We start from the raw sequence: 72089 nt of genomic DNA, 5'->3' as shown, positions 1-72089 counted from the left end.
ACTAATCACAACAGACTTTAAGAATAAAAGGAGAGCTGAAAGAAGATGCAAAGATTTGTGAGTTGGGTCTTTAGCCATGAGTTGAAGTGACAGGCTTTGTGTGTCCAGGCAACCGTATGCACGACTAATTATGTGATCACATGTCTCAACCAAATCTGTGGGGATTCAGATTGTCGATTGTGTTCCTACCCAAACAGACTGGCATATGATCTTTTGGCCAGATCGCCCACCCCTAGAGTGAATATTAAACTTAAATATGTCAAGCGGTCAAGAACACAACTCCAAATGAATGCTAATGTTGCTCGGTGTCTGCCAGAGGTATAAATAGGCAACTGTTTGCTACATCAATTTAAATCAGGTGATAATATGTCAGTGTTGTGTTTACAGCTTGTTCCGCTGTTGTTATTATATAATTAAGGCGAGTTTAAAGTTTTATATAAATGCTGGTTAGTTTCTCCAGTGAATTACTAGACACATTTTTGCCAATAACTGACTCTTACATCCATCTACATTAGAGTAACACAGTTACTGCAAAGCTGCTTTTAACATCACGGTGAACCACTTTTTCTTTTCCACTAAACTAACCTATCTCACGTTGTTCTAAATCTCTTTTCACACCAAGAAGAAAGCCAAAAACATCCTAAAGTTTCATAATTCACTCCGCATCATCTCTCATTGCATCACTTATGTATAAAATAAGCCTTAACTATGTGACCCATGATGATTGCAAATGATTTAGTATGCTGTAATCTATCTGCTAAGCCCCAGTCTATTGAATATTTATCACGAGCAGGAATGCTGTAAATTGAGAGGGTTTGATGTCATTCTTTATCTGGTATCTGGTATCAGTCTGGAGCCATTATCTATCACCCATTCATCGGTTACATGTGCTATAATACTGAAATTCAAGGTAGATACAGTAGAAATTCAATTTGAAATGCAGGTGGATGCATGCGCCCCATTTTAACAATCACATGGACAGATAGCTAGATAAACAAAAAAAAATAGATCAAAGCTTGATAGCGAGAAAGAGACAGGGATCTGACAGTCAAGACGAGAAAGTAAAAGGTAATGAGGTGGACATGGGCCACAGATGTCCTCTGAACAATTACGGAACATGAGCGGCTGGAGAAGCAGTGGGCTTGAGAGGCTGCAAAAAAAACAACAAAGGAAAGAGCTAACAGAAAGACGGAGGAGTCTGAATCATTGTGAGTATGAAAAATCATAAGTGTATATCTTAAAGAGGGAAAGGCAAGGCAGACCATCAGTCTGACAGACTATAGACCCAGAGATACAGTGTGGGTGTGGATAAATGAGTTCAGATGAAAGCCAGTAGCATTGATTATGTTTGAGTAGTCATCTTATGACTCACTTACAAAAGATCCAAACCCAGCCTTCATTATCCCAAATAACAAACCCCACTGCAGAGTAACACATGCAAACCCTGTTGCAGAGGAAATGTGCAAAAACAGAGACAAATGATGGATTGACTGCAGAGTTGACCAGTATCACCATGCTGGTTGTTGTGTAAAAATAAAAGCCCACCACTTAGAGAGAAATGGTTTTGACTCCGGGAGCCTCTTAAGCTTTAAGCAGCAGAGCAAATCAACAGCACACCAAATCCTATATGAAATTCATAACAGCCAACAGCACACAAAATTCATTCAAATCAGGAGGGGAGTATGAGAAATTAGCATATATAGACACACAGGCATAAGTCTGACTGAAATGATGAATAGAACGGTCTATGGTAGAGTTTTGAAAGTCTTCTGTCATCAGCACATGATTCCAGAAAATGCACATTTGTTAAAGTGAGGTATTTAACTGAGCTGTATTATCACATGGGAATCTGAATGACTCAGTCACATCTCTTGAAGGACAAAAGTCAAATATGCAGTCTGCAAAATTAAAGATGCGTGATTAATTGTGTGAAGATGCACACAGCAAGATATGTCAACATGGCAAAGTGACCCTTAAGTGTTGCTTTGCTTTGTTGTCAAACATGCCTTGTACTGTACAACACAAAACATTATATAACTTTCCCCATTATATTTCATTGCCTTTCAGCAAATAGCAACGTTATCATAGTTCAGTGTTTTAATTAAAAGCGCAGTGAATGGTCCAAGGAGTCCAAGGCTGATACATGACAAAGTAATAAATTACATACAGTAATGAATCTTTTCAATTATAGAAGTCCTGGCTGACAAAATCATCGGCCTCAATGGGTTCAAACGAGACAAACTTCATCATTTCATGTATTAGGTTGGATCTGATGAGCTGGTGTTTTCTATTTGTTTTTGTATGTTTTTAATATATATTATTTATATATTATTTACGGTTGCATATATGCCCTTGCATACAAGTGAAGTTTTAGTACACCTCAAAAACACACACAAAATGTACATGGTGTGTTTCTGAAATGAAAGCATAGAACAAATAAATAATAAACATTTTGAAAAACAAGGAATCATGTCATAAAGTTGTTGACTCATTCAACAGCTAAACACATTCATAACTTGCTTTCTAAAGTGGAAATTTAACATTTTTTGAGGTCGTCCTGACACTATAACTGCTGTTAATTCTGGAGACTGAATTGAAGCTACTGTCTAGTTTTTTTCTTCTTATGTTTTGGATCATCATCTTGCTCTAGGATGAACACCTGATCAGTTTGTCTTCCTTTACTCGTCTTTTTCTCACTATTGTGACATCAATATACAGTACTACTTCCTGCAATACAGTATTGTCCTAATAAAAAACCATCAGAGGGTGTAGCAACACAATTTGTTCCAACACTGCCTTTGTACAGACAAAAGTTGAGCACCTTTAGGAATTGTTTGAATTAACTTTCAAGGATTCATTTACTTTCATTGCTGCAGGAAAATTATAAATTAACCGTTTCTTAATCCGTGAAAAAGGCCTGTTTTCTGCGAAATTTACATGTTTTTTCAGTTTTTAGTGACTTACACCTTTTCTCACCTTGGGCAGTTTACTGCTTACCTTTGAACCATTTAAGTTTATTTACTGGACTTGAAATGCTTAAACTCAAATAAAAGATGCATAAATGGGAGTGTACTACATGTGACAAGTGGAGGATGTAAAAGCCCAATTGGGTTTCTCCTGTTTTGACCTAGTTAGTGCATAATGGTTCGCATCATTATGTGCAACACGGTTATTCAGAGACATCAAAGCATAAAGCAGACACGAGACAGCCACTAGATTGCCCTGGAGGAGGGAGGCAGGCTCAACAACAAGTTGACGGGGAAATCCATAATAATATTCTAATAAATCATATAGACATGAAACAAGTAGTTGATCAATTGATATGTTGATCAACAGAAACAGATAATCAATTAACGATTTAAGTGATTTATTAAGCATCAGGGCTAAGACTCTACAGCAATGCTAACATTTCTGTGAGGCTGTAGTTAATAGGCACAATGGTGCTTTGAACTAAATGCTAACATCAGCTTGCTGCATACTCAGTGATAATGATGTTTAGTGGGTATGTTTTCCATGTTCACAATCTTAATATAGGATGTCAGTATTTGCTAATTAGCAGTTTTTATTTAGTCATAAGAGTAATGGAAAAACTAGAGTTACAGCACTGAATAATAGCCAGAGGTGTTTTTGCAGAACATCATCATGTGAAGTGAAGTGAAGTTGACCTTTGACCTTTTGAATATAAAATGTCATCACTTCATAATTTTATCCTATAAGACATTTGTGTTAAATTCTGTCATGATAAGCGTATGAATTTATCAGTTATGTCCAAAAATGTGTTTTATGAGGTCACCGTGACCTTTACCTTTTAAGTTTTACCACCAAAATCTTGTCAATGTTTTTGCCAAATTTGAAGAAATTTCAAGTGTTGCTGAGATAGGACTGACAGAGAGACAATCTGAAAACATAATGTCTAGTTATTTTAGTTCATTCTTTGGGAAACTTCATTCAAGGGCATTCAATGGTTAGAAACATTTCCCTCAAAACCACAAGTCAACCTCATGGTGGCAACAGAGGAATAGAGGAGGAGGAGATCACCACAGTCATTAGGATTCATTATTGGAAACATGACTGTCTGTACAAATTTGTTGCCAGTCCATCAAGTAGAGGCTCAGATATTTGATTGGATAAGTGACTTTCACTTGCTGATGGCGCCAGACATAAAAATGAAACAAATTTTATCCTCTGGGAACCTTGAATATTTGTACAGAATTAAATGGTAATCCATCTAATAGTTGTTGAGACTATTCATTCTGTTTTACATCATTTGAAATTCAATACTCCTGAGTCAGCAGTTGGTAGGACAAACCTAGAAATTTAAGGAAGTTTCAGCAGACCTTCTTCAGTATTTCTGGACAAATTATAATAAAATATTAACTGATTCATCTACAAAATAATCAGCAGACTAATCAAAACTGAAAATAATTGTTAAAACCATTCTATTTGGATGTAATAAGGGAAGTATTGTGCACAGAAACAAACAAACTTTTGTGACTTGACTGTCTCAAGAAGTGAACTTTCCCATTTTTAAGAGACAAACTTCATTTCGCAAGGTCTGGGATGCTGAGACTTCAGAATACAAAGAGTGTGTGGGAAAGAGATGGAGAGACACAAAAATGAAAGAACATAATAAAAAATAAAAAAAGAAAAAGAAAAGAAAATCTGGTACAGTAGGAACCAGTGTGTGAACACTGGCCAATCAGCTACGGGTCAGTGATTGTTCACACACAAAGAGATGTAAGGTATGATGTTGTGATGACATTTTGGTGGTATTTTCATGAACAAAGTTAATTTTAGCTTGAAAGCCACATGCATGCTCTGAACTCGATGGGCTTTAAAAGTCAAACACAGGAACAATTTAAATGTGTCGCTTTGATGAGGGCAGCTCGGGCTTTGGACATAATCATCTACTCAACGTGAAGCATTAATGGAGTTATTTATTCGACTGCCTATCTTTAAAAGACTTCATTCTGTCTAAGACTTGAAGCATTAGTGGGAAAGAAGATTGCTGTTCTGACATTTATGTGCATTTATTCTTTAAAGGCAGTAAATTCTGTGCATGCACATTTGGCTCAAATGCACACTGTATCATTATATTATGCAACTGGCATCCATATGATCTGTCATTTCTCACACACTTTACCTTACTCTGTCCAGGGGTATTCTACCTTCCACATGACCTGGTAATCCTAAAACTGACTTGATGATATCATTACATCCAATTTTCTTTGGCTATTATTATACCTCATTTATAAAAGCTCTGTCACTAACCTTATTCTGGGGCTTTAATTTCCAACTCAATTAGATTAGAGTGAAGTATGACCGAGTACTTAAATTTTTTTGGGCAGTGGAATTTTTTGGCCATGCCCAATTTCCTCCCTGGCATGGTATGTGTCTGATATGGGGGAAATACCTTATCTAAATACTTCCATCCATTCAACATTTCATTTTAACTCAGTTCAAATCTGAGAAAAAAAAAAAAAAAAAAAAGAACAAAACTTTTCAACCCATTCTTGGAGTTTCTGGAGTAGCTGTTCCAAATGCAACGCGCTACAATTTGTCTGTCGTCTCAGGAGTTTCCAATGTTCTTTTTCACTGATGAAGATCACAGAATATGGTGGTTACTCTAAGGATCTTTGCCATAGTCAGAAATTGTGGCCTATTTTGGAGACTGAAAGAGGACACTGCACACAGAATACCCAAAGCGGAGGAGACATGTAAACAAACAATCTACTTCAGCTTGTCTGATTGGGCCTTTAAAATCAATCTGTCTGCTGAGTGATAATGACAAAGCTGGAGGTAAACACTGCGCTATATGAGCAGTCACAGCCTGTGATTTCACATCACCTGAAAAGTTCAACGGTGTTTACTCGAGTCCAGCTACGGATCACCTTGATTGCGTTTAGTGCACATACTTTCATGAGCTCAAAACATCTTTTCGTGAAACTGATGTAAAAGCAACTAATGTATTTAGACATGCTGACATTGTTCTGTGTCATAAAAATCATTGTCTTCTATTCAGGCAGGGTGTGCTACCTGCTGCTTGCCTTCCTCTAAACAGTTACTGAAAAAAAGAAAAAAAATGTTTGCATCATTTGCTCAGATTTTGCTTTTCTTACAGGAATACACACACAAATCCCCTCAAACAGATCTTTGATACAGAGGGGGGCAGAGAGATGCTTTGAAAGCCCTCACCATTTGTGTCTCTGAATCGATAGTGCCACCATTTCAACATAAAAGTAAAAAGTGCCTGGCTTTCAGAGGCACACCAGCTGAATAACACCCTGCCACGCTTTGTCCTGTGGGATACTTCCACCTGCTCAAAAAAGCAATCCATCCTTTGACTATTGATTAGTTACAGCCAAAAATCGGTGAGAGGGAAAAGCAAATAGCACCACTGAATGTACTTTATGTTCACCAGGGCTATAAACATACACATTCAACAGAAGATCCTATTCAGAAAGTAACTCTTTTTCAGTCAAAGCTCTTTTCGTTTTAAAGTTCTGTCGTGTTAACTATAGTATATGTCATACAGAACTTCAATGAAACCACTCAACAAAATCAATATCTACTGATACAGGTGTTACTGTGGCTACATTATATTACATTGTTGAATAGACAGTGATGATCAGCCCAGGAATTGTGTCCATATTGGAGAAAATATGGTGCACATCATTAGCAGTTACAGTTTACTTTTATAAAGCCTTGCTTACAACAAACTAACTTTTTTTTTCCTCCCCCACTGTGTGGAAGCCAATCCTGGAAGCTATCAAAGTTGAGGCAAACATTAGCAGCTCTGTTCCACATTGGATTTGGAGAAGTTTACACTCCAACAACCCCAGCCAATGTTACCCGAGACAGCAAATCATTTGCCAGACACATCAGTTTGTCCTAATTCAAAACTCCTTCTCTCTTGTAATGTTAAAAAAATATAAACATTACACGAACAAGTGTGTTAGCCAAACAGTGATATGTTAGAATTGAGTAGTTTGATCTTATTTGTCCTTAGCATACTTTCAATGCTACAGTACAAACTAGCTGTACACAATCAATGTTGTTCCTTATCATGTCTTTACTACATGGATCATCAGCTGGCGAGGATGCCGACTTTTGTCTGGGGCATGCAGCTTTCGTCTGAGCCTTTTTGCACAACATTGTGTCATCAAATCTTTACAGCCTTCTCATTTTAAAATGAGCAAGCTGTAAACATTGAAATGTCAGCCAGAGAGAGCTGATAAAAATCTGTCAGGGACAGCCGCCTTTTACAGCCCACCAATCAATGCTCACTAGCTAGAAATGAGAGGCCTGCTTTTGTCTACCACTGTCTGAAATCAGGGACCAGCTGTTTAAAAAATTACAAATAAATTCTGATGGTACAATATAATATGCATATGTGCCGTGAGGACAATGTTTGACAGGTTACAGTAACTGAATGAGACAGGGCTTAGCAAGGAGTCAGTGTTACACTATGTCAGGGGAATAAAAGTATGGGGAAGTCAGGTTGATGGATAGGCATGTAACTTTCATTAGGGAGACTGAAGCCCGTCTACAGACCATTAACTTTTGTTCTTAACCATACTGTAGTTGCCATGTGGAGATCTTGAAGACAGTAAGAATTTTAAAATGTTGGCACTTGATGTGTAAAATCATTCTCAGTGAATTGTCTCGGGTTTTGTAGCGTTGTGCAATGTTACTGCCTGGTGATGGGGGTGAATATAAAGGTTCATTTTGCATTTCGGTGCAGACAGCTGCTGAATTATCATTCTCGCAGATGGAATGAAGTCTTCTTAAGCTTTAAATCAACAACAAATATTGCATGAACTTGTGAAACACCAACAGTAATACTTTTAGAAAGTCACTTCTGGTGGAACTTGTCATTCGTTTAAAAAGGCTTAATAACACTTTTTATGAAAAAAACCAAAAAACCAAATCACAAAATCTTATCAGCTGTCTCCTCAAATACTCTATCTCTGCAGATAAATGCTTAAATGTGCACTGGAAAGTGGGAGAAGAAATGATAAAGAGCCGCACTCTTGAGTTCTTATAGCTTAGATATTTCTAATGAAGTGGATAATCTAAACTCCATTTTATAACAGTGTTCATTTCAGGCATGCATACCCATGCGCTCTCCTTTGAGTTATTATATTGAATCTGTTGAAGATCATTTTCCATCAGTCACGAACAGAGACGTCTAAAATGGAATAAAACAATTGTCTTCAATACCCATCATTAAAATTCACACTGCATACTTGTTACAGAGGAGCAGACACAAGGAATTAGGCTTTTGGAGAGTGGAGGAGCCATTATGTGATTAAATTACCATTCATAATTTTGCTATCTGGTGCTTTTAGGCTGGATGGGTGCCTGGATAAACAGCCCGCCTCCTCAAACAGAGATATGTGCATTCTGTATTGTGCCATTATTTATTGAAATAGCGGTTTTTAGACAGTGCCTTGAGTATAATGTGGGAGCAGGAGAGAGACATGATATCTTCAGACTGTCACATTGTCCTTTTATGTTTATTGCTTAGAGATGACCGACAATATTTCATTAATTTCCTGCATTTGTGGTATTGATCATGTTATATTTCCAGCTAAAGAGAAGAAAATATTTTTCTTTTTTCAATACTAGTTCTGCCCCTTTCACTGAGTGAGGGAGACTGGGTCGAGTATTGAAGTGAAATACTGAACTTGGTTAAGCTCAGGGAAAGCAATACTGCTTTTAAGTTTTTGAACACAACATCAAGGACTCAATAAGTCACATTCCAAGGTTTCAAAGCTACTTAGGTTGAAGAGTATTTGAGTTTAAGACGGCAATCATTTCTAGTTCTAATGACACATTAAATCAAACTTTGTCGGACCTACAGTGCCTGGAAGACGTCAAATTCAGTCGACGTATTTCTCCCTGCACGGTTTATAAAAACAGCTCACCTTCAGCAAAATGAGCCGAGGTGTACTCAGCTCAGACAGGGTCATAAAACTTTCCATGCTGATCAACATGCTCTTGGTTTACAGCTCTCACCTTTGTCAAAAAGTTGGTTCAGATGTCACCCAAGGTGCTGGTAAATCACATCGAAACACGCCAAACCTCAATTTCTCTCTGTTCTCTCTGTAAGCCTGTGATTTGTGTTAGTCTCCATTTTTGTCAGCTCACACCCAAGTGGGCTACAGTTTGTCTAAGCTCTGAGACTTCTTGTTGTCTAAGTCATAAATTAGATTGGTCATGTTTTTTTCCAGTTAATCCTTCCAGAGATCATACTCTTTCTTCTAGTGACCGAATTCAACATACACTTGAATAGCTGAGATAACAGGGAATACTCATGGAGATTTGTGCACTTTTTAAGGTTCAATCAATGCTATCTGTCAAAGTATTGCAAGTAAGCGACTTCCCTGCATACGCAGTGATTACATGCATAACAAAGCAGTCGTTTCATATTAAATTTTACATCCAGCTGCTGTCAGATGATTAGAAAACAAATACATCGGTAACAGTGACACAGTCTATTGCTTGAAGACACATAACCACTCTGGAGATATGCAAATGATTAATCAGGACTGCTTCAAGGTCAGGCACTCGGGCAATTTACATTTAACATGGCCATTGGCAAAACAAATCAATTTCCCAACCTTAACCTCTTTCACAGCTCTGCATGCAATCAGGTGAGCCGAGCAAAAAATACTTGCATTACTGACAGACTGATTCACTGGGGGGTATTGAGAGGCTACATCCTCCCACACTCTTGAACGCATCCTCTGTACGGGGAATCAGATGCAAAGAAAAAAAAAAGTGACAGATATGGAGCAATAGATGAATAATTAAAACCCCCACAGAACTGGGTGCCAGGCAACAGATGCTGATAACTGCCTCAGATTAGGTCCTAGATTGTCGACGGCTCCCGCCAAGACTCTGATGCTATATTTACCGCCCCCCCTCCCCTCAATCCCTCCTCTGATCATGTCTGTGCCACCATGGTGTGTCATCTCCACATTATGGCTGGCATGTATGATGGAGCGCCAGGTGTGAAATGGAGATGAAATATTCATTTTGAACGCCAGGACTTTCACTTAAGCGGGGAATGATACTAGAGTAGGAGTAGGAGAGATTGAAGTTTTGTAGTATATATTCATTCACACTTGATTGGGGCCCCAGATGTTGGGGGTTAAATATGGTTTTTGCAGTTTGGAGGGAACTTTTGAAACATTTTCCTCTGATGAAACCTGGAACAGCTTTCACACAGGTGAAGAGACCCCATCTGAGCACACCATAACCTTTAGCGGAAATATTGTTCATCATTCAAGCAGCTATTCAGAAAGTCACTGGATACTTTTTTTTTTTCCCACAATTTCCCCTCTGTGCTGAGCTAAATGTCAATGTTCTGTTTAGTCTTGGGCACCTTTGGAAAAATGAGCTATGGACTTGACAAAAACACCCCAGTCAACAATTCTGTCAGTGGAGATAAGAAAGAGGATGTAGGGGGGGGATTAAAGTGGAAAAGCTGAGATTTTGACTTATTGGTCTTTCTTTTGAAGAGGATTTGTAGGGCTTCAACGTCAAGTTATTTTGTTTTCAATATTAATAAATGTGAGAAATACACAAAAAAGTAAAAGGAACTACAAAGGAATATGGTGATATTTATGCAGTGGTGGTTAAAATATTCAGATCCTTTACATAAAGTAAAAGTAGCAATACTGCAATTACTCCATTACAAATAAACATCCTACTTTGAAAATCTGGCTTGAATAAAAGTATGTAATATTGAGTAATAATAATGATAAAGAACATCTACTTATAATGCAGAAAAATGTTGTATGAGTTGTTGTTGTGTTTGTTGAGGTGGAGCTAACATACATTACATACTACATTCAGTGTACATACTTGTTGGATAATTTAATCTACAGTGCATCATATTTTGTGAGCTGGTCATATGTTTTATATGTAAAATCTGGATAATCTGTATAATAACCAGTGAATATAGCTGTCAAATAAATGTATTGGAGTATAAAAGCGCAACATTTCTCTCTGAACTGGAGAAGAAGTGGAAATACTACAATTAGCACAAATTTGTAGTTCTACAAACTTTCTGGATTCACAGGTGAAAAGTCCATCTGGACTAATTTTTTTTAGGGCTAAACCAAAGTAAAAAGGAAAAATCTTGCAGTGTAAATTGTTTGGAAAAGGGAGGCGAGGACACAGGACAAAGACTCTGAGGACACAGATTCTCCACAGCAGCCAGTCAGCAGGCTGAGCAGAGCGGCTTAATTGAAGAGCCTGAAATAGAGACTCTCTATTAGAGCTGAAGAGGCTCCCTGCACCAGCAGCCTATCAGGAGTGGAAATTCTCTGACTTTGCTCTCTGTATACCCTCAAGATAGCAGAAGGAGGGGGGGAAAAAAGGGACACAATTGTCAAATAGCACAAAGATGCTACATAGTCATAGACGGGAGGCTCATTTGTGCGTGTTGTGCTAATTTAGCGCTGACACAAGGTGGTATGTTTTGTAACTTAAAGCCAAATTACTGTCTAACACACCAAAGTGCACAACGAGTTTTTGCTCTCTTCCAGCAGCAAGATGACGGTGTCATGTTTTAACGAGTAAGTAAGCTTGAGTAAGTGGTTGATAATCATATCTGAAGACACTTATTATCAGTACATCAGTAAAATAACCTTTATTTGCAACATTAGATGCAACTAGTAATAGTAAACGTGTTGAATTATCCATTATACTCCCCTGTATAATAAGACCACTGGTAACCTTGCCTTGAGTTGTGTGAGCATTGCGCTCTACTGGCAGCTATTATGTATTACAGGAAGGGCTCCAGCTTGCGTCTGAGGCATCCTTGAATTTTCAGGTCTACAGCACAGTGAATACCTCGTGTGATTTTTGTCACACAGCATCTGGAGCTCTATGCCTCACAGCCGGCAACAACAACACAAACAACAACACAGCTGTACCCCCTCCCCCCTATAGAGTTAGACCTCCACAGTCAACCTTGTGTGCTAATAAAATGCAGGAGTTACGGGAAGTCTGTCTCTAAAATCACAGAAAAACACCGGGTATGTTAGTATAATAGCTTTCAGCTTTTCAGAGTTGAAGCTAGATCTCATATTAGCTCATCTAGATTTTGTAAACCTTTATTTTCATTTTTCAGGTTAACTCAGAAACCTGCTGACATTTCTACCACTTCCTTCAAAAATAAACCTCAGCCTTAATGCGGCTCTGCAGGCTTTTACAGTGACAGTGCCACCAGATGGCAGTCAATAATACTGTAATCCCTCAAATCCAGGAATCAATGCATGGGACGCTTTTGCTGGAATAAATAATAATGTTGGAATAATTAATGTAAACGGTCAACAGATGGTCTATGTGGTGACATTAATAACATTTACAACATCTTTCATTGCATCATTGCAACTGTGAGATAAAATGACCATGGACCTATGTGTGTATTGCCTCACTTTTATGCGTAACATCTTGTTTGTTATATACTATAAATTATAGTTATTTCATGACACATTTTTTTTGTTTGTTTGTGCATGGCCATACATGCATATAATTTTGAGATAGTTTGAGGATTCTCAGTTTGTGCTACTTTATACTTCTTTGCTACACTTAAGGGGCAAATAGTTTGTTTGTTTTTTTTTTTTTTTAAATCTGCTGCATTTATCTAATAGCTGTAGTTATTTTTCAGATTAACACACATTAATGACCAAATTCTAAAATCTGATGCATTGTTATAGATTGAACTACACAACAGTATAGAAGGCAGTTAAAATTATCTCCATCTTGACCAGTGAACAACATTAAACTCCTGCTTACACTTTAACGCATCAAAAATACAACACTCTGGAAGGGGCCATTCTGCATAATGACTAGTTCTACTTTTATTCCTGGGAGTATATTTTACTACTAATACTTATGTGCATTTGCTTAGTCATGAGTGTGAATTAACTTTTGTATCAGAGTATTTTTTCCACTGTGTTCTTACTAGTTTTACAGAGGTAACGGATGTGACCACTTCCTCAACCATAGCATAATATAGGCTATGTTTCAAAGAATACTACACAACTATAGCAGTATAACCTTAAACCACACAAATGTATCAAAAATATCAAATAATCATTAAAGGATGACAGCATGACCTGAACAATATTGTACAAAAGTACAATGTTGGGAATATGCTGAGGTTGTTATTTTGATTAAAAAACACTACTTTCTGTTATCACACCTCTATAGAACCAGGCAGCTTTGCACTATCCACTGAATGTCCTTTTTATACTGTATAAATGACGCACAAATGTCAATGACCGTATCTTCAGTTTATCCATATAAGTAAATTTTGCATTGTTTTTGTAGATCTGCTTCTTTTTTGTTTTCTTTTTTTTTTTTACAACTCAGGTTGGTCTATTTAACGTGTAGTTTTTAGCTCTATCGTCACTATAAAGACACCGTGAAGGGCCACAAACACACCATAAGTCATGTTTTCTAATTTCTTCACTTGTATAGTTAAAATTGTTTGCTGAAAGTCTTTACGTGCCTGAGGGAGATTCTTTAAGAGGCAGGCACTCAAGAAATACTAAACAAAGAAATCCAACCAGAATCCAAGAGGTGGGACTCCACTGTCCCTCCCCCTTTCCCCACAAGCTCGTCTCTCATTGGTCAGCGCTCTGAGCTCTCCTTCGCCTACTGGCTGGTTTAGCTGTCTGTTAGAGCGGCGCTTGGCCGTTCCGTGCTCCGCTGCGTCGGGATCAGAGGACGCAAATCAAGTGAAACAAATCTTCTGACAGGAGAAAAGTTCATGCTGGAGTTTTCAAAGACCCCAGAGGGCCACATGAAGGTAAGAAGACCTACAGAAAACGGTTTGGTGTCGGCGGATGTGAAGTTAGAGACGATCGTTTGCAGCGTTTCGCCGTGTCTTAAGACACAAGAAAAAAAAAAAGATGTAGTTAGCTGAAGTAGTCAAGGCTACAGGCCGAACCGTTCGGACTGCATCTTAAGATCAAATGACACGAAGTTGTGTTTTGACCGTGCAAAAATGAGATTTATCCTTTCCAGCGAAGAAGAAAAGCAGACAGTTGCATGTCATCTCCTTCAGTCATACACTGATGCCGTGTGATCTTTACGATCATGCTAATTGGATCAATTTACAGCGGCTCCAGTTGTTGTTTGTTTGTTTTTTAACTAATAAGGCTTATTCTTCAGCATGCTCAACACTCCATTATTTTACTTTATATGTTTTTAATGTGCATTTTTTAAAGACCAGGCTGTGTTAAAGCCCATTGGTAGGAAGCTGAGTGAGGAAGCAAGTGGCTTACACAAAAATTGGGTTGGCTAAGAAATCCAATTTAGTATCCAGACATGCTGCATCTGGTCAGCCAGCCTGATTAACAGAACAAGGAAATTCAGCAGACCTCTCAGGCTGCACTTCCCCTCAGCTGACCCTCATCTCAGGTAAAGTTTGTGGTGCGAGCAGGTTTTACAGTCTGTGACATGGATTTAAGCACAAGCTGTGTTTTTTTTATTGTCTTCCAGCACGAAGATGTGATGTAATGACAGTTTTGGAAAAAGTTTCATGCACTGAAAAAGTTTGTCACAGTTTCAGAGACAAGGCAATTGTCTGCACTGGACTATTGTGCAAACAATTACATACGTAAAATGATTATTATTTACTCATAACTTAGATCATAATTTGAAATTCTCTGGATATTGATATTACAAGTTTTGCTGTGATTCAACATGAGCAGTTGAACTATAAACTATATTATCAAGCAGCTCCTCACAAATCACAGGCCTCATTGCATTGGAGCAAGGCATATGTTTTTGCAGTAAAAGCTGCTGTGTTTTTAATGAGTTTACAGTGTTGCAGAGAAGGCACATGGCTGACCAGGCTTAAAACAAACATGGATGAAAATGATTATGGACACAGGGCTTTTTGATCGGAGGTGGAGCTACAAGAACGTGTGGGAATATTTGTATTTCCCATGCTGTTGCTCCCTGTTTGTATACCCTCATGATTACCAGCTCTAACTCAGGGGATTAGGTGAAATAATATTAAAATGATGAGGATCTAAACAAGCCTGATGACACATGTAGGTTCCCGCCAGGGCCAGACATGTCTCATAACACAAGCGCACACTCTTCTCACAGTGATTACGGCCGCCTGTGAAATTAGCAAGCAAGCCTGTAAACTAAAACCAAGGGAGGTGTGTGTGCTGTAGTTTAATTAGCATTTTACCCCTGTGGTTAAGCCACAGACCATGAGTGCTGGTGAGGGCCGAACTAAACGCTGTGTGCCTTCTTTGTGAGAGCACGCTGCTGTGGGGATTTAGACTGTGGATGCAGTTCACGTGGCTCATTCGTCTTCTCACTTCTGGATATTTCGCTATGTGGGTGTAAGTGTATTTGAAAGTTTCACGACACTGGTCATTTTCAGGTTTCGTTTCCCACTGATGTTATTGAAGGTGCCTGGGAAATATTGTAGCTACAAGCTCAGATATAAAAAGGCCGGTGGCTCCCGTCTCTCATTATGCAACCAGAGAGAGAGAGGGACGAGAGAGCAGCCCACCCCCTCCTGATGACTTCATGATGTGGAAAGTTGTGGTGACCACAGGCTGCTCAGGGCAGCGCCTGTTGAATGAATGCTAGTTCAGGTGTGGATCACAGTCTAGTAAACAGCAGAGAGGAGGGAGATTTTTCAGATGCTTTCTTTTCACATATCAATAAAATAAGTTTTTCAATGAGTCAAGCTAGAGTAAGTTTCTGTTATTAAATAGTTGGCCAGTGAGGCATTCATCTACACTACACGTCCCACATGATGAAAAGGATGCTTAGTGTAAAAACATCAACAGCTTTGATCGGATTTCAAAGGGGGGCCCGCATACGTTCACTTGGCCAGAGTGTGGTTGGATGTTTGAGGTGTGGACACCGCAGGGCTTGTCAGCAGAACCAACACAGCTGTGAGATTAGAGTGTAGGGACACTACAAAGAGACCACATCGCATTTCCAGCATAAAGTAACTGTCACGGCACCCTTTATGAATGGGACACACAAAAGGGAAACGAAACAAAGTGATATTATATTTAAGATTTAAGAAGTTAAGTTGGTCAGCTTTAAGTGTTTATGGTGGAAGCTGACTGTTTCTTATTTGAGATGCAATTCCTCTGTGCCTGATGAACACGTCATCTTCCATTGTTGCCATGTTCGTGTCACCTCACTGAAATACCCGAAACCCACAAGGGAAATGAAACGAGCAACTTTAATGTAAAATATAGCCCTCACAGCTCAGTTGCACTGTTGCAGTTGTAAATGTTGCTGTTGCATAATATTTATTTACTTTTTCTTTTTTTTAACAGTAGTTGTATTTCTCTTGATACTATATCCTCACTTTTTGCTTGAGCTACACCACACACCTGGAGCACTTAAGTAGATATGTTAGGCATTCAATGCACTTCTGAACTACATCCAAAGTAGACCGCCTGGTTTGTTTTCATACCAGAGGAAAAAAAATATTTTGTACAGTGGTTCTGCTCTCCTTCCCAAGATAATGACTACATATCCATATAAAGCTCATAAATCACTGGGCTGGATCAGATAGATCAGATGTCTGTCTGGGTGATTCTGGGAGATTAGAAAATACGGCTTTGTTTCAAGATGAAATTAAATAACTGAGAAATTGTGGGAAAAAACAAGAAGCAGTGATTAGTATTTTCTCAGGGTTTCCTCTTTTGGAGTTGTACAATATTGTGGTAGAATGAATTAAGCACCAGTTTAAGTATTTATTTTTTTATGAACAAGCATAATATGAACTGCCACACATGCCCATTAGCATCAATTTTAAGAAATAAAATCTGAAATCAATCAACCAACTTCTTTTCTTTCATCTCCTGTCCTCACAGTCCAAGCTGAACATGGAGAGTTTGAGCAAGCCAGAGCTGCTGATGCTCTTCAGCATCCTGGAGGGAGAGCTGGAGGCCCGGGACCTGGTCATTGATGCCTTAAAGGTAAATATGAGTGGAGCTGGTGACACACAGAACGTTCAAGCTACTCTTCGCACAAACCTTCCACCTCCCTCCAGGCTGTAAATGTGGCTGTCATAGAGAACAGCAGCTGTGGTCAGGTTGAATTAATGTCAGTTACAATGAAATTCAATGGTGACACGTTACAGCAGGGAGAACGTATCAAGTGTCAGAAGAAACCTCTCTAACCACTTATGTAGCATATTGCTACAACACTGTGTGTTTCTGTTTGTAGATGACACAAAGAGCTTCTTATGCACGTCGCTCATGACGAACATGAGCAAATGTGGTCATACTATATGTGATATACAAAAATGATGTTTTGATGGACAGCAGAGAATCCGATGGTGGTGTGAGAGGCTTGTGTGGTGTTGTGAAAACTCACTACAAGCTACCAACTTTGAACAGGCACTTTTCAAGCCTACAGGAGTTGGTTAAGATATGGTTGTGGTGGATATATAGAGCTATAAGGTGGCTGCCAGTTTTTGGTGTTATTGGACCTAAAGCACAGAAAGAACTGGCAACAAAACAAGGGGGGAAAAACTGGGTAAAATGATAGTAACCCTGTTATTAGTAATCATTCCCTGTCTGGAGATGACAAATCTATCTGTCTGTGACTGTAAAGCTGATATTCCTCTCATTCCCTCCAACTTAGTGTTCTGTACCTCAGAGAGCGGTGAATCGTTTGTGACATTGTCTCATAATAACATATGTCATTCTTTTCATAAGCTGAAATGAGTAGACACACCCCAGTGAACCTGAACACAAACCCAATTAGAAAAAGCCCCACACACACACACTTACACACACACACACACAAACACACACACCCGATACATAGCAGCAGCTACTTTCAGCCTTAGGATGCATTACTTTGGCAGGATTAATGCTGTATTTCAGTTAAAGGATTGTCAGGCTATTTTCCCACACTGTGTCCTTCAGGCTCACATATTCAAGCTTTCAGTGACCGTTTGCATCACCTTAAGGATGTTTCATTTAATAAAAGAGCTGTAAACTTACTTCAGTGACATTGTGTTCCCATAACGCTGTTAATAAACCACAAATTAAAGATAAGTGGAGACTAAGCAAACTAATGATGCAGCATTTCTGTCATGCCGTTATGCTCTTGGGATGCTGTTCCTTTTTCTGGCGTAAAACGCACCATTGAAAGAACAAACTAGAGACCAACCGTTGAAGAGAGCCCACTCCTGAATGTTCATGTGTTGTGTCTAGACCACATTCCTACATCTCTCCTGGGATCTGGCCATCTAAGGCAAGAAGAATTGCAGCACGCTGGGTGCCTGATGACTCAATGTGAGCGAGAGTAGGAGTGAACAAATAAACATTGGCCTTAACTGGAGCTTGAGGGGAATATGGCTGTGCTTCTTTCATGGCTCCACCGGGTCAAACTGTTAACCCATTCAAGACTCAGTGCTGCAGTGTTAACTCTTTACAGAGCTTTAATTAAATGTTGTAATCACTGACCTGTAGGAAATGAACTGCAGAGCGGGAGTGAAAAGTGATCTCTTCTCTGCAGGACACATACCTTTCTGCTGTTAAGGAATTAGTGTTGGGGAGTTCGCAGTCTCGCCCTCACATGAAAGTAGATTGTTATCAGTAAAACATCACCTCATAATTCCTTTTGCTTCTGTCCATGCTCGAGGCTAAAATGGATGTCTACCAGTTGGCCCAATACTTTGGTCCTGATTGAAATGTCTCAACAACTACCGGATGGTTTGCCATGTTTCATAGAGACATTCATAGTTCCCCAGAGGATGAAGTTTTGGTGACTGACTCAGAGCTTTCATCAAGTGAAGTATCTCATCAGCTACTGGGTGGATTGGCCCAAACATTTGTACAGACATTCAGAGTCCCTAGAGGATGAATCCTACTGGCTTTGGAGATTCCCTGACTTTTTCCTTTAGCGCCACCATGTGGCTCACATCGGTGGTTTTGAGAGAAATGTCTCTGCAACAATTGGATGGCTTGCCATAAAATTTGATTCAGGAGTTCATGCTTCCCATTAGGGATGAACTGTTATAACTTTGTTGATCCTTTCACTTCTAAACTAGCACCTCCATCTGGTCAAAATCTTAATAGCTGTAAAACTAATGTCATTTCCACCAGCCTCGCCTCTACTTTGTGTTTAGTTCCAAGTACCAAAGTTAGCATGTTAACATGCTAAATTAAGAGGATGACCATATCTGCTAAACATCAGCCTTTTAGTATTGTCATTTTGAGCATGTTAGCATGCAGACATTAGCATTTTTTCTCAAAGCACTGCTGTGTCTGAGTAACAGAGCTGCTAGCATGGCTGCAGACTCTTGTTCCAACAATAAGCCTGCAAATGAATCTACAGTAATTAGAGAAGAAGCTCCAGTCAAGCTGCGCATGTTGATCTTAACTGACGTGTCACTACTAAACTGAGTGTCATGCAAGAAATGTTTAACTCAAACACAAATCACCATGGTAATAATACCATGCATGACACTTCTTTTAATAAACTGTCCCTCACATGATGAACTGCTCACTTCTTTGCTTTGCATGCCTCATCTGGTAAAGTAGAAGAACTGGCAAGATTTCATGTGTTGTCTCCTTGGTCAGCATTTTTTTTTAAAAAACCTGTAAGATTCTTATCAGCGATTTTCTTCAGGATATAGTGTAAGCAAAGGATGTGAGGTTAATGATGTGGTTTTTGTATGGTTCTCTATATTTAATTATGCAGAACTATCAATGGCATTCTAAGTATCCGCTACATTTTTTCCCCCCTTGTGACTCACTTCTGCAGCTGCTCACGCTGTGGCTTTCAAAAGGAAGTTAGTCTCTGGCAATACTTGTATTTGGCACACAAAGACTTGCAGTGATCCAGTAGTCCCTTTTGCTTTGGGTAAAGAATACGAGTCCGTACTTTAAGTTCAAAGGCGACTCAAATATGGAAATGAGCCTTTAATTAACTGTCGAGTTCACATGGTGTGGTTCCAAATGGACGAACATCAAACAGGTTTACCTTGTGTGTTCTTTGGTAATGGAGCAGCATTGAAACACAGAAAATAACTTTGTTTCTGGCTTTGAGATGCATCAACTGATTGTGCTCGCTGTCTGTTACTGTAGCATTCATTGCATTTCACCCACACACACGTTTTTATGATGGATAGTACATAATTTTCACTACATGCATGTGCGTTTTAGACTATTTAGCAATCTGCGTAGTAAACAGCTCTGAAATACATAGGACTCTGGGGTAGGAAGTTCATATATCATCTTCCCTCAGTATAATACAGATCTTGTCGCCAACATTGCACGACTGAAAGAGTCCAGGCATGTGTCAGCAAAAGATAAGCCACATTGGAACCAGCGCTGCCATGGCACAAAGACGGCTTCCCTAGCAAAAGCACACAGGTTGCCAAGAACTGTAGCCAGCAGACAAAAGCATGAATAATGGAGGTAGACTGTGATGCATAACAGCCATGTACTGAATGTTTATGCGTATTGCACATGTACAGTATAATGTAATGAATAAGCTCTTGTAGATTTGGGTGTTAAGTATTAACTAACGCTAAAAATGCGTTTTCTGTAATCCCTCTTTTCACTTCCTCCACCCTCTGTGCAGCAGTGGAGGATTGATGCAGAGGGAAAACAGCCTCTCTTTGTGTTGTGGACGTGCTCGTCTGTGTGTGGATTGAGGGGCTGGGGAGCGAAAGAGAGGCAGACTCTGTGTTTATGAGTGAACTTGTGTAATAGGGGTCCTGTGAATTAGAAGAAAAAAAATCTAGACAATTTAAAGGCCAATTATCCAGTTGCGAAAATGTGCACAGACGGAATAAATCAAAAATTAGGAAAACAGTTCTTCTAGAAACTTCTTCAAGTTAAAAAAAAATCTTAATTTTATTTTGCTTTATGTATGCATTCCCCTGTCTGAACAATGGCTTACAAATTAAGCGTTTTTTTCCTGTTGCCCGAGAGTCAGGCTGAGTGTATATCCTTGAGCAACGCAAGTGTCAAGAATGGAAACACTGATCTAAGCTTATTTAATCTCTGACTGTAAAGTGACACATCAGAGCAGCGAGTCACTGATGGGAACAGGGGTGGGCTGTAGGCCAAGGCAGTAGACAGATTTCTCTTTGAAGACTTGCCTTCAAAATTAGATATCTGCGTTTTAGAAAAAAAAAAATTAGAATAATCCTAACAAAGTGAAGGACAGTGTATAATCTTGCTCAAGGTATTCTATTTTTAACTTTAGCATTTGCATAGATCAGTCATAAGTATGCTGACAAATGTCATGTTTTTTCTAAGTCAATCAGATGTCAAAGCTGTGTTGTATACACACAGGACAACATTCAAAAGACACGCTGAATCACACACAAAACTGTTGTTGAGGTGTTGAGTGGTGACTGTGCTTTAGATATATCCCAACATTTGAGAGGCATTTTTGAATTCTCCTGGGCACCCTGTGTTTTCCTGTTTCGCCCCTTCATGCTGTTTGATCCGCCTTCACACCGTCCTCAGCGGACTGGATCAAATAACAGCAGCAAAGCCCCGCAGTCCTGCCATCCTCTCTTTGTGCCTGATGAGCCAATACTGAAGATGTAGAAAAATGACAAATCACGAAGCCTGTGAACTCTCGTTCAGAGTGTTGCTCTGTCTGAAGTCAATCCATCATCTCTCCGGTAAACAACTGGGCCGAAATCACTTTCATAGAATTCGTAACTACAATTTTGATTTGTTTTGATAAGGCCTGTTCCGTTCTATAGATTTGTAATCAGTATGATTATAGAAGTGTTTTGGCTCATGTTTCTTTCAAAGTGCTGCTTCCAGTTGCTACAAATGAATCTGTCACTGTGCGTAACTGTACGTTAAATGTCATGTCAGAATATCTCCATTACTGCTGCAAATGTTGGACTTTTAAATCAGTTACATGCAGCTCTAAGAAATTCTTATTAAATTGTGAAATTATTTCTCTTCATAAACTTGGGGATGCACTGATCAGGTTTGTATCTTATTAAGCTGTGCAGCCATCAGCCACGATCTGAGGGATCCATAGTCACAGCAGGTTGCCACAGCAACCCCAAACCTCATGTTACCTTACGTGAAAATGTTTTAATAAGGTCCACGCAGCAAGGTATACAGATTGTATATTTTGGAGAAGAAAGTCCCGGTATAGAAAATGTTAAATCAATGAGTCCTTAGTTAAAATAGCTATAGTTCTCGTCCAGTATAGTTCTGTTTGGGAGGGGTGATGGTATACCTGTGTGCTCATCTGTAATACCCCACCTCACACAGTCAGCACTTGAGGGCTCTGTAAGCCTGTACAGCCAAATGGCAAAATATTGCTCTGCAGGCCCACCCACGCTCTTGACTACACTTTAAACTTGTAGAGTAATCTCGGTATCAGTCGTCAAGAGTTCTGTCCTCACCCTGCCAGAGAAGATACCGTTCTCTCTAATCTCTTGATCCTCTTTTGTTGAAACCTCACTAAGACACATTGCCAGCTCAGCTTCAGCTTCTCTCTCTCTCTCTCTTTTCTCTCTCTCTCCCCCTCACTTCACCCTCTTTCCATGGCAAAGCCCAAAGGTATCTGCTGAACCTGAAATGTCTTGCTGCTATTATCCCTCCTTTGTCGTGAGTTAAACAGAGAACAGGTCTGCCTTGGCCAAGGCCCAGTCCAGAGCAGCTGTCCTGCTAAAGATAGACAGACACACACCATCTGTTGCTCCTTCCTCCTGCTAGCACTCTTTCTCTTGTTTTTTTTCTTCCCCCATGCATTTCCTCTCTTTTCCCCTTCCTTTATCTTACTGCTTATTTAGCACTCTAGCATTAGCGATATTGATCATGGTGTGTTGAACGCAGTATTCAGTTTCCTGTTTAATTAAATTATCTTTAAAGTTCAGAGTCTGATAGAATGATAATGCTTGCTTTAATTGCAGCTCGAGTTGAAAGGTTCATTGTATATTGAATCTTTGAGAGCAATTATACACAGGTACTATTCCTAGTTTGCAGTTCGAGGCGGAGGGAAGACTAAGTAGAGAACAAGACCAAGACTAAAAGGTCTACAACCATGCTAGTATCTCCGGGCTGTACTCAGGCACAGAGGTGCTTTGCTAAAATCTAACAACACCATGCAAACATGCCCAGTTTCATGAGAATCCACCCACTGGTTGTCAAGAATTTTCATTCATTCATTAACCACATGTCAGGGGATCACCTCAGTCACTACAATTCACCCTCAAATTAATATCTGCACCAAGTTTGATGGCCATCCATTCAATACTTGCTACACCGAGAACATGGCTAAAAATGCATCTCTAAAAACACAGAAGAATCAGTGTTCAGTAATGGCTCAGACTAGTTACAAACCTGTTGTGAAAAAGGAAATTTATGCAAAAGCGTAATCGCCACTCTACTCCGCTCATCAACATTTCCTACCACACAGCTAACTGATCACTGCTTCTTCTCATCTCTTTAGGCCCAGCGTAAAGAGCTGTTTATACAGGAGCGCTATGGCAAGTACAACCTCAGCGACCCCTTCCTGGCCTTGCAGAGAGACAGCGAGGCTATGGGAGGCCAAAACAAGGATCCTGGCTGTTCCTCTTCCTCTGTCTCCAACCCTCTGGTGGTTCTCAAACTGGTGGTGAGCCACTGCAGGAGGATGCAAGAGAAGATGTTGGCCCAGCTGGCTGCAGCAGAGAGCAGGCACAGAAGGGTGAGTCTGGACGCGAGTTTCTTAATTAGGGGAGGAAGTAATGAGTAGGTTCCTTAGACATGTTTTTAAAAAAAAATGATAATAAAAAGAACATGAGAAACATGCAAAATAAAAGTAGGCCTCAGTGGTAAAGAAGAACAAAAAACATAAGCTGGGAAGGCAACAACTGAAGTGCAATTCTGCTACCACTTTGTGGACATTTATTCTAAAAAATAAAGATGATAAGAAAATTAAAAACCAAACACTGATGGCAATAGAATCTTGAAACACAGGTTAAACCAACCCTCTTGATCACAACCAAAATGTTTTTCAGGTACGCCAGAAACAAAATTATGAGCAGCATTGTTTTCATTATGAACTATTTCTAAAGAGGCACACACACACTTCCAAAAGGACTTCACAGGTACTGACTAACAAACACAAACAAAGGAGGGAAAAAAGAAAGAAAATAGCTGCATATTGATGTCAGATTGCCAGTTTTTCTTTTGTTTCACGTGAGCATTAGGTGAGCTTGAGAACACAACAGGAGGAAATGCAACATCTCATACTCTCCTGATTTCATTATGAATCACACATGACTCAAAAGCATGTCACACTGATAAAATAGGAGTAGAAGGTAAATCAGACGGTGTTAAATATAATAAAAACTCATTGAAAACTAATTTAGGCCTCTAATAAGACTAATATTTAAATATTGTTGAGCTAAACATTTCCATGGGCTCTTTTAAAATTGTGCAAAGACAAAGCACTCTATCACTGTAGACTATGTAAAACCACAGAAAAAACAAATATGTAGTTGTTTAGCTAAGTTGCCACCAGCATCTTTGCTTACAAGGCAGTCATTTGCATTGCTTCAACGTAACTGTTATTGGCCTTAATACCAAACAGGCCAAACTTAAGAGGGATCATTTCATTCTTGACTCTCTGTCTCCCCCCTGTTTTTGCTTCAGGTCATTGCAGATCTGGAGGAGGAAAAGAGGAGGCACGCTGAGGACACAGCAGAGGGAGATGATGTCACTTACATCCTGGAGAAGGAGAGGGAGCGCTTACAACAACAGGTGCCCTCTAATTAATAGCAGCATGGATTGCACTGCAAGTGTTTTTTTTTTTTTTTGTTTGTTTATTTTTTAATGTGCTGTGTAAATCTAATAGGAGTCAGTGAGAAATTGGCAGAGTTCTGAAGTAAACTGTAACCAGCCTCTAACGAGTTTGTTTATTGTGCGTCTTGTCTCTGTCCTTTTTAGCTGGAATTCGAGCGCAGCCAGGTCCGGCGGTTGGAGAAAGAACAGCGGCGGATTACTGACCAGCTAGAAGAAGAACGGGCCCAGCACAAGCAGCTCTCCTGCGCTTTGGCCAAAGAATGCAAGTGGGCAAGTGCCAGAGCTCTGGAGGAGGGTCACCGGCTGACTGAGCTGAGCCGCAAACTGGACAAGGTTATTAACATTCTGAATCCAAGTTAGGCAATTTATTTCATTTTCTCTATCTTGGAATACTTTATCTCTGTTGTATAAATTTTAGGCTTAGTCAGTTAGATTTTGCCCACTTTGTAAGAAATAAAAAAATGTCTCTTTTAGGAAAAGGAGGCTTGTCAGGCCCTGAAGAAGGAGCTAGAGGATGAGAGGAGGCGAGCCCTTAGGATGGAGGCAAGGGTGGAGGAGCAGCTTGCTGAGTTTGACACAGAGCGAGAGCAACTCCGCTCACGTTTGAAGAAGGAGGAAGCTCACTGTTGTCAGCTACAGCAGCAGGTGTGAACACTTTGATTTGTTCATCACTCTGCTGGAAGCAGTTGGCACGCTAGAACTACCTCAAGTTGTTTCATCTAATGTTAGTGCAAGACAAGATTAACTTGCATTGCACAAATTTCTGCTTGAAATTGATCTTTTTTTTCCCCCCATTTTATGATCAGGTAGAAGAGCTGAAGAGGAACCTGGAGGAGGTGAATATGACGAGAGCTACAGCTCCAGCAGAGGCAGCAGGAAAGGAGTGGGCCACAAAAGTTCCTCCGGGAAAGACCACACTAGACACTATGAAGGTGGAGGACATTGAGGAAGACAGTAACCAGCCACCTGCGCAACCAAAAGTCAACGGTCACCACTGTCCCCTGGAGACCAACGGGCACCATGGTCCAAACAACGCCCTCTCAGAGAAGATTTGCCTACAGAATGGGAATGAAAATCCCTCAGTTCATCAGACCCAGATGTCAATCTCCTCCTGCAATGCCGCCCCCTCCGCTCTCCCTCCCCCCTCCCCCTGTGCCTCGCCCGTTCTTGCCAAACGCCCACCAGGCAGCCCGAGTCCTGGTAGCTACCAGTCTCCCTACCAAGCCGGGATCAACCAGCGCTTCCACGCTGCTCGCCATAAGTTCCAGGGTACCACTGACCCAGAACCTCAGTCCCAGGCCACGCCGCCTGCTCTCCCTCTCTCACCAAAGGACCTCTCCCCTGTGACCAGCACCTCCTCCCAAGAAGCCAGCCCAGTCAAGCAGATGGCCCGGAGCACGGTCACTCAAGTCCTGTCTCGCTTCACCACCGTCCAGCAGAGCGCCACACCGAAGCTTGTGACACCAAACAATTCCCCCTTTGGAACAGACTACCGCAGCCTGGCGGCGCCCTTGTCTCCCATCATAGGAAGGGCCGCAGCAGCTCTTCCACAGGGGATCAGATCACCCACCATCCCCAGGGCAGACAGGGGCAATCCTCCACCAATCCCCCCCAAGAAGCCTGGTCTGGCGCAGGCTCCTCCCTCTCCGGCTGCGGTGCCCAGGTCTGCCAGTCATTTCTCTGACAGCCCCCTCTCAGGCAGCTGTGGCCTCACCTCCAACCAGGAGGGAGTCAAAGAACTGGACGTGGTGGTTTCATCTAATTAAGTGATCACAATAAGTTCGTCAGATGCTGCTCTGCTTGTGACATCACAGTTTAATCCACATCTCATAATCGAGATTGAGATATTGTCTTGTACATGACTATGCTTATTTGACCAGAGGTCCCCTCAAACACTGTTATGCTATTTGTATTTATTAGATTTTTTTTAATATGCGTTGAGGCACTATTTCAGGTAGTGGTTAACGGGCTGGTACTAATGAGCAGTTACAACTGATAGTTTAAGTTTCAAAATGTGCCAATACTGTGTTGGGCACAGCATACTGTTGCAGTATATCAAGTCTTTTTATCAAGTGTCATATTTCCAAAGATACAAGCCAACTTATCAACTGACGAGGTATTTTTGTCCCCATATACTTTGTCTCGAGCATGTATGTTAATATTGTTACAAATAATCTTCAGACCAAATTTAATGAGTCATCCTTGGACCAATGTACGTTACATAGTCTCATTTCATTGAAGTCATATGTAGCTGTGGTTTTTATAAAAATGTATAGTTTATTTTATTAATGTTTCTTAGTTATTAATGTGTAATAGTTTTATACAACAGATAACCTAATCAGTGTTATACTGCACATTGTTCATATATAAGTTTAATGTTGCATAATTATGATAAAGATCTTATAGGCTCAGATTACATGCAGTCACCATTGTGACAATATTTTCTGTTTGAGATTAGCGAGTCTGATCAATGTCCTGCCTTTGTCGTTTATGAGGAACCATTGTAAAACACTGCAAATATCTTATAGTCCACCATGGCTTCGATTTATATCATAACACAACTGCTGTGTTTGTTATCTCTTCTTTTATCAGATCCTTTACAGTATTGTATATGATTGATGAAGATTTAATAAATGAATCCCAAAGGTTGTCATGTATTCATCATTTATGTATCTATACTCGTGCAGGGATAATATTAGCCATTTGACAGTGTAGGAAGTATTAATCCAAACAGTATCAGTATCAGTAACCTATGTATACCTATAGTGATACCATCCAATAAAATCTGATGTTATGTTAAATCATCATATATTCTGTAAACAAGATATTTTTTTAAAAAAGGTTTGGAGGGTTTTGGCTGAGACAGGAAAGTATAAGTATCATAAATTCTAAAAAATATAAATGCATTTGAATAAAAAAGTTAACAGTTTTTTCAGCACTGTACAGCCACAGAGTGTCCTCTAGAGGTCACTATTAAATCAGTAACTACAATAAGTCGCTTCCAGCAGACTGGGGAATACAATGATCAATGAACAGACTACTCAGGTATTTAACATGTACTACTGTTTCTCTACAGGTTATACATACAATAAACAGGATTTAGTGGAGTGCGTCAATGTGGCCTTCAACACCATAAAATGCAACAGCTTAAGCAGAGTGATTATGTCTGTAAATGTAGGTGTCCTAACAATTTGGGGACAGTTATTGTTTGTATGTTAAGGTTCATACAGAGTTTCAGAAAGGCAAAACCTGAGTATATTAGTAACAACAGTTTTTTTTTAAATGCGTAAAGACACTTTAAAAGGTTACAAAGACTTCTTACTGCATATATAAACATAAGCGATTGAGTTAGTACTTAACTCTGGCCTATTCTACTGTCCTGTGGATGCATATTCAGTGGCACGCATATGCTCTGTGTATTTCATGAGTCAATGTTTCATATCTGTGTTTCGTTCTATGGTGACTGACTGTGTTGGAGTCTTACCTCCTGCTCCTTAGTTGCAAAGAAGTTAAGAAACCTTTAAGTGGGACTGAACTGTTTATTTTGCGCCCTGTGTTGCTTCAACTATAAACACTGGTCTTGTGGTATGTTGTCTAAGTGATGCAACTTCAGAGAGAGAAAGTGGGTGGTGGTGGTGATGAGACTGCAATTGCGAAAGTGGACAGAAAATCCAGCTGATTACTTGACAGATATCTTCTGTGTGTGCTACAGTGCCACAGTATACTGTATACAGTGCCTTGCTCACACTCTCAGTCCGTCAATGTGCCCTGACATCCACACCAGCAGACATATGCAGAGCGCACGCTGACTTGGCTTTCCGTCACACTAAATCCCCCCACCTGGTTGTTGGAGAAGGGTTGGCTGGTTAACGGGACGGGTCACCTCTCCTCTGCTCAGCTCACCTAATTAACATTCCAGCGTAGGACAGCAGGGCCGCATCCCAAATCCAGCACAGGCATGCCTGGTCCTCCAGCAAAGCCCAATCTTTCTCAGCCTCCATAAACACAAGCTCAGGTTGATGAGCTGTGAGGGGCCACGTCCTCACTGCTGTCGCTGCCAGTATGGCCGCTCGCTCATCTGCACTATACTGTACCGTTGTTCTCTGCAGGGACACACTCCACGACAATCAGCAGAAGACATAAAGATCTATATTCTAAAACCTTGTATTATTGCTGTGAGAAATCCTAAAACCATTGGCATTCAGTAAAATAAATGTCAATCTCAGCTTGTACAGTACAAAAATTATTTTTTGGATTTTTCTGAATTGGACTTCTGCCTTGCTTTCAAAGCTCGTCTTACACATCTGCATTTACCTGAAATGTCTTTGCATGCATTAATATTCAAACACTCACTTAATATTCAGACTCTGACTTCAGGCTTTGAGCTGCATGACTTGGATAAAAAATGATGCCTTTCTAAAAATTTTATTCCAGCTTCTATTCCAGTCGTGACCCCAAAATGGATCTTGGCTCACCTTCCGTTAGGATTCCACATGACAAGAGGGGTAATAATTACGTTTTTTTGCATAAGAATAAATCTCAGAGAAGTAGGTTACATTTCTTTTTAAGCGCCCAGCCTCAGAAAGTTGGCACATCCTGTTTATGTTGGACTGAATGTAAAGAAACTTATGTTGCTGCAATTTGTTCTTAGACTGATGCAAATCCGTTGGATCCTCTCTGTTAGGTTGTATGAGACATGCTTGTGATAAAGAACTATATAAATACATGAACTTGAAGTTGAACTTGAAAAGGGTTGCTGCAGCCACATTGCTCCTCCTGGACAAATCTGGTAAAGAGCTGTACTTTATGACTGTGTGATGCACAATGGCAGAAATACAATAAGACTCATGGTCTCATGGCTGCAGTGTCATGTTGTGTGAATGAGATGACAAAAGTGAGGTCAAGGAAGGAGCACGTAACACACAAATTTACAACCCGCTGCAAGAAAGCAAACTACGTTCGTCTCGTCTTCCATTTTCTGTGTCTTTATCTGTGACGACTGCTATCACTGCACTGGCTCCACACCAATCAACACTCATCGACATCCGAGCACTCATCTGTGCCGCAGCATGTAGTGGCCCAAATCTCTTTCTTATTCTCTTGCTCTCTTCTTCTTTTCCTCCCTCTCGTCCTGTTTTTCTCCGTCCAAATTTAGCCCAGACCATGAGATGGTCCTAGAATAGGAGCTCAGGCCCCCACACTGAGCCTCTTTAAGACCACAGCTGGAGCTGGCTCAAAGCGAGACAGAAGGAGAGGGAGGGCCGGATGACAAGTGTTATCGCCACCATCACCTGCTCCCTGTAAAGCAATTTGTTATAGAGTTGTCACTGTAAAATCCATAGCTTGTCCTAGGGTAAAGAAAGACAGGGTCACATGTAATGAGGATCCGAGTGACGCTCCAAATGCAGATATGACATAACTGAAGGACAAACAGCTGGGCTATGTGTGTGATATAGAGTGAGAGGGGAAAGGACACAGATTTGAAGCCTGAAGCGTTTGAATATATATTGTTAAGTAGAAAATGTTGTTTGGAGAAAACGATTTTTAAAAAAGTATTTGCTTTGCTTAGAAAACGATGCAATTTGGAAAGTGACCTCACAGATGACAAACACACACACACACACAGTCTGTGCCGTGGCATTTCTAGGCAGCTGCATTGTTATTGACCTTTACTTAGGTCCCTAACTAACACCCCTGGATTTGCACTGATTAAAATGACCTCACACTCTCTTATGCACATGTCGTCTCGCCAATGCCTTTCTCTACCTGCTAGACAAACTCAGCGCCAAGTGACTCACTCAAGTCGCAGGGATACAAGCCAGAAATGCCCTTGAGGTGGGTCAGATGTTTCCACACTGGCTCGATGAGACAAACCTGTTTCTGGATCGAGACTGTTGATATGAGCTGAACTACAAACATAAACTCCACTAGCATTACAGGGGAGGTTCAAGCGCTCGGCGCTGGGAGAAAGATATTTACTCTCCCACCCCAAGTCACTGGGCATAAAGGCAACTTTTTAAAAAACATATTAATCATATTCCAGTAAACGCCTGTATTAGCAATGTCAAAAGTCAACCACTGAGCAAATAAGAGGCTCCTTCTATGCTGCTCACCTGAGGGAAATGAATTCCAAAGGCTGAAGTGTTTTCTCCACACTTACTAGAGGGAGTTCATTAGTTTTGTCTTTAATGTCAAAATATTTGCTGTGAATGCATCTTAACTCCAGTGCTGCTCCATTCTGAGCTTGGAAATAAGACTCTGCCACCTTCTGGTGCCTCATTCCAGACGCCTTGAACGTTGATTCTTCAGGACACTCACCCTCACCTCTCGTCTCTTCCACCTCTATGAGAATAATAACCCAGGTTCCACTAAAACAACATATTTTTCATATACGTTACAAATCTATTTACCCAATATTGCCATTGTGTTTCTCCAATGTTACAGTTCTTATTTCTAGCTTCTTTGTAAATTTGACATTTACTGTTTTTCAGTCCATGCTGAAGGAGGGATCTCCCCTTTGTTGCTCTTCCTAAGGTTTCATCTTTCCCCCACGGGTGAAGGTTTTCTCGGCAGGTTTTTCCGGTCTTAACCGAGGGTCCAAGGATAGAGGGTTTTGTCTGCTGTACAGATTGTTAAGCCCCTTCAGGCAAATATTTATGATTTGTGATTTTGGGCTACAGAAATAAACTGTTCTTCAGGAAACAAGTTTAATTTTTAAAATGAAACCAGTGCATTTTAACGATTGTGAAACTCCTTGAGAATGGGTTTCGTGAGCCTGGAATTATAAGATGTTTTTAAGTGTTTAGTTCTGTAAGGAGGGCATTGGACTGAGACCAATCACACAGAAGCAGCAGACATATGAAACAATGTCTAAAATGCCCCTGGCAAGGATTACCCATCTCTATGGAGACACTAAGTTCCTATTTAATGATGTGTCAAAGCACGAAAGCTTGACCACATATAGCTGGAGGTTCCCGAGCAAAACTTTCCCTCTGCACTAATGACACGAACGAACAACAGCGAGGACCAACCTGTGTTTTCTTCCTTATTAATACTATTATTAATCTTTGTGAATAAATGAGTGATTGAACACATTGGCCACAGGAGACTTTTTGCCTCAGTTGCATAAGTCCTACATTGTTTTGAACACAGGGATTTTAAAGTTTCTGTTATGAAAATAAAACTACTTTTAACACAGAAATTAACCAAAAGTATTTTGGTATTTTCAAAGCTACATAAATAAATAATAATAAACTGAACTCTACAAATGTCACGGTACAACAAAGACCACAAGTCCCTAGGGAAATTTTATTGAACAGTGCTATTAGAAAGACTGTAATACAATAAAGTACTAACTATTTTCATTCTTCATTAATCTCCTGATCACTTTTTTGAAAAATTAATCATTTTGTCAAAAAATACCAGAAATTGGTATTGAAGAGCATCAAATCCTCATAGGAGACAATTCTTCATAGCAAATGTCAAAAACTTACAAATCAATTAACCGATTATCAGAATAGTTGCCAATTCTTTTTACTGTTAATGGACCAATGGATTGATGATTAATTGTTGCAGCTATAGTACAATATATGATAACTGAGTGCAGGCACAAACTCTTCTTATTTCTCTCATTATTAAAGGAATGTTATTGGGCAGAGCTGTGTTGTTCTTAGGTGGTAAAGCGGTGAATGCGTTGATTTGAAACTGGCAGGGATTACTTTCCATCAAACTAAATATACACAGCTCCTGTCCTGCTGTCTGTAGGTCTACATACCGCTGTTTATAATTTTCTGACAAAGGGGGAGGTGGGGGTAGGGTCACGGACAGCTGACGCACCGGCGCGCAGCGCTGCGTGCTTCAGGGGCGCATCTTTATTCCGGCTTCAGGAGGAAAGGTGCGCACAGTGTCTGTCCCATCCTCGGAAATAGTTCGTCCATTCGACTCATCTGATTTCAGTGACTTTTACCACTTTCACTTCTGTCTTATTTTGTACATTACAGCTTCCTGCGGCGTCAGTGACTTTAAACTCGCTGCGCAACAGCTGAGGAGAAAAGGTGAATTTAATGCTTATATACAAGACTGTTAAAAAAAAAAAAAAACAGACATCTGAGGCGGAGGACTCACCCAGCTCACTCAGTGCACGTACAATCTCCGACGCCAGTGAAGATAATGGATCTACAGAGAGAAATTCTGCACGGCATTATCACACTAACAGATCACTGATGGAGTTTAAGACCACTTTTCCTCCATGGGAAGTTTTTTTCGTTCCCCAGTGATGGACGGAGGACAGTCATCAAGGACTTTCACACCTGATTGTGCAGCCTTTGCCAATACATGAAAGGCAGAAACATGTTTTGTCTGATGAGATCTGGAGGCGTATCAGACAGCAGCAGGGCTATGGGGATCAGACATAGGACAAGAATACAACATCACTCCAAACCCATCTCTAAGATATACTTCATTTTTATTCTGCTTCTGCTCATTTTCACACCGAGAGTGGATTCATCGTGGTGGTGAGTGACATCTTAATGCTCGAGTCTGTTTCACTTCCAACCACCATGGACGTTAAACATCTGTAAAATAAAATATGTATACAAAGTGCTGCAAAACTTATGATGCACACCTGACTAAATTTAAATCATTTATTCCGTTTCATGTACTTACATTTACACATTGTTTAAAACTATTGTCTCACACATGATTTTTGTGCTACACCTTAAAATTATTAATTTGATTGGATTCATTTGTAAAGGTAGAAATTTATCTAATGAAAAAAGGCCAAAAAATGGTCTGTACATAACTTCCACCATTTGATAGACTTGATTTCAAACTTGAAGCCAATCTGTTGCACTTTTTCGCCATCACACCTAAAATCCCTACTTTGCCACAGTTCATGTCTGTGCTTATAAAATGTCTTTTCATCTCCATCTTAACTTTACTTTGCCTGTGCACTGGAATTTTCTGAACGTGTGCTGACATTATGTTGTTTTTTTTAACACATCATTTCAAAGTGAGATGTTCAGCACAGCAATGTGTGTCATGTGCTTATGAAGATTAATGGTGTTGGGGGGTGGGGGGGGGGTCTCCCCTATCCATCCATCTTGCCCAGAGTAAGTGGCAGGTGCAAGCGCTGGTGCATGAATAAATGCCCCTTGATGATTTCTCTTGAGGTTTTAAACGACCAGAGGGTTTAAAAAAAAAAAAAAACATTGAGGGGGGACAGTTAGCACCCTCCTTATCCCACCCACCTGAAATAATTCTCATGTGTCAGGTCCCACTTACCAGTGTATTTGATGTGCACTTTATATTTAACCACAGCGAAGCTCTTCTAGTTCTACATTTTTTTTATCTTTGTTATGGGACGCAGGGCAATAATTGAATTTGCCTCAGTTTTACAGATGGATTTAGATTAAAAACGCATCCTTTGTAAATAATGCTATGAATGTTAATTTCCCAAGAGAGCCAAAAGCATATGTTATCGTATTTGCTATTGTGTTATCCCTTTGCTGTCTTATGCAAATACATTACAAATAAACTGTGATTAAATCACTGAGAAATTCCAGAGAAAGCGAATGAGTCACAGAGTACAAAGGCTTGGAAGCTTTGTGTCCAGGTGATTAATACTTATATAATCCTGGTTTGTATTGTTGGCCTATTTTTAACTGTTGCAATAATTTAGATGAGCGCCATGTGTCTTGCTGCACAAGACCCCCTTCCCTCTCTCCCTCTCTCTCTCTCTGTGTGTGTCCTCTTGGAGACAGTCAGGGGTCTTTTGGCAAAGCTGGTATGTTCAACACACAATAAACACAAGTAGTGCTTCTGCTCTGCTTTACTGCTCAGGCAGATAGTCGCAGTTAGAACGGGACTGGGACAGCCATAACAGGAGTGGAAACTGCCTGCTACGTCTGTTTCTGTCTCGGTGGCCAGGCGACACAAATGTGGCTGCGATTAGGGACTATAATGATATCCGGATGGAGAGTGGAGCGTGCAGGCTTAGAGGGGGAGGGAGGTGGGGGGGCTTCGCCATCATATGGTTGATCTGTGAGGATGTGAGGCCTGAACGCCTGAGTTTGAGTGGTCACTTGTACTGTAGATGACTGTCATCATGTCCCGCTGATAAGAGCCCCCCCCCCCAGTGTCACAATACCACCAGCATGTGATCCGTCCTTTTAAGAGTTGCTACAAAGTCAGGGATTATGTCTGAATGGAGCAGGAAGCAAAGGGCCTATCACAGGGAACGAGGTGCTTTTCACTGAACGTGAGGAATTTAATAATCTCTTCTACATCCTGAATGTCCAAGTCTCAACTAGAAGAGGGATATGGATGTGAGGAAAAATAAGCAACAGCCAGTAATCTAAACTTCAAGGAAAAGCCAGAAACTTAGGGAAATACTTACTTCATAATTATGGGTCACTTGTTTAAGCATGAGCATATGAATATCTTGAGTGTTAGACAAGATTAACACCACTCTCGTGTCTGTGCACCAAATATTAAGCTGCCACCAGTAACCAGCTAACTTAGCTTAGCACAAACACTGGAAACTGACTGAAAAGACAGCAGAATTCACTTTACTAACACCTTCAGCTGACTAATTAGCATGTTGTTTGTTTAATCCGTACAAAAACCAAAGTGTAAAAGTCACAAATCACCGTTTTATAGAGAGACTATTTCTTGATCAAAGTGACTTCCTGGCGTTTACACTGCTTGCTGGGCAAATGGTATCCTGACTTTTAGTCCATAGAATGCATCAAACTCCAAAAATGCTGGATCCTACCATTACCCATAGTGCAACTCCATCTTTCATTAGACCCCTTCTTGCCTGGTAAACACCCACGTCTTTCAGACTCCATTTCACCGATTTATAACATAGACTTTCTGTTATAAATTCTTGAATTCTGAGTTTGCGTCATATCATTCCAACTATAATTACCAACAGCTGAGTGGGAAAACCCATTCACATCAACCTCTGACTTGTAAGTTTGAGTCAGAGATATTGGGAAATGTTGACAGGTGGTCCACGATATCTCCCACATGGTGAAAAAAAACTAGATAAGAGTCAACAAACCAGTGGCAAAATGTCAGCAGAGCCATTTTTGCAGGGAGTTAACCCTTAAATAAAATTTAATGTAAGCACAAATATAGTTCAGTTAACCTAAAATGAGTTCTACACAATTTGTTTGTATGTGGCTGGTTTGACTTGTTATTGAACCACTACAAATACGAAACACAACAAAGTGGCTGCTTCAGGCTAATTACTGGTGTGGCTACATAGTCAGTAGAGGGGGTAACCATTGTGGAATAATGCGGGAATGCTCCCATGTTGGAATTATGGAGGATTTTCCCATTGTTTCTATTCTGCTGACATTATGTGAATACCACTTAAAACATAACTGAGATAACCCGGATGACGTCATAATGACATCACCAAGGGTTATTTTTCCAGACCTGACAAAGCTGCTCCAAAGCCACAGAAGACATTAAGCAACTTCACACAAGCTAAGTTGTAGTCCTTTACAAGTTATTTTGGTGTTAAAAAAAAAAAAAAAAAAAAAAAAAAATGGTGAAGTGCCCCTTTAAGTCATAATTTTTTATACCGTTTGTTGTATTTATGTCTGCAGGTACATCGGAGCACTGGGAGCAAGGGTGATCTGTGACAACATTCCCGGCCTGGTGAACAAGCAGCGGCAGCTCTGCCAGCGACACCCGGACCTGATGCAGTCCATCGGAGAGGGAGCCAAAGAGTGGATCAAAGAGTGCCAGCACCAGTTCAGACATCACCGCTGGAACTGCAGCACGCTGGACCGGGACCACACTGTGTTTGGCAGGGTGATGCTGCGAAGTGAGTCTGCACATGTGCGACTGGTATTTCTATCTGTGTGGTTCTTTTGTATGTGCGTGACCGTAGTTGTTTATGTCAGCCACACTTGAGTTCATCATCCTCGTAAACATCTCCGCTTTACCAGATAAGCACAGAATTAATAGGTGTCTTTTTAAATTAACTTTGCCCTAGAATACAAACAGAAAGAGAAAGTGCTGTCTTTTTTCTTTTTCTTTTTTAACCTTCTCCGGGAATGAGGGAAGATTGGGAAAGTGGATGTTCTCTGAAAACAAGTAGCAGATCGAGAGATCCACACTGGTGATGTATAAACAGTAATAGGAGATGTAAATATTTGGGTAGATGTTTCTGGCAGCCAGACAAAGCTTTACTCCCTGACATATCGCCTGTGTTCTGCTTCATTGCGTGAGTAGGAATGAGGACAGGAGGTGGGTGGGAATGCCAGACCAAATAACCCCCAAAATCTCCTCTTGTCTGAAATGAAAACACAGCTCAGTGACTGAGAAAGCTGCCATCTGTGCAAATTAAAAGGTGAAAGGAGAGTCGACTGGACTGTGATGTTATAGCTGATATGCTGTTACCTCTGTCTGGACCATCCACCATAAATGGACTGATTTCTGTGCTCTTGCTGTCTGGAATATGCTTGAGAAAGGCTGCTTTACTGAGTAGTAACACAGTGAACTTGGGCACTAAAAGAACAGCTTGAAGCTTACCAAAAATAGTAACAGAACCAGTTGCATTGCTTTCCCATATCAAATAAAAGCACTAGTAAAGTTTTCTTTTTCCACCTATAATAGTATGTTTTCTGATATAATTGCAACACTTCTCATTTCTGTGCACCCAGGCAGCCGAGAGGCAGCGTTCGTGTACGCAATTTCCTCAGCAGGAGTGGTCTACGCCATAACCAGGGCTTGCAGTCAGGGGGAGCTTAAGATCTGTAACTGCGACAGCCACAAGCGGGGGCGAGCTAGCGACGATAGGGGCAATTTTGACTGGGGCGGATGCAGTGACAACATCAACTACGGCATAAAGTTTGCCAAGGCCTTCGTAGATGCTCGGGAGAGGATGGTGAAAGATGCCCGGGCGCTGATGAACCTGCACAACAACCGGTGTGGTCGGATGGTGAGTAGGAGCATAAATGTTAAAACCTGAGATTTGGCAGCATTCTGTCTGCAGCTTAAGCTGCGTTTTGACCGAAAAGTACCTGGAACTTTTAGTTCGGTTTAAGTTTTTTCACTCAGTGCTCACTTGCTCGCTCCCTACGGATTTTTAAACATCGCGGGTGAAATAAAATGCAGCGAGTACTCAACCAGTCAGAAATGTTCAGCATAGCAGACCACACCCCCCAAGGTTCCTGAACCTTTGGAAAGTACAAACCCCCGACCAGGGACTTTTTCAGGTGTCGATCAATTACCCTGGAACTAAATTTAGACCCTGGTTCCTGCGGTGGAAATGCGTATAGTTCCTAAAAAGGTTCCTGGTTCCTGGGGAAAGTTCGTGCAGTGGAAACGCAGCCTTAGAGACAATTTTTCTAAAAATCAGAACTTAGAAATTAGGAAACAATGAAAAAGCTCACCAGAACTTCTCAAAAATGTATTTAAGTGTCTTGTTTTGTCCAAATAACAGTCCAAAAATCAGGGATACTCCATCTGTAGTCAATTCAGCTGGATTGGACATGATTTAGAAATGCAAATACCCCCGATTGTTCAGTTTGCCTCAGCTGCCAGTTCTAGGTAGAGTCCTGGTTGCTCCAAAATTTTTCCATTTAAGAATTATTACTGTGCTATTCAGTGCAGAAGAAATATTTTTGTAGTCTTCCCCAGATCTGTGCCTCAAGACAATCCTGTGTCTGAGCTCTGCAGGCAGCTCCTTTGACCTCATGACTTGGTTTTTCTGTGAGACCTTACATAGATGTTTGCCTTTCCAAATCATGTCCAATCAGTTGAATTTACCACAGGTGGACTCCAATCAAGGTGTAGAAACTTATCGAAGATGATCAAGAGAAATGGTAGGCACCTGAGCTAAATTTCAAGTGTCATAGTCAAGAGTTTGATACTTATGGCAATGTGATATTTCAGTTTTTCCTCTTTACTAAAATTGTAAAAATTTCTAAAATTCTGTTTTCACTGTGTTTAGACTAATGATGTGAAAAAATTGAAGGGGTCTGAACACCAAATGCACTGTAGCTAACAACTGTGCCAGCAGGGCTGATCACACCTACATCATGCCACGGGCAACATTATAGGCTTAACACCCTGTCACCTTTGACCTCTGCTCTAGGCAGTGAAACGCTTTATGAAGCTGGAGTGCAAGTGTCACGGGGTCAGTGGCTCCTGTTCTCTGAGAACCTGCTGGCTGGCTATGTCTGACTTCAGGCGAACTGGAGACTACCTACGCAAGAAGTACAACACAGCCATCGAGGTGACCATGAACCAGGACGGGACGGGTTTTATGGTGGCTGACAAGGACTTCAAGGGAAGCACCAAGAATGAGTTGGTATACGTCGAGACCTCACCAGATTACTGTCTCATGGACCGTGCAGCAGGTGAGTGAATGAATGAAGAGAATGAAGAATTAGGTTTTCTGAAAAATTTGAAGCTGCTTGCAAAGTGTATTGATACTGTGGGTGCACATAAAAAAACACATAGGGGAATGAAAAAAGAAAAGAAAAGAAAAAGCACAAGTGGCTGTAACTGTCTGATGATGAGCAAAGCATTCGGACCTCTGGGCTTTTTTCACTTTTCAATCACAATTATCTTAAAGGGTCATGTACCCATACCATACTTGAGATATTTCATATTTGAGAGCTTAAACACTTTAATACATATTGGCGAGTGTACATTTTGCTACATAAGCACACAACATTAACAAACATTTCTTGATAAGAAACCATAAGGTACTGAGCTAAAAAATAGACTTGTCAGTGTTCTCTGGTGGACAAACTGTGTAATGACTTCACCTTTGTAAATCACTTTTTTTTTTGTTCTGCACTTTCTTGTTTCTTATCGCCAATGATTCATTGCTCTACTTTTGAATTACCATCATATGTAATCAACGTTTGGTTTGTGACACTTTGAGCATCGAAATATAACCAACTTGATGTCATGTTACAGACGTCATGAACATTATTCAATTTTATGTGAAATATTTCATAACATGTACATTATGCCGGTTCTACATCAGCTAAACACCATCGGCCTATATTTTGAGATTCAAGACTTTTTGAGCTTGTGTTAAAATAATTTAATGATTTTTTCAGATAGCAATTGCAACACCAACTTTCTAATTTTCATTCAAAAGTTTCATGTGGATTGGTCCAAAGTCAGTTTTACAAATCCTTTGAGAATCAGAGATCCATCCACTGAAGGCTTGCATTCCTTCACAGCTTAAAGTTCAATGATTTGACCTTTAACATCTCCTTTAATTCCTTGTGTTTGCTTTGCCTTGTTAATCTCTGTCTCTCTCCTCCAATCCAGCCTCTTCAATAGAGCGTGAAGGAACTCACTAACTCTCTGTTAATAGGTTAGGTTAGATATCATAGTGCGGGAGACATGACGGTACCACTTTAAACATATTCTCCCACACCTCCCTGCTGTTAGCTTGGTTGCAGGTTGACAACTGAGGGGTAATGAAGGTGTGTTCACTGAAAGGGAAGGCCTGTCCTTCCTTGTTAAAAGGTGATCTTAAAAGAAGCTTATGACCCTCCTCACCACTAATCTCCATTGTATAAAAATTCACAGCCTAAGGATACATGCAGGCTTATTTTTCAAATCCCTCCTTTGGTCAGTATTAAGCTCCACTCGCTAGAGCCTGAGGGCAATATCTTCTCTTATTCTTTTCTCTTTACTTCAGGGATGCTCTGTTATTAGACGTGGCATCTGATAGGCTTAGATTTTTACACCCGAGTACATGGACACCTTTGTGTTTGGGTCTGAGACTATTCTGTCAACGTGTCTGGAAGACTAAACCCTGCGGAGAGTGTGGGAAAACTGATGTTTCACTTTGGAAAAATGGTTTCAGTTTTCAGCATCGGAATCTCCATTGATGTTTCAGTGATCATCAACAAAGCTATATGCCATCACTGCAGGTTTTCCAAAATGTAATTAAGTTGAGCTGATATAGGGCAACTAATAGGTAACCACCTGTATAGAGTCACTGTATTTGCAATAGAAAAGGTACATGTCATTCCTACTTTAAAGAATAGTTGTGAGTTCTTATTCCTTTAAAACTGCACTAATATATATTTTTATGTTAACAAGAGTAATGTGGAAGGGTTCATGGTCAGAGCAAATTATCAACCCACACAGCTCTACAGTAGTGTTGCATCTTTTAGCTCATTGTTTTGGTTTTATGGCCCTGAAAACTCAGCTCTAGCAACTAGCTAGTGAATACAGTGGAAGATTTAGCTACTGAACAGCCGCATATTTTTCATTTATTCACTTTAAAAGCAGTGTGTGAATAATGGACTTATCTATTGGACACATGAATTTGATGGAGAACTCGGTGAGTGTCACTGTTCTATCCAGTCATTAGATATTTGAGGCTGCAACATTTCGTTACCTTGGTAATACTGTACACAATCTCTGTTTTCAGCTTTCACAATGGTGGTTTTAAGTACTATCCCTCAAGTTGAATTTTGATGATGAAATACTAAAAAGATACTGTACATGTCAGTAAGCAAGTTGACTCAAAGTTAAAAAAAAAAAAAAAAAAAAGAAAAGAAAAAAACTTAGCCATGCTAGTGAAACGTGCCAAATAAACCAAAGTATTGGACAAACTGAATTCTTGACCTGATGAGGGCACTAGATGAAAAGTCAGGGGATCACCAAAGGTCAGAAAGAACAAGAATACCTGCATCAAATTACAAGGTCATTCATCCATGTAACAGTTGTTTAGACATTTCATTCAAAAATCACAAATATCAGCCTCATGGTGGCGCAAGACGAAATGTCAGGTGATCAGCAAAGTCATTAGGATTCTTCCTCTAGGCATCATGAATGTCTGTACAATATCTTGCAATCATCTAATGAATGTATTTAGTTAAAGTTTAGGTTAGTTGTAAGAATAAGGTTGGAGTACCAGTTTATCTTATTTATTGCAAACATAACAGTCATTGTGTTTCCTACAAATAAACATGAATTTCACCATTTCTCAAAAAAGGTTTGTCATTTATTTTGGCTGTTGATAAACACGCAGATGACTGTGTTAAGAATCCTCTAAGACTGAAATGCAACTATAGTTTATATAATAAATCATTCATGTTCCTCTAAACTAGAAGGTCAATAGTCCCTACAATTTAAGTCCTACACAAAGTCAAAAAAAAAAGAAAGGAAGAAAGTGTACATTTTTGAAATTGTCACATTAATTCTGATTGAACGCTTTGATGATTCAAATGGAATCATCCAGTGGATTGTTATCTACTATTACGCCAAAACTACAGCATTTTATTCTTTTCATCTCTTCACAGGCTCCTTGGGCACAGCGGGCAGAGTGTGCAACAAGTCGTCGAGAGGCACAGACGGCTGTGAGGTCATGTGCTGTGGGCGAGGCTACGACACCATGCGAGTCAAACGCGTCACCAAGTGTGAGTGCAAATTCAAGTGGTGCTGCGCCGTGGAGTGCAAAGACTGTGAGGACCTGGTGGACGTTCACACCTGCAAGCCCCACAAGCGACCTGACTGGCTGGACATAACTTAATGAGGAGACGTGACCAATCACAGCCACCACTGACTCATTAACCTCTGCGCTAATGACTGCATCTTATTATGAGATATAAATCTCTTAATGTTATACCTCTGGCTTTCGATCCTTTGACACTTCCTGAAGCAGAGACTTCACAGACTGTTATTGGATGATGCTAAACTGGAAATTAGGCCCAGTTACTGATTGTGTGTTGCTTTACTAAGTGTTTCTAAGAACAATTTGTTGATTTTTTTTTTTTTTTTTTTTTTTAAACACAAACTTGGAATCTTTGATACAAAATGGCTGAATATTATATTACTCTGTTGTAAATGCACCCTTGGTTGAGGCAGAGATATGGGGTAATGTCTGCTTATTTGACAGTATGTAAAGACTGTGAGAGCACATGATTCAGCTCCAACTTATGATCATAATAATTGAAATATTTAGCCAGAAGAGAGAGAGAAATAAAGAAAGATGGAGAAATCTTTGAGATATTGTACAAACACTGACACTGTAACATTTAAATGACAGGAAGCATTGTATGGTACTGCAACAAATCATTTAAAATACAAAAGACTGTTCACTTCTAATTAATGCAACTCTTAACAAACTAACAAAAATGTCTTTTTGATTAAGGCCAGATAATCGCACTGTGAAACAAAAGGAACCAGAAGCAGGAGAACATCCAAATAATGTCAGTTTAAGTGGCAGCATCCTGTAATTTGCTGCGGTGTAGGATTCTGAAAGGTTCTCGGGAGAAAAAGGACACACTAACAAGAAAAATGAATCTACTGTTATCTGAAAAGAGTCACCGTTTTCACACAGCGTCCTGCATATTTGAATATCTGTGAATGGTTTAACGATTTCTGGTTGTGTTGCCTTATGGAAATTTTTCTAATTTCTACCTCTGGTTCTTTTGTCTTTGTTTCAATTTTTACTGACACCATCATGCAGCTGTTCAGACAGACAACAATACCGCATAAAACCACAGCTCCCATTAGTCATTTCAGTTAGGCCTTTGGGACAAAAAAAACGCTGAATCCAGCTCAACTTTTGCCGTAATGTCATCCCACGAGCATATTCCAATCAAAGACATGAAAGCATATTCGATGTAGATTACTTTGTGATGTGAATGCCTCCCCAAAGTTGTAAGTTCCTGTGCCGTAGTATGAACTGCAATGCACTGATTGGGCGTCTGATAAGCCTGTCTCAAACCAGCCTTCTCAAATCCTATATACAACGCAACCACTTTTTTAAAAGATTTTTTTTGATAATTAACTACAGTGTCACAAAGCATGCAGCATTGTATGCTGAAACATTATCATACATCCTAAATGATGTGAACAGCAAGACCTGAAAGCTGACAATTCTAATTACTGTGTACAGGAAGATATTAAAACACAATGTTTCTGATTATTAGAGTTCTGTGAGGTCCTGTGGCCATTTTCAAATCTGTCATTACATTCTTATATCCGATTGTATGTGAAGCTTTTCTCATCACTTGGTCTTGGTTTCTTCTATCATCATATTGTGACAGAACACTTTTACAATGCAATCTTATGCAACTGTGCTTTCAGTCCTTTGTGCACATACTCACTGGCTCTGACTGGTTTGTGAGAGGTGAAGTATTTCATGAAACCGGGCCAAGACGTTGCAAAAAGAGCAGTGAAGTAGCCACGGACCCTGAATTTGACTTTTCAGCATCTGGTAATGCAGCCAGACATCATGTTAGGCCATTGGAGACACAACCCGCAGAGGGATTTATAGATCTAAATGAATCTGACAACAAGCTGTGGATGCTTAGAGTCAACAAATTGTTTCAAGTCCACGTAATGAGGAGGAGAGCCAAAGTAAAGTGCTTTGAACAAGGCCAAATGACACGCCATGTCAAACGTTCACAAGTCAAATGTTAATTGCAAACAAAAGAGCATGTTTTGAATGTAAATGAAGAGTATGTTGGCTGTGTTTTTCTTAAAGATTAGAAAGGTGAGAGCTGTTCACACACAGTGGGGGCCGACCTGGGCCTGTGGTCCTTCAGCCTTCAAAAATTCATTTTTCTTCTCCCCAGTTCTTCTGAGTGTAATGAAGCACAACACTGACGATTCCAGTGCAATGTGAAATTTAATATTAAATGCTAAATCCACATTGGAAACGACTGGGCCTGCACTGATCTGTACTGTGGATGTGGACAGGTTGAGGGTGAAAGTCATATGTACATGAAATCAGACATAGGATTAAAAGATTTGAATTTTCAGATGTACTCTACTTACATTTGAGCCAACAAAAATAATATTTTTTACCATCATGGATACCATGAATTTTTGACTGTTTCATTAAGACTGAGGCTACATTTTTGAGTCCAAGTCAATCTTTAGGTCGGTCAGCAATTGGTACAACAGTGTCCTGGTGTGTGTTACTGTCTAGGGAGGTATTTTCACCTTGGAAATGTAGGGACTAAAATACCTTACTGGTTCTATATTAAACCTTGTTGATCCACCCTGTCACTTTCATTAGAGGTCTTCCGTTCTCTTCCAGCTTATATGGTCTCCAAGCTTTAGCCCTGATTCAGTTATGGCGTGGAGATGATAAAGATAATGCAACCAACCAGGTTAGTGTTTAGTGTTAATTCAATGTCAGTTAACTCCATAGTATATTTCCCAGAACCGTGACTGGACTGGCCGATGGTAAGCTTAGATAGCAACAAAAAATACATCATAAAAATATCTCCAAAGTTGAATTACTTTCATAGCTTTTACATCAGTGGATAGCATAATGAGTTGCTGTACACACAGAGTAGATTAATAATACTTTACTGATCTTCATATCTGTCATAGTATCCATGCTGCTTTGTCCCCCACAATATGTGATCCAGTTGAAGTCTGTAAAAATAACAGGAGTGGCATCGCAGGAATTCTCTGCCATCATAGTGATATTAAATGGGCATCTCCACTTAACAACATTTCAGAGCTAAAATTGGCCTAGGGGGAAAAGAGCAGTGTGGTCTGCATGGTGGTTTCACATTCAGGGAAACCAGACGAGAAAAATGTTGTAATCCAAAATTGTAATGAGTCAAAAACAATTCAGTGTTGCGTCAGTTTCACACTAAACATATTTGGTTTTCTCCTTGAACTTGTGTGACTAGTCCTCCAGTCCCACACACTGTGCTCCATCCAATCATATGATATCTATGATACACAACAATATGGGAAGCATGTTGATATGTATACATTGCGAAATTGTTGCTCTCCGGACTTTTCTTAGGAAAAGTGTTGAAAATCTTTGGCAAAGTCTGCCAGTGGTTTCACCGTTTTTCTTGGAATAGAAGATGGCCCTTATGACCCTATCAGCAGTAATTAAGAGCTTTGTGTGGACATGAAATTGGACTTGCCTATAGCTGCTATACTGTATTTATTGTACTTGCCAAATTACATCATACCCATCTGTAACTTGAAGGAAGTAAAATCCACATACATCTCACATACAGTATGTTTCTATAGCACTGACAAAGGAAAAGCCTCCGGCAAACTAAAGATTATACAGTGGAAATTATCTGTTTATAGCATAACCAGAGAACATTAAATTGTAGGCATCTGGCTGACACTTACATCCCCAGTGACATACAATAAATGAGCATATTCAGATTCAATGTGTTCCTCAAGGATACTTGTCACATGCAACAATTTATTATGTGTAAAAAGTCTGTACAGAGGAAATATTTGGCATCTAGGCACTGGCTTTATCACTCCCCACAAACATACGGCAATGATCAGCCCAGCAGAGATTGGGGAGAGATGATTAAAAACTTCCCACTGAAAGCTACAGTAGATATAGAGCCTAACGCCTGCCATGATTTAAAATCTGCTTTATATAGGCCACAAGCACCAGCTGCTGTGTGGCTACTTTCCTGCAAGACCATGATTGAATCTAAGATGAGGAAATCCACTTCATGTGCAGCAACAGATGAAGACAAGCTATATGATAATCATCACCATCATCATCATAATGATAATAATAATCATATGATAATTACGAACCTACATATAATCACACTGACAAAAAATTAATGGCTGGAGCAGACAATGTGTTCTCATTAAATATCATACACACTGATAAGCAGCACTCTTTCATAAACCCCTGGAAAACAGCAGACAACAGGAAACAGCCATGATAAACAGCAGCCTAGGAACCAACCTAGCAACCGACTGTGCCAAACAACAACCAAAAAGTAGGCCAAAAGTTAGATGAAATCATCATTACAGCAGAAATTAGCAACAGAACAATGTTCATAAGCCAGTCTGCAGGGAAGCAAGCAGCATCAGCAAGCACACAAACATTAGCCAAACAAGACATCACAGGCCGCAAAGCACTAACCTTGGCAGAGTGAAGCGGTCTCAATGGAGGATGAAATCTCTCGGAGTCACCTGGTCCCCAAAGCTGACGCCGAGACAGGAGGACAGCTTTCGGCTGTTTAAGGCCCACACAGTTGATTAATGGAGTAGTTCACTTCCAGCAGCAGCATCATCACACAGGGCAGGAGAAACGTGACAAAACTCTCCCGTCAGCAGGTTTTGGCTTGTTAGCTTCGTCATTAAATGCTACATTAGCCGGCTGCGGATGTTGTCGTAGAAGCAAATGGTTTGTGTTACAGAAATTAGCAAACGTAGCAACAGGCTAAATGAGCAAATCGGTGAGCAGGGCACTGCCGGTTTAAATACCCCGCCTTTTCACAGAGGGTGCGTTAGATATGTGTTTCAGCCAAATAATGTCACACCACCACAGGTTTTATAAGCTCCTTTTTGTGTCTCAGTAAGGTAGTTAATATGTTGGAGGAAGAGAAAAGGTTTAGCTTATTAATTCACTAGGTGGTCATGAATAGACAAAACCCAACAAATCTTACATTAGACACAATTATCATGTCCACAAAACCAGGTCATACAGCTCTGTCTTGGAGAAGACATACTGAAACAGACCCATGGATAGACATAACACCTTACCATATGAGCACTATGTTCACTTAGTCCCAGGGCCAGGTTTTCAGGAGACTTCAGTTCAACACATGCTGTATGTGTGACCTTCAGGGACACATTTGGCACAGATCCCAGACCACAAGAGTTCATTTATGCTGGTGAGCTTACTGGGCTGGTAGCAGGGCATTAGCACATAAAAAAACTCTTATTTAGTGGGTCAACTCTCAGGCCTGCATCTTTCCACTGGAGATTTGAAGTGTTTGTGGAACAATGGACATCACCTGCCATCTTGGCGCCTTTCCCACACAAGCATATACCTCGAATCATCATTTATGTATTTTATTTTTCTTACTTACCATACGGGCAAGGGTTATAGTGTGAATGTCTCTAACATCTCCAGAGAAAATAAAACTTGTATATACTATCTCCCTACTTCAGATAGTTGTTGTTGTCAAGTTTAGACTGTTTTTTCTGTATTCTTCACTCTGACTTTGAAGCACTGTGCCATGGAGGTCAGTGAGCATGTACAAGTTTCAACATGTTGCATGAAATGCGCTCTGACACTGAGAGCAAACACTTGAGCACCTGTCAACAGTACTCGACAGCGATTTTCATTACTACAGCTCGCCACTTAAGCATGAGTGTATGGAGTATGATTATGGCACCAGTGGTTCACTGGGAACATGCCGAGTAAACCATCTGCTGATGGTGGCAGAGTGGTATAATCATAATGATGGGCATGATGGCTCTCAGCTTTATATAGTCCAGGAGCAGCAGGAGCATGAACGGAGAGTAGTTTGTCCTTGAACTAGATACTGACTCCCTATGAATACAGAGGTGATTTTAAAAGATGAGGGGAAATGACATTCACCTTATAAAGTACCATATTTATATCTCTCACTTTATGTTGAAAATAGTTTGCCTAAGTGATCACCTGTCTGGACAGAATTTTTAATCAGACAAAGCATGTCCTTACAGTCCTGTCTGCGCCCAGGTAAAGCTAGCCTGTAGCATTTTAATTGAAGATTTAACATTTAATTTTTAATTTCTAAAACAATAAAATTCTCCGGAACAAAACAAACGCAAATGACACACAGACAAGAAAATTGCACTGAAAGAGTAATTTATTGAGAGTTTTACTTTCAAACTCACCCCAAGGGTAGTTAACAGTTGTTCAAACATTCTCCTGTCTTCAGCATGTACTCGTACATTTCACCTTCACAAAAACACTATATAATACAGTGTCAAGAATTTAAACAGACAAATATTACAGGCCAGACTGAAGTGCTAAAGTGAATCTTTGTAGTTTAGATTACATCAGTGTATTTATCAATATACTCCAATTTTTGCAACATAATGTACTGTACTGTACTGTACTTACAACACACATGTTCTGTATGTGCCTTTACTGTATATCATGTGCATGTACAGCATGTTTGCCATTGTCACATGGCTGGTAAATCTATGAATGCTTCTCATTGGACACACTTAATACCTGGGTTAGATAATTACAGTTTTTGAAGGCATCTATTTATCAAATTTAATCCCTCCAAAACTGAACAGAGTTGCCTCTGAACTTGAAATCAATACTGTCAGTAGAGTAAATGCCAAATTGGTGTGTTTAGGTAGTGAGATGTACTAAAAAGGCACTTTATTATCACACTGTCAGAACGATGTTACTCTCAGTTCATCCTGAGGCATGAGCTGTACATCATTATAGCTGCCGATAATGTAATTACAATCAAGTAACATAACTCGACAAAGTAAAACAAACATGTCCACATTAAATGGTTTAAAATGTAATAAAACCTGTTAATATGGCTAATACATTGTTGGGATGATGTGACATCACAATATTACTATACATCAATGTAGATGTATTTTTTTTTCAAATATTACATTCTTTACAGTCTTACTGTATCTCTGTGGTGGAGAACATGGATATACAGTATATTACATTTACAGGTTTTATTACAATTTCATTCCAGGCACATTTGTCTCTATGAAGTGGTTATATTATCAGATAGTTTTTACATTATACATAACAAGGTGGTTCTGGTATCTCAGCCTATTTAGTTTGACAGAACTTTCACAGAGGAAGAAATGTTGGAACTGACCAACCCAGTTACAACAGAATCAAACCATGAACCATTCTGGTACGATTTCGTACACATTAAGTAAAATGCCTCTTACTTTGTACATGTCTTTCATTTTACTTACCATCTCTAAATGCGACTCAATATACCTGTAAGGAAGGCTAACTGAATATGCTCAGTGTATCGTCTACTGCAGCCCTGTGTATTGCAGCTATTTGTTACATTGACTGTGCTGTGTGATTCTCCGTTTGTCTGCTGTAATGGATAACTCTGCAAGTTCTGCTTGCCAGTTGACCAACACACTGACCTATAACAGTCCATAGTGCAATCAGAAGAAATGAGTGATGCCATGAGAGGCCGTACTGTGACAGAGTGATGATCCCATTTACATTTCGATGTTGCGGGGGCGGCGGGTGCCCCAGTGATATAGTGCTGAGGTGTCATGCCATGGTAACAACTGTTGAACTGCAGAGGTGTTGTATACACTGCAGCCACTCCGAGGCTGTAAATCACAGATCTGTTTTTAGGAGGTCTCACAGACTTTTAAATCAGCCCGAGTGGATATCTGTGGGGCACAGAGGGTTGGTATAGGACACATACTGTAAGTTCCCCTCCCAAATACCCCATTTGGGGTATGGACCATAAAACATGCAGTTTTAGTACATTCATGATTTAATTTATAATTGTGAATAAATAGACAAATCCTCTGACAAATTCCAAGTTAGATTTTTGTACCAAATTCAAAGCCAGGCTTTTTCGAGATACTAAAAATTTTTGAACTGTTCTTTGTTAACATTGTGACAAATAAATGGCGCTGTGAAATCACTGCAAATAGTACCCTCTAAATGTGTTCTTGGAAAAACTCTGGCTGCTGGAACAGTGTGGGAGAGCATCTTAAGAGTGGTATTGCTGTGTTGATACAACCTCAGCCAACATAATCAGTAACAGTGCAGCAAGTGGACAGTAATGCTGAAGACAGGAGAGCAAACACTTTTTGTCTGAGGGTTTGGAGTGGTATTGGTGTGTATGTGTGTGTCTTTGTGTGCGCTGTGTGCGTGTGTGTGAGATGGGGTCAGATCCGAGTCAGCTGGTGCCAAAAACTGGACGGCATGAAGCTTTCCATCTTGTCTGCGAAGAAACCCAGGGGTGCAAAGAGTGTGCTGAAGAACTGAGAGGGAGAAAAAGCAGAATGAGCCTTCAGTTCAATGCCAGGAAAACCTTTTCCCACTCTTAGATAATGTTTAAGTAAAACACTTAAGTTAACAAGCACACGATTTCACTAACACAGTGTTATATATTTTTTCTCAAAGCCTGAGGTAAATCATTTCCTTATTGACCAAAAAAAATATGATCCAACGGAAAATTAAACATTTTGATTATTTTCAGTTTTGACTGAGGAGATGAGATGCAGGGTTTTTTTCAGGTGACAGGATGCAGTTTAAATGCAAAGCATGATTCACGGTATCTATCTGAGTGGGAGCATGACGGTGGATTTATCCAACTTTGGGGATCAACTTTATATCATCTATGATTTACATGTCAAAACACATCAACTCAATCATGTTCACTCTTTCTCTTTCGGTTTATAAATAGTGACAAAAAGTAGTTCATTTTTGACCTTGGAAACAGTAGTTTGAACCTAAAAGTAAATAGATAAGTGAATGTTAAACAACTATTGTTCTGGCGGAAGGGAAACTATAATTCAAAAAATCCTTTAAAACTGGTAGGATGAGCAGGAAAGATGAATTGCTTATATTTTTTGCTATTATTACACGTCTTCCCCTGAGCACATGATCACCTGTGGCAACAGCAGGTGTATTTAAAAATATTATGACACTATTTATGTTGACATGCTAGAATTTGCCTTTTTTTTTTTGCTGTCAGCTGTAAAATAGTATAAAAACAGTGACACATACTCATTATATTTAGAACCTGGGAAACAACTTAATCACTCATGTTTTTATAATTATCAGCAGAAATTACATCAACTTAGATCTAAGATTAAGATCTAGGATATGCAGTATATTACATAAAGTATGTGTATAATGGAACATTTAAAATGCACATGTTAGCGATTTAGGTTAGTGAGTAACAGTAAGATGTCCTCTAACATATTACAATATGGTTTCTCACTGAAACTACTTGAGGTGTGCTTGATACACTTGACACTTTAATAGTCTCATAAGTGGACATATCATCCTGGCCAGACGGGTACAAATTAAGTGCTCTCTAATCCCATTTAATATATGAAACATATTCAACTACTATACATGTCTGCCATCCATAAATAAAGGGAAGGCAGACTTTCCAAAACCACCACCGCTGTCTTGTCTTGTTTGGATTTTCTTTTCAAGAGCAGTAGATACAGAGAAATGTGTTTTCCCTCAGAAGACAGTGAGGACCTCTGTGTTCCTCCCTCAATGGTTTTCATGTACTCTATCTGAACATTACACAAACCAGGCTCTGCCCTGCTGTAAAAATCCTATCTACGCCCAATTTCCCATAACAAAAAGGAAGAGCACTAGATGTTCTCTGTGTTCTTGTTTTTGCGTCTTTGAGTCTCTGTAAAGGCTGGCCCTAACAAACAGGATGGCCATAAACAAAGGATTAGCCAAAGTAAAGAGTTTGCCAAACTGGCTAAAACAGTTAACGCAGCACTTCCATAATAAATAAACAGCAAAAGGAGGTCATGCATTTTAAGTTTTCTAAATCTTTATGGCTGTAAGTTACACTGATATGTTTGCTATGCTGATAAGGCTGCATCGTTCAGCTGTGCTTACTATTACACGTACACTTACAGTGCAAGTTGGACTACAGCTTGTTTTGGCGGGAAACGCTGACTTTACCGGCCTATGACTCCCATGAGTCTCCAGTGTTACTGACAGTGATGGAAGGCAGCGATTACAACAGGGGTTAAAAGGTTCAGGTTACAAACAACAATTTAAAACACAGATAGGAAAAAAGAGTAAATCAGAGATACACTGAAGATGTAACTGGTTAGCCAACACAGGTCTGACTTAAACTGGTTTGGTTACAGTACTTACTGCTTTGGCAAAGACACCCATGAGCTCAGGGAACTGATGTGTGAGCATGGCCAGTATGGCAGTGAAGGAGCAAAGGCCTGCTGTGAAGAGGATGAAGAAGGGAAGCTCTTTCTTTGGGTACACAGACACCTCGTGAAAAGCTAGATGAGAAAGAAAGAGAGCAAGACAAAGTCAGACAAACAGGTCTGAAGCATTTCGAAGAGAGAGACAGGGTTCAAATAGTAAGAGGGTGATTATTTAAATAATCAAATAGGGACACAGCCATAATCATGAACTGCAAGTAAGTGAATACTATTGTACTTACAGGGCAGTAGTTCTCTATCTGCTGTTTCTGTGCATCCTGGGTAAGGGTAAAACAGGTGACCCTTCTCCAGTGGGTAAGGAATTATCCGGAAGGCTGGAAACACAGACAAAGGAGCAAATAGGAAATTGTTTTAAGTATGACTTTACAGTACAATAAGAGAAACCATTTTAAACAACATAAGTGATATTTTAAGTGTTGAACAGCTGACACAATTTTCAGTACATCGACCCAAGTAGCAAAATAGTATACAGAGTGACAAGATGCTAACATCCTAATAAAATATAACAATAAAAGTCTTCCTGTGAGGAATGATCTCATTCCTGTACAATGAGAAATAGAGTATTTGTGGGTGTGTTGTGCATACAAAACGTATGACACAATAATTTGGACTGGCTACATTAAAGTACTGTACAGTAGTGACTGTGAACTTACACAAGGGTTGTATTCACTATGAAAAGAACCTGAGCACAAAGCAGGTTTCTCAAAGCCTAAGCAAAAAGATAATGCCTACAATAAATAAAGCAAAAATGCCTCAATATCCAAGGTAGTGGTGTACAATAGAAGCAGTAGAAGTGATACATACTGCCCTCCCAGGTACAGTGTAGTAGGTTTAAGGCTCCCTCTGCCCTCTTCCAGTGCTGCAGGTGAAAGAAGGCGTATGCCACTGCCTCACTGTCACCTCTCTTCAAGATGTGCTCTGGAGGCAGGATCAGACTCTTCATCTCTAATAAGTACTAAAGGACAGAAGAGGAAGAAATACAAGAGTTCTCTTCAGTATACACCCAGTGTGTAGAAGTCATTGGGCTTGTCAACTTGGCAAAGCATAGCAGAAGTGACTGGTATAGCTGCGCTTAATACTGTTATCCAGAACTGTGAAAACGGTTCAAACCACAGACCAAAGTCTGTTTTATATGCATGTTTGTTTTAACTCTGCTTTCATGATATGTAAAATCAGCACAGTCAATGGTGGCAAGTGGAAATAAAGATGATGGTGTAAAATCTGAGCACCACGGCTGGCTGAGAGACCTTGTCAGCTATGGTCTGTGCCATGTAATTGCATACCGATGGTTCGAATACATTCGGGGACACTTTTTGCTCTCTCTCATTCTGTCGCTCTACACACTCTTTTATCGCACAATGCAAAATTCACAACTAAACCCCCTGCGAATATTTACATGTATATCTTTGTTGGAAAGAGGACTCAAACGGGATATTGATTTTATTTGTGATCAATTCCATGTAAGCAGCTCTTTGAACTTTAGACATGAACCTAAATTGTGTCAATGTAAGTTTGGTTTAAAAAAAAAAAAAAAAAAGGCTGCCCCTTCGTGGTCGCAGTTGACTTCATGCTGCTTTAATGGTTTCATTCACGTTTTCTACTTGTTTCACAGTCAGCACTTTACTTACTCTCATCAAATTGAGCAATTCCCCCTGGCTAACTCCCTGCAGACTGAAAATATTTCTTTTTTCATGTGAGGTATTTGTTGAGAGTCTTATTTTGCAATTGTTCAAGGTGGGAGGGAAAAGCTCTCCAAAGCTCTGTGTGTGTTATTGTTACAGTACAGTACATTCATTCCATGAATGTGTAACATCCCCCACTCACTCCTCCTCTCTTTCCCTACTGTGTAAGTTTGTCCCAGTGAGTCAGTCGGTTCACTGTGCTGACAAAGGCCCACATCCCAGAGTTACAACCTATAGAACAGGTCTGCTGTCTGACATCATACGGAGTAAGGATCCAGAAATAACAAAGACAGAATATTAAGCACTGCTTTTACGCATCATACATTTTTGAATAAGGCCTAGCTTTGTCAATGGATAAGTCATTAATGGATGTATAATGACTTTGATTAACCTGCCACTCTGTGTGATTTATGTCTGTGGTGCCCAGTGTGGCAGCAGTCTGTGTTAAACAAAACCCATGTGCAGGGCTGGGGCCCCCTGGGCTGGATTCCCAGGCGGCCAGCTTCACAGCGCTCTGGATCTCAGACTGACACTTTGGGAAGGTTACCCCACAGCTAATCCTGTCTAATCCCTTCCATGGTCACAGGCTCAGCTAGCCAGCCATCCATCCATCTATCCAGCCAGCCAGACCATGCTGCTTCACCCATCTCCCCCTGCCTTACCCTCTGTCTCCAGTCTCGCCCCCATGATCACAGCCTGCCCAGGATCTTCAACCTTGCTCATCCCTTTTTCCAGCTGTCCGCAGCTTTCTAGACAACGACCCTGCATTCAGTGTCCCGGTACCTAGACTGGTAATCTACCTTACCTATATCTCTCACACTCCTTATCTCTAGTGCCTGAACAAAGCTGCTTCACCACCAGTCTGCAATTACTCCGCAGCCTCTACTCTCTTATCACTGCCTCACACTGGTGTACGCTCATCCTTAGTGAATAATGGTCAACAACCTTGCACAGGTACCCTGGCCCTTCATTCGTCCCTCAAAGGGGAATTTTGAGGTAGGCGAGTTTGCAAACAAAAACACACTCAAACAATTCATTCACTCACATAAAACTTAAAAATACAACATATAATGTCAGAAAAAAACTTTTAAGCCCATTCATTAGTCAGTATTTTTCCTCCACCCTGCCTCCATCTCCTCAGCATCAGAGGCTCAAACCATTCTCCCTCCCCACCTCCTGATTCTCTCACCCTCTTGGGTAAAGGCTCAATAAAGCTGCCAACCACAGGTGAGAAACTCCATTTATCTTTCTCCTCTTCACTCAACCATGCCAGTAGACCCATCCAGTCTTCCAGCCTCATCTCTTTCCATCTGAACACCCTTTGTACTTACTGCAAGGATCGGCTGCTAGAGACAACCAGAAGCTGCTTGTTTGCCCTCCTCACTTATCCTGTCTGACTTACTTAAATCAGCTCTTTCTGCTCCAGCCAAGACACTTGACTGTCTGCCTCCATCTTCATCACCATTTCGGTCTCCTTTATTCTCTGCACAAATCTTTCACCATCATCCGCTCCCCCGGCACCAGTGTTGAGGCAGGCAGCCAGCTCAAAATAAGAAACCATCACTTTCTCAGTTGTAGAGCACAAAACAACTACTGTAACTGCTAAAATAACACACATTCATTTTTTATCGCATGTCAACATGGCAGGATATGCATGAAGAGCTGAATGACAGGCGGGAAAGTGAGTTTTATTTGTGGCCCAACTTTGCTAAGCGAGGAAATTTGTTCTTCTAGTAAAGCTGGAAATTTTACAGATACGTGTAAATATTCTTTTTTACAGTTTTACACATAGTTCTACCTCTACTTTAGTCTGTTGCTGATAATGAGAGGACAGTGTATGGCCCCCATGTAGGTCTGGGTCCTCTGTGTTTTAAGATTAACCATTTAGAGCGACTCGCCGCTCAGCTGTCCTTCCTCGCATGCCACGGCATTAGAAATGGTGACACCTCAGTCCTCTGTGCTGTGCCGCCCCCCCCACCCCGTTCTTGGGTCTGCTTCTCCACTCCCTGTCGCCTCTTTGATGAAGGGATTGAGTTTCATGTGTTCTCCTTTTATCCCTGGGCAGTCATAAGCCCAGAGCATAACTCATAAACTGCCTTCTGATTCTAATCTGCGGCACTTTGCCTCTCACAATGGGACACACAAGGCAACAATGACATCAGCCTTGTAGTTGCTCCATAAGGGTCAGTCAAACACACGTTTGCAGTGAAAGAACATAAACAGGTGTTGGCTTTAGGAACACAAACAAAGATTAAGAATTTCATAGTCAGTAAACGCTGCTACTAGCTACGCCAGCTTCTACTGAGAGGGTGGAAAGTGGCAGAAAACTCACATTATTTGTCCTAAAGTGAGCTAGGATGAGGCAAATTGTAACTACCCCGTTTTCTTCTCTGAATCAAACCTCATCCATCTTAATTCACAACAAACCCAGGACGGCAATTCACAAACCAAATAGCCAATTTCAGAGGGAAGCTAAGAAAAGGTCTGCATTTCTGAGTCTTGACAGGCGATCTAGATGAGAGCATGTCAACCAGAATGGGGTGAGATGAGAAACTGCGCTCCAAAGTGGAGTAAACTAGCGAGGTAGATGGGATCGGGTCGCCCCAACTGCTCCAAAAATGAATGAGTATGGACCAATGTGGTTGTAAATGTAAATGTAAAGCAGATTCAGGTAGCAGGAACACTTGATCAGCTATCCAAGCATCCGGCAAACTGTCAGATTCTTAACCACTGGCTGGTGGGGAAGCTGATTGGAATGGACAGACAGATGGAAAAAAGGGTGGAGGTTGAGGAGAGGAAGATAAATAGAGAAGGACAAGAAGATGAGGAGAAGAGGAAAAATGAAAGGAGCAAAGGGGAAAAGGAGGAAAAATAGGAGCAAGACAGAGAGCTGCTGAGGGGAAAAGGGAAAGGGGTCATGAGGGAGGAGGATGGTGTGCACTGAAACAGCTGTGGGGTTGAAGCGTGTTTGTGTGGATCTGGGTTTAGTGTGTGTGTGTAGCCTTTTGAGCAGTTTGAATGAGCTCATGTGATGTAGCCTTGCATGATATTCATATATAAGCTCCTTGGCGTGCTTGATAGCACACCCACGCACTTAATGCTTGACCTAACAATGGTCTTTCATTAATCCACCTGTTCAAGGGGGGCAGAGGCAACTGGGTAGTTTTTAATAAGCATGCCAGGAGATCTGTTAGTAGATCAGTCCACCACTGAAATATCTCAACAACTACTAGAGAGATAGTCATGGTACCAAGAGGACGAATCCTACTGACTCTAGCGTTACTTGTAGGTTCACATTTGTGGTTCAGAGTAAAGTGTGGAACCTCTACAACTATAGACTGCATTGCCACGAAAGTTAGTACAGACATTCATGTCCCCCTCAGGAAGAATTGCAATAACTTTGGTGGTCCCTTGACTTTTCTTTTAGCGCCATCATCAGGTCAAAATTACATTTTTCCCAATACTTTGGTTTCTGAAAAATGAATGACATTCCCATCAGCCTCAGCTGCCCTTTAAGTTTTGTGCAGATAATGTACTCATTGCATGCCAACATCGCTGTTGTGAGAATGTTAAAATCTAGCTCAAAGCACTGCTGTGCCTCACTGAATCGCTAGCTCTATCATGGCTATAGACCTTTACTTGTGTTTTTAAAGCCCCATTCACACTGAGTTACACACATTCACACCCGGAAGCTGCGCAGTACGACCACAAACTAATCTGTTTGTCACTGAGCAGCACCTACTAGAGCAGTGGGGGGCTAAGACTCTTTGTCAAGGGCGCCTCATGGGGGAGGTTAATAATGGAAGGGCGAGTATTACTCTTTTACTTTTCCCCATCCTCCAGATCCAGATATAGAGATCCAACTGGTGACCTTCCATTTACAAGCCTTTTCTAATAAAGTCTGGTCCATGATTGCCGACTGGTACTTTGATAATGGTTAAGAAGAATACACAAAGACTCAGAATAGACAAAGCTGGTCTGCTCTTCATGCTATCTGACATAGCTTCGCTATCGCAATGAAAACATATACGCAAGCTTTGCTTTAACGTCACCTTGGACACATCTCCTGCCATGTAACTTAATCAATGCCTTGTGTAATTAGTATTTCTCATCTACAGGGAAAATACCTTGGTACATGGAGGAGGGACGTTTCTTCATACTTAAAAATATACCGGACCCAGTGTTTCCCCACTTTACAATGCAGGAGCTGTATGTAGGAGCTGAAGTAACAGTATGTTTAGCCCAACCTTCTCAATCCATTACTTCCACCTTTTACTATGTCTACAGCTGTTTATGTCCAAAACTATCACAACCAAACTACACATCACTTTCAGGTCAAACCAATTGCGACTGAAATTTTATATATTACATAATCACTAAATGAATCAAATAATCCTAAAAGATTAATCACCAATGAATGTATCACTAAATCACTAACTCTACCAAAGCATGAGCAAGTCTCTACACTATTTTGGAAATTAGGATCAAATCTACACAAGAGGACAACAGGCCGGCCTGTGCCTATTCAGGCCAGAGTCGCAGGTGCTCTCATCATTCAGACATGTCAGACAACACAAAGTAACAACGCTCCTCTTTCCCCGCACAAGCACATTTTCATATCCGAAAATTCAACACAACTCTGCTATGAAGCCTGAGTAGTTATCAGATGTCCGAGTCACAAAAAGAGGTATTTAGCACCGGTCATATGTGAAAGGTGTATTACAAATTTCAATTTCAATGTCGTTTCACTCTTCACCTCCACTCGACAGATGTCAATTTTGATTAAGTTGGCAGTGGTGGTTGTATTCAGTCTCTGTTTGGCTCAAACAGAGGGGATGAGAGAGGATGAGGGAACATGAGAGGATAAGAAACAGGATGAGGGTACGTGATGAGAGGCTGCCTCTGGGCAGGATAGGGAGGGAGCAGTTGGAAGGACATTGAAGATGAGGGCCCTCACTTTAAAATCAAAGGCTGGATCAAAGTGTTGGCTGACGTCTACACCCCCCTCCCCTCCACACACACACAAACACACTGATTCTCTTTCTCTCTCTCAGAAAAGGAGTCCACGAGATGAAACAACACCACACTACAAAGGCTAAGCTAAGACAAAACTGTGCTGCAGCTACTTGTGTATGACTGTGTGTGTGCATGTGAGTGTGTGACATCTAATCCTGTGGGAACTGATGTGAAAGAGAGAGATATGAGAGATATGAAGCGTAGTCCCTTGTGTGCCCTGGTTCAGCTGTTTATGGATCAACACCTTTCTACGCATAATTGTGACCAATGTAGCTGTTATGTTTTATATTTACGCTTTTTCTTAAGATCTAAAGGCAAAATTCAAACCTAACTATCTGCACAATCCAAAAATCGTTTGATTCATTTAAAAATGACTACAACAATATAAATCAATCAAAAACACTCATATGGAAAAAGAATTAGCAAGCGCACATGTGATCAACAACTGACACTACAGGTATGATGCAATTGGTTGAGAGCTCGCGTACGATGACCTACACTGACACCTGCAGGTGAGCCAGTATGTAGCACGTCTGGAATGAAGGCTGGTCTCTTTGAAAGTTGCACCACCTGTAACTGCGGACAGAACCTGTCTGCCTGCTTTGTCTGTGTTCTGTGTGTGACTGTGACACATGACAGTCATGTGAGCCTGGTGTGATCAGGTTAAATACAGAAAAAAAAATCTACTATAAACCCCTTTCACCATAGCAGTTGCGTAGATGACAATATACTTTAATGCATAAATTCCATTAAGTTTGTGTTGTCCAGGTACAGATGAGTGGATGATGATGATGTGAATTGTTCAATGTCAGTTTTGTCCAATAACCAAGAGGTGTTTGTGGAGGTTGAAGGACAGGTGTCTTTTATAGGTGTTATTCTGTTGTTGTTATTACTCCACTAATAATTAATGTGGAGATTCAATACTGATAATCATTTTAATGCCAGATGTAAAAGAAGCCTTTCAGGTTGACTGACTCACCGACAAGTCATGTTTATTCACGTTTATAACCTGACATCACATCACAATGCGATGTCGTCCCACAAACTCCATGTGACACTCATTAATCCACTGACTGACCTTTGGCACATGTGGATTGAACTCAACAGCTCTGTGTATGGCCTCCACAGCATTCATCTCTGCTGTGCTTAGTCCCCGCCTGGACGCTGCCTCTGGAGAGAACCTGTGGAAAAAACACTTCATATGAGACACTGCTGCTGCTCACAAAGTTATATTCTACTGTTACTGCAGCCGGAGATACAGATGTATGACCGTATGCAAAGATTCAGTGCTAATAGATATTTTAAACATAATGAATCAAAGGCGCAAGGACACGTACTTATCTGACACAGCCCGTGCTTTCAACAGTGCAGATGTGTAGCATATAGTGGCTGATTTTGGCAAACTGATGTCTGCAATGGCAGAAGAAAATTGGGTCGTGTGACATAACCCATACAGTGCATTTTCAGAGCTGTGATGCTGGATAAATCAAATGTTCAGTCTTACCATCGTATTTGGCAAGGACTGCTTGGACATCAGCATATGCCTGAAGCTCTAGAAGTGCCTCCAAGAGGTTTTCGTGTATATTTAACATTCCCAACAGTGGGAACTCCTTCATTAACTGTAAAAACATCATAAGTTAATATACACTGTGTTAATACTACTGTGCTGCAATTATTTGAAATACAGTATATGTTGCTACCTAAGATACAAACTTACATCTCTCATCATTTTCACTGCTTCTTTAATCCGTCCCAGCTTGCGTGCACACATTGCCAGTCTGCGTTTAATGTACACCAGTAAGTTGATATCTTTTCCAGCTGTGGACAGCAAACAGAAAATATAAGCTATTTAATAAAAAAAAAAAAAAAAAAAAAAAAACCTCATCAGTCTATACAAATTTAAAATGTGAGTAACTCATAAAATCAGAAATAGACCTCAGACTTCTCACTACATCTTGTGATCTTGAGTACAGGAAACAAACTGACGCATTTATGTAATATTGTATTTTTGACTACATACATCACCACAGGTGGTAAGTGGCCTATTCTACTTATAAGCACACTTACTTGTGATGTGGAGTGTTTAAACTGGGTGCAATTACTGTTAACCTAGTTTGCGATCTTTCTGCTAACACTAATTGCGCTTATAGTACATTGAAATCCATCCTCACCAATACTTAATGCTTTTTTGAAGAGGCGTTCAGCTTCTGTGATAGTTGTGGCTTCTTCCTCTGCTAGAAGCACATAGGCCGCAGCACATCTGTAAACATGGAGGCACAAATGTGGGACAAAGGGACAGACATTCAACAACCCGACCTTAATTATATTTTCTTTTGTTGTAGGAGATAACAGTTGTGCTTACATGCACATCAAAAACTTAAAGCAATCAAGGCAAGAACTTGAGTATGAAAGCACCCATAAAGAAATATGATTATATTAATGCATTTATGTTCTTAACTACAGAAACTTACTTACTTACTTACTTTTTTACAACAGATGCTATTTAGAACATACTGTATTATGTTTATATATGCAGTACTTAAGGTGATAATATGTATCTGTGTAAGAGAAGGACTTACTCATGGTTCATTTCTATGGCCTGGTAAGCTGCTCTGATCCTGGCTTGAGGATTTCTCTCCCTCCAGGCTTTCTGCATCACTGTAATGAGATGATCAACTCAGGCTTATTATAGATGTGACCTTACGCTCCTAATATGTTCAAATGTATGCATCCAAGTCAAAATTTGCAAAACAAAAAAGAAAAAGAAAAAAGAAAAAGCAGTTTTGTGTGAACATTTGCAAAGAACCAGAGAAACATCTTCCAAGGAAATACACTATCAGTGTGGGGATTTAACCTGCATATGGTTTAAACTCACCAGCATCTTCCGGCCTTAACTGTTGAGTGTCTCCTGTGAAGAAGGTCTGATGGTCTTGAGCAGACAGGTTCATATCATAGTACGTTAAGGGTTCCTTCCCGGTTACCCAGGTGTACCTGTTGTGCACAAAGTAAAATACAAAACTGTTTTATGATTCACAGTGATTCAATTTAAACTGGATTAATGGTCTTGCACCAAACACACAGTATGGACCTTTATAAATAGTTTCATATTACGAACCATCCTTGATAACTGTCCATTATATCTGAATTATATCTCTACAACCCACACATACCTGTTATATTCTGCTCCCCTGAACAGATTCAAAGGGTTCCTCCAGACCTTACACTCTAGTAAAAAGAAGATATTGTTATTAGTACTAGTAGCATTTTGAGTAGCACTGCTGTTATGGATTGAATTGTACACATATTTACCTGAAACACTGGGTCTAGGCTCTGCCTCTCCATTAACTGATGAAAACAGACCAGTCGTGGAGCTGCTCTCCACTCCTCCCAGAAGAGGACGCAGGTGGCTCACTGACACTTGTTCAATGAACGATGTCCCATATTTACGGAAATACCACCACTCAAATATCTGTGGTGAGAACACATATGGTGACAACATACTTTACAGAAAGTATATGATAAGGCAACAGTTATGGGCTGCTACTGATGTCCCTGGGTACACTACAATAAATTTCCATCAAGGCTTTACATTTAATAGTGATGCTCCTCTAAAACTAGGCTTCTTCCATGTGCTTAATCTTGGATTACTGAGCGTGAATCAAAATTTAGGACAATGTACTGTGTGTACTGCAAGACGTGTACTAGAAAGGACTGAAACTCTGGAAGATATTCACTGGGGTTCATTAATTCATACTGCTAGAGCTACATAATAACTTCAGATAAACTGCTGAATATGTTTTTGCACAGAACAAGGATTTTGGACTTTGTGTCCCATCATTTACACTGAAAGTAAGGGATATTTTAATGTCCAGTGTGAAGAGGGGGAATGATTAAGATAGAAAACCCCATTGGAATGTACATTTGGGCACCTAACAATTGGGAACCTATCCTTTCAGTGGCCTAAAGCAAAAATACAAAAAAGTGACAGCTTATAATTGTATCTATAGGGTGAGAAATTGAGGTGATAACTCACAAGGATGAGTCCAGAGATGAGAGAGGAGGTTCCAGTGAGAGCCACATAGAATTTAGGGGTCAGTGTATTTAAAAACACTGAGGCTGAAAGGAGAAAAAGAGGAGACAATCAGTTTAGTGCCATCAGAGCTGTGCAAAGTTAGTGTCCTCTATTGTGACACTGCAACAGAAAATGGTAAACAACAGCTGTAATACCAACAGAATATAACATTGGTCTAAGGTTGTGTAGAGCAGACTATCTTGTATATGTTATCCACATCAGCCAACTTAAACATACAGCAATAAAATACTGAATCTTGACAGCAAACAATGCACGCTACTGTTAGAAAATGGTGCAACTAGTGCCTGGCGATATGCATCTAAAAACTCGACTTAAACGTAACCAGAAAGTCGCTTCTATTTGTGTCTCAAGCACTCAGACCACGAACTGTCAAACCAGTATCAGCTCCCGCTTGCTGCCAGCTAAAGCCAGACACCCGGAGGCTAACAATAGCTAGCTAGCAGTTGCATTAATTCACCTGAGGTAAGAGTTTCCTGCAGTTTCAGCGGGCTCCACAGGACGTATATCATGATCAGCACCATGCCGAACCAAATGAAGCACACGTAAGTCCATGACCAAGAGAGCCAAGACTTTAATTTCTCTGTAAATCCAAGAGATTGGGGATTACTGCCAGTAGTGTCCTCCATGTTACTCCGGATGTCTGTAAACAGAGGAGTCACGTGACTACGAAGCAGACCTCTATTTTGAAATCGCTACCAAAAAAATCAATTTCCGGAGGCTATAAAAATAGTGATGATAACAATTATTATTATATTTTGCTGCACGCATAATGTTGTTGACTCCTAATCTAAATCAAACAAAATATAAAAATTACAAATAATCGGTTTCATATAAATGTTGCAGTTGAGTAAAATTAAAGCATATATATAGCATTACAGTTGACTGAGTAAATGACAAAATATGCGATATGAATAAATGAATAAATAAATAAATAAATAAATAAACATACGATAGACAGTTCCATAGGGACCCATTATAGACGATTCAATAAGATAGTTTTTTTTTTTGTTTTTTTTGTTTTTTTAAATCTAACTCTTAATCAGCATAGCAACATGAATAGAGCTGAAACGATTAGTTGCCTATAGAGAGTCAATTGACAGAAAAATAATCAGGGACTATTTTCATAATCGATTTAACCATTTCAGTAATTTTTCAACTAAAAACAGTGAAACAATGGCAAATATTCTCTGATTGTATCACTGTAAACTAAATATTTCCATTGTTAACTATGAAAATAATTACTAGCTGCATCTCTGACAGATCATCATGAAATAACAATTACTTTATGATGATCTGTACTTGAGTACAGTGTTGAGGAATAAGGAATACAATTTTATGCAAGCCTACTTTATAATTCTGATGCACTACATTTACATGGAAAATATTGTACTTTTTACTCCACTACATTAACCATTATATATTTGCTGACATTCATCATCACAGGTATAAATGTGGGAAAACTGCAATTAAAAGCCTTCATCGGATCCTTCATTTCTCTGCCCACTGCAGTGTGTAGTACTATTTGTGGCCATTAGGTGGTGCCATTAAATCATAAAACCATTCGCTTTTTTTGCCACCTACTGACTGCAGGTGGAGACAACATTCAGACTTGTTAACTTCCTTCTAGTCTCTGAATTCATCACAATATTTTAGAAATTCATCCTTCCAGGCTTGCAAATGCACTAAAATTTGAGATGATGTTTTCTACAAATTTATTACCAAACAATTTTATCAAGCCTTATTCAAGAGAGTTGGATATAAGTCTTTGCCTTTGTTCAAACTGCCAATCATTGTATCGTCAGAGTTTTCTATTCCGATGATTTCCATAACCATATATGCATATGATATGATTTGCTCAAAATAAACAATTCAAAAGGATTTTTGCAAGATAGGAAAGAAGTATATTTCTCAATGCACACAACCTAACAGAACTTCTCACATTGTGTGACTGACTCGTATCTCTTAACAGTGTCAGGAATAAATGTGATTTGTTTGAGTGTATTCTAGTTGGAGGTTACAGCCACTGAATGACAGAGAGCCAGATTCGGTCCTGCTCACACATGCCCTTGGGTGTTTTCTTCCTGATGCTGTTGGACAAGCACACGCAGGGTTAAAGGCCTGTCATATAAATCAGGTACAATCACTTTAGAGGTGAAAACATGCATGATGCCACTGACAGGGAGGAAGAGTGGGGGAAAAGAAGAATAAAAGAAGAGAGGAAGGAGGACACAAGACAGGTTTGTATAGAAGTGATGTGGAGTGTATGACCTGCATGTCTGAGTGTGTTTCCAGCTGAAATGATATTTCCAAATGACCTCTGCTCAGTGACTCATTCTTTGATAAAACATACATGTTCCTTCTGAGAATACACAGAGATAACAGTGTTATCATCTATTGTGTTTACACTGTATATTGATTAAATATCAACAGAAGTAAAATGAGATATGTAGATAACACATACATAAGATAATGTATTTAGATGAAGATGCAAGGACGTCCACATTCACATAATCACATATCTTCATTTTTTTTTAAATAATAAAAAGCTGACTTTTGAAGTAGATTGCAAATATAAAACGTACCACTGATATAAAAAAAACATTGCGAACAACAGACTGTACCTTAGCACAAAGTGTGACATGACCTGTGCACAAACGGTCAGCCAGCGTCCAGCCATGCAGAAGCAATATCGCTCATCATTCTGCAGTCACCTGTATACTTAAGGTTCATTTACAATTTCATGTCTGGTATCCATCCAGCCATTCTGGACTTCATGTTCTGTTTATGTAGTTTCTTTCTTTTTCTCTCCCCAAAGCTTTTAAGAGTCCTCTAATCATACATAATTAATCAGGGTTTTCACTTAAATGCACTGCATTTCTCACTCTCATTATTACTTAAGAGGCTGCACTTCAAGGATAGAAAATACCCGGCGTTCTGTTGATCGTATTGTTCACAAAGCCAGCTGTTTAAACAAATGAGGATTTACAAGAGCAAAAATATACAAAAACATGTATTAATATTTTAGATTATATTTTAAAGGCTAATGACAATTTCATCATGTCACATTAAAATTTTAATTGTGTCTCTTTGGTGTCAGGGAAACATTTTAGTGTAATCTGAGCAGAGATTTGGATATCATGTAATTTTAATGAGTGATAAAGTGTGCTTTGAGTACTATAGTGCACTAAAAATGTACATACTATTTGACTGGTCGTTAGTTAGCTCAGCTCTGCATTTGGTGGTCGCTGCCCTGATGGAAAACTTTATGAAACTGGTTCTTGTCTCCCACACTGCTTTCTCTCTGTGAGTTTATATTACTTGTCTGCATGAAGGGACTCTCCCTCCTCTCATTTCTCTCAAAACACTTCATTTTCTGAAAATGTGTGTTCTTTTTTTTTTTTTTCTTTTTTTTTAAATCAGGGGAGACCGGGCCGTTTGACCACATCTGAAAACAATGTTGCCACAGAAAAATGACTTCCTCCACGCAGGCAGACACAGAGACCAGCATTTCAACCTATTTCTCTGTAAATCCGTGAGGACAAATGGACATGTTGTGCTGCTGTTTCATAACTACCATAATGACTTATTCACAGCACACTATGCTCCGGTGAGAGAGGATATCCACCATTCAAACAGCAGCGAGGAAGATACATATCATGTATCTGTTGATGGCTGTGTTCACTTGTTACAACATTACACTTTCTACCCTTTTAATCACCCTTTATTATGACTCCTGCCAACGTATCACTGTAACAGAAAGGAACTTAATGTAATCCCCTAAAAATGTAAAATAAAATCTGCGAAACATAAACGTAATCATTGTTATCAGTATGAGCGGTAGTGAGTGAAAACACAAAGCATGGAATAACAGCATAGGATCCTCTCATCCAGTATGTACACTGGCTTTTTCATTGTATACAACTCTAGCCAGCTGTAAGTATAAATGGAAGAGGTAGAGATGAATAATACATATGAATTACCTTCATGCAGTCAGGGTCTTTTTTTCCCCCACTCCCCTTTGCTGCAAGAACGTCATTTTTAAGTAACAATAAAGGTAATGTAAGGTGCACTGACAAAAACCACAGGTATGAACAGTTGCGCATCAGTAGTTGCAGGAGCTTGAGAGGTGTCACAGCACCTTTAGAAAGGTGTTAAATAACGTGTAACTGCAAAACACAAGAGTAATGAAAGTCTTTGTGCAGAAAGAAATTAGAGCGGCTCAGATAGAGCAAATCCTGCCTTTTTAATGTTAATAAGGCTGCTTGTGTTTGTACTGCGAGAGGAGTCTGACGTCATCACAAGTTGAGGTACTTTGTTCACAGTCTGTCTTTTCTTTCCCAGTGTCTTTTTCCCCCCCTAGACTGTCCTATTAGCTGAACTCAGTAGGATAGCTGTTTTGCTTGTCAGTGTTGAGGAAGCAGATATGGGCACATAATGAAAGTCCTAATCCATAATCCAAGCATAAACAAAAGTTTAGCCCAAACAGCAAAACATGATGCGGAGACTTATTTTTATCCTGAAATGTGCTCTTCATTCACCTTGACACTGTCACTGTGTTAATAGTGAAATAAAAAGACAGGTATTTTTTGAATGACTGTATATGACTGTACAGATGTTACACACATCTGTAACGACACCACTGCCTTGAAATGACCATCTCTTTTGAATACGAATCACAACCTTTCCCTGTCAGTTCCTGCTGTTATTGTTAATATATTCTTTGACCTATCTACTTCTTTAATTAGGGGTTGTTGTAACATTGTTAATCTTCTACCTATTGCAACTGCAGTGCTCAACCATCCTGAACAAAGGCCTCAGCTAAATACTTAAAACAGTAACAAGACTAAGGCTTTGTTCAGCCCTGGTATTAACATCCGTCTCAATCATCATCAACATCGTGTCAAAATAAGTGGACAGCTCTAAGCAAAGGTGAGAACGCACCCAAGACGCACTGAAGACGCATTTGAGATCTGATCACTCAGACCACATTCAGAGGAGGTCTGAGCCACATTCTTTTAGCAGTGTGAACGCAAATACATTATAAGTCACACTGAAGGACCGCCGACTCAACTGACATCCTGTACCACAGTTAGTCCCACCACCGTTTAAATATGAACTGAACATATTATGCTATTTTACTATATTTTACTAAGATGCAGCGCAATGATTCGCTCAGTCCTTACTTGCCTCTCTCTCTTGGTGAGAGTCTACATATGTGACAGATAAATGAATGAAGTCATTAGGATTCATCCTCTAAGGATCATGAACGTCTGTATAAAATTTCATAGCAATCCGCTAAACTGTAGTTGAATTATTAAACTAGTGGATGGATCATATAGAGCCTAGTCGTGGTTAAAGGCAGGCATTACAACAAAATGACCCCTGTGATCTTGTGATCCGCATCACAACGATAACACCAGATGATGGATATTATAGTTCACTGACTCACAAACCTGAATTTTACACCATCACCATTTCACGTAAAGTAAAAGTGTCGTCCCAGTCCATTCACAGGACCTGATGATGTCGGACTGGAAGCATGTGAAAGAACACGACAGGTCTCTGTGGTCTGAGTCCCCCATCACAGTCAACAGGCCTTGATTGCAGTTACTGCTGTTGAGAATCATGTAACCTTTATGGGACGCTTTCAAAGATGACTCATAGGCAGGCTAATTTTAGAGGGCTTTGTGCCTTTGTACCTTCAAGTATACAATTATAAAACATGAAACAGAGTGACACAGAGAAAGAGTGAGACACACTCGGCTGCTGTGCACGATAGTCACATGTTCGGCCTCAGTGGAAAAAAGCAGGAGAAAACAACCTTGAATTTAGAGGTGAGTTTTGAATATTTAGATGTGCTTGACATGATTTACGCTACTGCTCAGTGGCTCTGCTACATTTTTATGTAAACCCAACACCCTATGCAGAATTTGAAATTTGATGATTTTGGTGGGTGTGCACAGCCTTCACTGACAGTAATTTAAGACAGATGTAAAGAACCCATCCCCCCACCCCCACTGCATATGGCAAGCAAAGAGACGTGAAATGAAACTGCTATAACTGAATAATTGAAGTGAAATAAAGACTTTTTTCCCACGGAACAAGATGAGATCATTAGGAGTCAGCCTAAGCTAGAAAAGCATTTTTTTTTTTTTTGGGTCTTAACTGGTCTTTTCTGATACTTAGTGTTGACTCATGTTGTACCTCAGTGATTCTGGCTCAATACATTTCTTTAGAATAATGCATGTTTAACTGCTTTAATAGTTCAGCTATGAGTTGCAAACAATATTATTGACTGCTACAACCAAATACTGTCAAATTCTATTGATCAGTTATTGTAAAAAAAGAAAAAAAGAAAAATCCCAGACACTTTTTACCCATTGTGATGAGAGGACACAAGTTTGGAAGAAAACACAATGTGTCTTTTTGAAATAAATAAATGAATTAAATCAAATAATTCAAATAAATCATTTATAACCCAAATGAATTGGCTTAAACTGATGAAATTATTTCCATTAAACTTGTTTTTTTTCAACTCTAATAAAAATAGTGAAGATGTCGTTAAAATAAATTGCTGTTTTATGTTGGACTGACCTTTATTAATGTGCCAATTAGTAGTTCATTTAAATTTCATGTGTAAAAATAAAAAAATAAACCTGCACATATATGAGCTTTAGGTTAGTCGCTGTAGTTTCATTAAGACACAGCCCTGTCCGGCACCCCATCGTCAGCGCAGCAGGCAGCTTAAGAGAGGACTGTAGGACACTGATGGAAAACAAAACACCAAATTGAACCACAGCTAGTTCCACTGCTGTGTGCCTGACCTTTTACAGCGAAACGAGACATGTTAGTGTCACCTGGAGAAAACACTGCTGATTAACACGGCTACTCCGCTGTCCCTGACGTCACTACAGATCAATGTTACCTGGCCACTGGTATTTGTGGTTGAATACTGAATCAGACATCAGAAAGCACCAGATTCAAACTGACAGCGGGAGAGAGCGAGGTAACCTCTGATATTCGTGGGAGTCTTTTTTTTTTTATCTTACATGAAAACTAAAAACTGGGGCAAAGTAAAGATCATGCTCTTCAAGGACAACGATGATATCTATGTGAAGTGTGTGTGAGTTAATTGAGTCTGCTTTTTTTCCCCCCCTACTGCTTGGTGTAATGAAAAATATATCACATTGTAATTTGAAAGCATGGACCATGATGACTGGCAAACAAACAGTCATACAAACAATAAACGTCTTATTATACAATAAGAAGGTAATCAGTGCTTTAGAAGCTGGACTCCTTTTCAAATCAGATGATTGACAGCATGAAAGCAAAACACATAATGCAATCAAGCCTAATCTAGCCTGTCTGCAATAAATAATACAGTTATATAATTTGAAAAAGTGATTGAAGAACATAAAGTAGAAAGTTAAATTGCAGTCAAATGTTTTAACACAAACAACCACAGAACTGTAACATCTGACTTCCTGAAAGAAAAGATTTATTTGCTCCTGTATCAGTTCTTATACAATGCATAAACTGCAAGTGCCCACTGCAGTATCAGAATACAGTTAGATGGTTGTGGGCTGTCAGGGTGGTGCCACTCAACCGTGCAGTAATATGTTCCCTGGACTGACCTCTAGAATGATCTAACCATACAACAGACATAATGATTGTCCTGGCAGGGTCTCTCGAACCTCCCATGAAACACATTGTGAGACTGTGACCATGTGGCTTAAAGACTACTAACAACATTGATCAGCTCCCTCTGAGCTGCTGAAAGCTGCAGCCCATTTAGAAGAGACAGAATGCAAAAAAAAAACACATTTTCTTTTGGAGTTTTAAAAAAAACTGTATAGATTGTGTCTTTGAAGTGATTTTTCTTCTCCTGTACACATTTTGTGATTCACACAAGCTGTGCATTTCCACATTCCTTGCCATCTGTGTAAATGTGATACCTCTCCTTAGTACAATGAACTGGAAATGGAAGCTGTGTTTCATATAATCCCCAAATCCATCCAACTCTCACATCCTATCATGCAAATTTGGTGCAGTTTGAAGAGAATCCGGTCTCCCAACCATATGCCTGAGCCGTGTAAAAGATACAACAATTTATTATGCATGCATTGCACCAGGCTTATGGTAATAAGGTATTAAATTAGTGCTGGACATTATTGCTCTTCTATATCACTTCTGCTCAAAAGATTTTCATATAAGTCACATAAAACAGAAAAAGGAATGAGATTTTAAAACTGATTTAGCAAGCTACACCTGTGATTTCTTCATTTAGAATAATATTTTGACCACTCAGGTCCATTCTGCTGAAACCTCTGAATTGGACCTGTGTTCAATCATGCCACTATCGAGTCCTTCATACTGATTCAAAACCAGGTAATTCATGTACGGAAACAGCAGTTTACTTTGGACTTACTTAGCACTTTTGCACTAGAGCTGATACATGTGAGGTTGTTGAAGTGACCTTGTTACATTTACAACCTCCATCATGGTTAGCATCAGAGGAAACAATCATTTCTTCCATCACAGGGTCTCTGGGAATCTATAAACCTCAAAGCATGCATGCTAATCATGTTTCTTTGGAAGCTTAATTTAATGAGTTTAGTGACCGCTCAACGGCACGTTTAGTCATTTCATGTCACAGGACTTTAAGGAAGATGAAATCAAGTTTCATATCTTGTTCCCAAATGGGTCTAAAAATGAAAATTCGTTTTTTTTTAAGCGAAGTAGAAATTACTGAAACCTAGTGGTTAAAGATGTATAGTA

At 39.9% G+C, this 72089-nt stretch overlaps 3 protein-coding genes across 3 annotated transcripts; 2 read left to right on the top strand and 1 right to left on the bottom strand.

Moving 5' to 3' along the window:
- Positions 1–13724: 13724 nt before the first annotated feature.
- LOC111669670 (CTTNBP2 N-terminal-like protein) lies at positions 13725–27461 on the top strand. The gene is made up of 7 exons (XM_023426066.1): positions 13725–13834; positions 16893–16997; positions 23476–23712; positions 24663–24770; positions 24957–25145; positions 25287–25457; positions 25619–27461. Exons 1-7 carry the CDS (start codon positions 13796–13798, stop codon positions 26576–26578), a joined length of 1809 nt encoding a protein of 602 aa, XP_023281834.1. The 5' UTR covers positions 13725–13795; the 3' UTR covers positions 26579–27461.
- Positions 27462–32684: 5223 nt separating this feature from the next.
- On the top strand, positions 32685–44826 carry wnt2ba (wingless-type MMTV integration site family, member 2Ba). The gene is made up of 5 exons (XM_023426064.2): positions 32685–33325; positions 36431–36651; positions 37493–37770; positions 38929–39193; positions 42116–44826. Exons 1-5 carry the CDS (start codon positions 33147–33149, stop codon positions 42343–42345), a joined length of 1173 nt encoding a protein of 390 aa, XP_023281832.1. The 5' UTR covers positions 32685–33146; the 3' UTR covers positions 42346–44826.
- A 5460-nt stretch (positions 44827–50286) lies between these two features.
- Positions 50287–63964, bottom strand: st7l (suppression of tumorigenicity 7 like). Its single transcript, XM_023426078.2, has 15 exons — positions 63769–63964; positions 63252–63334; positions 62528–62687; positions 62389–62443; positions 62094–62209; positions 61798–61876; positions 61390–61478; positions 60936–61036; positions 60723–60837; positions 60556–60628; positions 60297–60399; positions 53325–53475; positions 52742–52834; positions 52438–52577; positions 50287–50561 (listed from the first exon to the last, which is right to left on the bottom strand). Exons 1-15 carry the CDS (start codon positions 63935–63937, stop codon positions 50466–50468), a joined length of 1623 nt encoding a protein of 540 aa, XP_023281846.1. The 5' UTR covers positions 63938–63964; the 3' UTR covers positions 50287–50465.
- Positions 63965–72089: the final 8125 nt, after the last annotated feature.

This window comes from Seriola lalandi, unplaced genomic scaffold, assembly GCF_002814215.2.
Source record: "Seriola lalandi dorsalis isolate HSWRI2012SDOR001 ecotype SW California unplaced genomic scaffold, Sedor1 jcf7180002054805, whole genome shotgun sequence".
Lineage (NCBI taxonomy): Eukaryota > Metazoa > Chordata > Actinopteri > Carangiformes > Carangidae > Seriola > Seriola lalandi.
Note: the sequence above shows the minus strand (reverse complement) of the source record. Positions and strands in the feature narration are given on the sequence as shown.

Excerpts from the sequence above, each read along its gene's own strand:
- LOC111669670 (XM_023426066.1), top strand. The coding sequence starts at position 13,796 with ATGCTGGAGTTTTCAAAGACCCCAGAGGGCCACATGAAG. Across the intron at positions 23,713-24,662 it reads CAGAGAGCAGGCACAGAAGG|GTCATTGCAGATCTGGAGGA; the intron begins GTGAGTCTGGAC and ends TTTTTGCTTCAG. Across the intron at positions 25,146-25,286 it reads TGAGCCGCAAACTGGACAAG|GAAAAGGAGGCTTGTCAGGC; the intron begins GTTATTAACATT and ends TGTCTCTTTTAG.
- wnt2ba (XM_023426064.2), top strand. The coding sequence starts at position 33,147 with ATGAAAGGCAGAAACATGTTTTGTCTGATGAGATCTGGAGGCGTATCA. Across the intron at positions 37,771-38,928 it reads ACAACCGGTGTGGTCGGATG|GCAGTGAAACGCTTTATGAA; the intron begins GTGAGTAGGAGC and ends CCTCTGCTCTAG. Across the intron at positions 39,194-42,115 it reads TCTCATGGACCGTGCAGCAG|GCTCCTTGGGCACAGCGGGC; the intron begins GTGAGTGAATGA and ends ATCTCTTCACAG.
- st7l (XM_023426078.2), bottom strand. The coding sequence starts at position 63,937 with ATGGAGGACACTACTGGCAGTAATCCCCAATCTCTTGGATTTACAGAG. Across the intron at positions 62,688-63,251 it reads TCATCTCTGGACTCATCCTT|ATATTTGAGTGGTGGTATTT; the intron begins GTGAGTTATCAC and ends TTCTCACCACAG. Across the intron at positions 50,562-52,437 it reads TGGGTGTCTTTGCCAAAGCA|TTCTTCAGCACACTCTTTGC; the intron begins GTAAGTACTGTA and ends TCTCCCTCTCAG.